We start from the raw sequence: 72,089 nt of genomic DNA, 5'->3' as shown, positions 1-72,089 counted from the left end.
AGGACGCAATCTGCAAAATCCAAACTACTGCAGTCTACTCAGCTATAACATTGCTTAATGCTGTCTACAGTGACCCATGTCCTGAGCTGGATTGCCAAGAATCAATCTTCACTTAAAAAATTGATCAGATGGTTGGTGTGAGCAAGTCAGAAAAAAGTTACACAATTTTTGTTTTTGTTATTTGTAGATGAAATTCCAGGTGAAAGATGAACTATTTTCAGTTTTAACTATTTAGGGCGGCACTAATGTAGATGCAGTTTAAGAAGACAAAGACACCATCCTAACTTGCCTATTCCTTAGCCCCATGTTTATAAAGGAGTTAGTTGTAGAAATCATTTGGTTTCCCTTTCATATACCAACCTGGCCTCTGAATTTTAAAGCTTCTGTTAATGGCGTTTCTGTTTGCCTTCAGTTTGAGATACTTTCAAAGTTTTCTTCTTATAGATGAAAAAGACAAAATGGTCTCTTAAAAAACAGCTTTTCACCTTAAATACTTCAAAAAAAATCTGCTGACCACAATCTGTATTTCTGTGCCTATGATCTCAGAGCCAAGACATCCTAGTTACAGTATTTTATTATTTGGTTGTGTGATGACTTATTTTCCTCTTTTTGGTCATGAAAAGGGCTACCTAATGCCCCTCACTGATATAAATAAATCTCCATTCCTCTTTATTGTTCACTGATGCCATTATCTTAATGTGAATAAATTCACACAGTTGGTGTTGGCAGCTATAAAGATGGTCAAGATTTTCTAATGTTCACCGCAGATCCCAAATCAGGACAGAACCTGGCAGGGGTACCCTCGGATGTCCTACAATGAAGCTAAGATTTCCATAGTTTCTTCCCTGCTGCATTTAGAGTAAAACCCAAAGCTCTGACTGTTCACAAGGCTCCAGGTCTGCCCACTGCCCCTCCCCCAGGTCCCGGTCTGACCTCATCACAGAGCACTCTTCCTTCACCTGCGCCCCACTGCCCTCTCAGCTGTTCTTCAAACACACCAGGCCTCTCCAGCCTCAGGGCCTTTCAGGGATATTCCCTCCAACTGAAATCGACATGGTTCACCTCTAACTGCCATGTCTTTATGCAAAGGTCCCCAATTCAGCGAGCCATCCATGGCCCATATCCCTGATAAATTATACCCTTCTTCCCTGCTGTTTTTCTCTTTAGTATCAAATATAAATTAGATTTGTTTTGACTGCTTTAGACAGGGAAAGTTGAGCAGAGAGCCAAAAGAAATACGGTTGGTGCTTGGGTATAATTGAATACTCTTGCAATATAAAGAAGACGACTTCATGCTGAAAAGAAGATATAGGTTTCTGATGCTGAAACCCAACACACAGCTTCAGATTTAACAAAGCAAGAACAACTTTGGAAACAGTATTTACAGAGCTGTGTATGGATATGTGTGTGTAGGTGGTCAGTGGAGGACAAGATCCCAAAGTCCTTTGACAGCCTGCAAAAGACTTGATAAGAATTGATGCAGAGAATTCTCTAGTCATTTTCCACCTGCTAGTGAATGTGACAGTGGGCCAGAGGGACTAAGCAATAGTGATCCCTGGCATTCTCCTCTGGTTGCTTGTGTTCTATATGCTGGATCCAAACTTTCAGAGCAACGTGCTCCCGCTATATGAAGGTGTGCTTTGAACACTGACAGCAAAATTGGAGATGGTTGGTAAGTCTATATTTTCTGTTTATATTTAATATATTTCATTTTAAGCTTAATTATCAATATCAGTTTCTCAAATATGATATTTAATGGTCCCATGATTAAATTTTTAAAAGAGGCCGGGCGCGGTGGCTCACGCCTGTAATCCTAGCACTCTGGGAGCCCGAGGTGGGCGGATCGTTTGAGCTCAGGAGTTCGAGACCAGTCTGAGCAAGAGCGAGACCCCATCTCTACTAAAAATGGAAAGAAATTATATGGACAGCTAAAAATATATCTATAGAAAAAATTAGTCAGGCATGGTGGTGCATGCCTGTAGTCCCAGCTACTCGGGAGGCTGAGACAGGAGGATTGCTTGAGCTCAGGAGTTTGAGGTTGCTGTGAGCTAGGCTGATGCCACGGCACTCACTCTAGCCTGGGCAACAGAGTGAGACTCTGTCTCAAAAAAAAAAAAAAAAAAAAAAGAGCAATGAAGACATGTTTCAGTGTGTGTTTCAAGTGCATTGATAGATTCTGTTAAAAACTCCTTCTATATCAGCATCGAAACACTTATAATTCTTGTAATTACTTCTATATGCTACATTAAGTTCAAACAGATGAGATGTGATTGATTTGATATTATAGGAAATATAAGATAATTTTTTAAAGCTTGATAACTCTTTTAAAGGTATTGAGAATAACAAACCGTGAATGAAATCAGTAATTACCTTCCTATGATCTACCAGTGTCCATGTAAGTAAATTAAGAAGCCTATTTTCATGTGATTCCTGGATGTTTGCATATTATAGAATTTAGTGGTTCTCTGACAACTAGGCTCAGCTGGACCTTAGGGAAACATATCTGATCTCTGTCCATGGATAAGAGGAGATAGAAAGTGGACCACGAGATGAACGCAGCTTTCTTTCCATCTGCCTTTTCCCGGCCAGGGCAGGAGGGTGGTGGGACCCGGGTGCAGGATGGGAAGGGAGGTTGGTTATGTGACAGAGCTGTTGTGGTTACTGGGATAGTGACTCACTCCAGGATAATCAGTGAGTTTGGAATATCGATTGTTTCCAGATTGGTTATAGTGTAAAGGGCTGGTCTTCTCAGATCATCAGTTGGGACAGCTCAATGTGTGTGGGCCTGTCAGGTCTGTATATCTGGACTGAACTTTCAGTTTGTGGTTTCCTGTGTCTAGTCCGACTGGTGAGCTTGGGCCAGCCACAGGGTCTGCCAGGTTGTTTTGTTTTAACTGGAGTCATGAGTCTCTCTGGAGTCATCAGTGTTTCTGGAAAAACAAGGTTTCCAGAATGTTCACTTGTCCTGGGTCATGAGTGTGTTTGGCATAGTCAGTCTGTCCAAGCATGTTGTGTGCAGGCCAGATATTTTTATAGCTCTGCATCCTCTCTTTACTATGTATGAAGCTCTTTTCAAGTAGCCCCGTGTGTACCACGGCTGGGTCAGTGATACTGCTGCTATTAATAATTCCTGCAGGAACTCAGGCTCCCTTCCCTCCATGGCTACACTCATCTGTCCTTTAAGGAGAAACCTCCATTTTATGGATAAGGCAGTCTGCCCCCTTTCGGTTTCTGTCTGCTCCTCCACATCCATGTCTAGGATTCCACAGAGTGGGGCAAGGAAGCAGGAAGGGCCACGTGATGGGTGCTTGGACTCCAGCCTGCATCCCTTGTCATCTGGGTATCAGGACTTGCCCTTCCCAGCCCTGGTCTCCCTGAGCCTCACAGCCTGTCTGTCCCTGAGGGACCTGTCACTTCCTTCCACCTCGTGGTCATGGAGTGGTTGAGGGCAGCAGGAAGAATCAGTGTAGGACACTGCTTCATGCACCCAATGCCTATTGGTCCTGAGACCTCGGTGTTCCCTGAACCTCGCTGTCTTCCCTTAAAAAATGAGAATAACACTAAACTTGCAACATAACGTTGTGTGAGGAAGAAATGAAATAACATCATGCTAGGTGTATAGAGCAGGCTGAATAAATGCTGTTTTTATGATTTTAAAATAAAATTTGATTTTTTTTTTGCATTTATGAGTTTTTTCATCTTTTGTTTCTCATTTTGTTGCATACTCATAACCAGGCTTTCTCATCCAAGAGAGGAGACTTTTAAAGTTTTTCTTCTTCTGAATATGCTTTTGAATAGTTTGCTTTTAAATTTAAGGCATATTGTATAAGTAATTTTATGGTACAAAAGTATTATATAAATCTAAGTTCACATTTCAGCCACATGATTAATAATATTTCTTTTTTGTTAATATTTTCTATAGTGTTTTTTCTGTTTGTTTGTTTGTCAGCTCATTATGGGGGTTCAAAAGTTCAGGCTATATATATTGCCCATGCCTCCCCATTCCCCTAAGTGGGATGATTAATAATATTTCAACCACATAGTGGTTCAATTTGATAATTTATCTTTCCCTACTGACTAGAAATATCACTTTTATTATTTATGAAGCTCTTACATATACTTCAATCCATACTTTCTAGTCCCTTCTTTTGAACTATAGGTTTATGTTTGTACGAAAGCCACATTTTTTTTGTTTATAGCAGCTGTGTAACATATATTAATGTGTGGACTATCAAGTCCTACCTCTGAATGTTTTTATATTTTATAATATTTCTTGCTATTCTCACGTGTTCTTTTCAGTTGAACTTCATGATTAGTTTTCAATATCTTTAATATAGAAAATACATATATTCTCTATTGATTTGGGCACGACTAACATCTTTATAATGCTTTATATTTCCGAAAAGGAAGAAAGCAAGACATGATGTGTATTAAAATTTTTCCCATGAACAGATTTTTATAGTTTTTGACCTAGAGAGACTATTAATTCTTAATAAGTTGACTCCTAGACAGTTAATATTTTTTGTTGCCACTATAATGTCTTGTAAAATCTGTATTTTGAAACTTAATATTGGAATCTAAAGAAATTATTTTTATGTCTTTTTATTTATTTACTTATTTAGACAGGCAGGGTCTTGCTCTGTCACTGGGCTAGAGTGCAGTGACATAGTCATAGCTCACCGCGACCTCAAACTCCTGAGCTCCAGTGATCCGTCTGCCTCATTCTCCCGAGTACCTGCGACTATAGACAAATGCCTCCAGGCCCAGCTTATTTAAAAAATTTTTTTGTACAGATAAGGTATCCATATGTTGCCCAGGCTGGTCTGGAACTCCTGAGCTCAAGCGATCCTACCACCTCAGCCTCCCAAAGTACTTAGGAGTGCAGGTGTGAGCCACCATGACCGACCTATTTTTAGGTCTTTTTTTTTTTTAAAAAAAAAACTGTTCAGAATTCCAAAGAAGACAATTCCAATGTGCCTGGAGAATATAAAACTGGTTCCTAGTGCTTTGGGGGATTAGTGAGTCAAGAATCTGGAGATTTTTACCTTGAGTACATTACACTGAAGGAATCCTTCAGTTTTTAGTGCTATTCCTCTATTTTCTACTATGCCTAGCGTGCCCCATTACAGGCAAATGACTCTTGTCTCCAGGGAAGGAATATCTGGTCTTCCACTGGAGCAGGGTAGGGCCAATCCCCCAGCTGCATGGAAATGAAGAGGGAGGGGATCTCTAGTCAAACTGCCTTAAAGAGTCTTTCATGCGATCCTTCTGCTTTTAGCACCATTTTTATCCTCGTTGCCAATACCTGAGTCCTTTGGGCATCCAGAATGCAAATCAATTGCTTCTTAGCTTTCTCCATTGCTGCTTAGGATTCAGCTTTTTTAGTCTGCTAAATCATAATCCTCACCACATGTTCATTCACTCTAAAGCCTCCAAAATTTGTGCCGTTTACAATTTTCTTTATCCTTGTGGTTTGTGTCTTAAAAAACAACGGTCCAGAATCTGCTATCACTCATGTGGGGATATGGGAGGTAGCTGTTATACATGCATGCATTAAACCAATTTCTTTTAAAACCGGCAAAATATTTGCATGTAATCAGGAAGGCGAGGGATTTCTAATAATCCCATTAGTAGGCCACTTTTTGGGTGTTTCTACATTATGTGTGATTGTCATTGACAATTTAAACATTTAATAATTTAAAATTCACTTCCTATTCAATTTAGTGGTACACAATCAGGAATGTATGCCAAATTAAATGCAATATTTTTACGTCTCTAGAGATTTTTATGTATTTTTTCTCTTGCAACCCAATAATGTTTATTATGTGTTTGTCTGTATGTGTGTCTATATTTCTTACAGAGCCATTATCACATTTATGAAATAAACCTTACAGGGTCTTGTGGTACTAAACTTTTTATTTTCATAAAATCTTTATTGAAGTATAATTGACATATAATAAATTGTACATTTTAAAGTTTACAACTTGACACATTGTTACATATGCATATACCTCTCTAAAACCATGACCATTACACTTTTGATACTTGAATGAATTTTTTAGTGTATTATGTAAGATTTAGAAATATATCCTTAGAATTGTGATCAGTACAGGTTTTCCTTTTATATTATCTCATAGGTTTTGGAATTCATAATGAGTAGGATAGATCAAATCTATGATTCAGATATAAACGGCAGCATACTCTAATGATTTAATTTAATGTGAGCTCTGAATACCAGGACTTAGTTTCAAATCTCTTCCAAATTTCTAGTTGTATGAAATTTAGCAAGATACTTAATGTTTCTAAGCCTCAATTCATTCTCTATTTATCATATGTTTGTGTATATGGATAAGCAGTGATAATATAGAACTTGAACTAATAGGGCTATGTGAAGATTACATATGCTGTTTGTAAGGTGCTAGGAAAATAGTGAGAGCAAATTAAAATTGGTACTGATACTATTACTGCTGTTATTATTTGACCTAGCAGTCTATTATCTTCTCCATTTGAATTATATGGTTTACCTTTATTTTAGTTATTTTTATTATTGTCTGAGAGAATTATATCTTCCATTTCTACTCTTTTATTTTAATTATTGCAATGACAAGTGTTCACTTTCCTGTCTTCATGTGGATGTTTGATTCTGCCGCCATGTTCTTCATCTCCATGAAGCCATTCCCTCTCACTGCATTGCTTTCTGTTCTATAACACAGAGGCAGTATTTTTCTGACTACTGTGAAGAACACAAAGACGATATTTTCACAAATCTTCTCTTTCTTGCCATAGTTCTCTTTTATTAGTAAATGAATCCTTGGTGTATGGGCTTTCTTCTCTTGAGCTGTAGACTACGTTGCCTGACCTTATGGAAGGATTTTTGTTTATAGTATATTTTTCTGGATAGGGAGAAAGTTGTATTGTCCTTGTGTTGGCTTCACATCAAGGTGGAATTGAGCTATATTTGTTAGAGATTAGTATGGAATATTGCATAGCAATACCTCTTTATTTACTTTTAATATCAGACAAATAAGCACATGGAGGATTTAGTAATGCGGTTGACATTATATAGATGTTTGTAAAATATAAGTCTATATAATAAGGCAGGCAATACTAAATATATCCTCTAAATTGATTTTTAAAAAGTGTATCTAGTCTATTATTGTGATACAGAAACAGAAATGTGTGCATGTATATTTGTATCCATCTGTGAATTACTCTTGATTTATGGCATTATTAGCTACGGAAAAAAGGTAATTAATTCTAAAATACTTAAAAATGTATTTTCTCATACAATATAAAGAAAATAATAGGAAATTTAGTAGATGAAAAAAGAATGCCATGTTTTTTTTCTTTTTTCTTTTTTTTTTTTTTTTGCGCGGGAGCTATAATCCATTAATATACACATCAAGTAAAGAAGAGTGGATATATAAAAATATTAAGAAAATAAATTACCAACATTGCCCAGTTGCATCTTAAATGACAATAGCATGCAATGATTAGTTTCATTCTTGCACATCATTTCCATTAATAAATTACTATGTTCATTAAAGATTTACATGATTGAAAACTTTTCAATCTTCTCCATCTTGACCCATCATTCAATTAAAGCTATAATCTCATTTTACTTGAGATGTTGCAACAGCCTTTTGACTGGTATCCCAGCTTTCACTTTGGCTACCCTCCAATCCAATCTCAGCCCTACAGATATAGTCATCACTTAAAAATTCAATTTTTATCATCATACTTTTTGCTTAAATCTGCCAAAGTGTTTTCATTCATTTTTTAACAAAGACTAAATTTATTTATGCAGTCTTATATGGTTTGGCCACTGACAAAGAATTTCATTCTTATCTCACTTACTCCCTTTCTCTGCAATGGCCTCTTTTTTTTTTTTTTTTTTTTTTTGAGACAGAGTCTCACTCTGTTGCCCAGGCTAGAGTGAGTGCCGTGGCGTCAGCCTAGCTCACAGCAACCTCAAACTCCTGAACTCAAGTGATCCTCCTGTCTCAGCCTCCCGAGTAGCTGGGACTACAGGCATGCGCCACCATGCCCGGCTAATATTTTCTATATATATTTTTAGCTGTCCATATAATTTCTTTCTATTTTTAGTAGAGATGGGGTTTCGCTCTTGCTCAGGCTGGTCTCGAACTCCTGAGCTCAAACGATCCGCCCACCTCGGGCTCCCAGAGTGCTAGGATTACAGGCGTGAGCCACCCCGCCCAGCCTGCAATGGCCTCTTTTAAACCCACAAAAGAATCTGTCTCATTTTGCCAGTGAACATTTAGACCAGTCCCTCTCCCTAGACCCTTTCTTCTCATCTTTACCTAATTAACTCCTATCTCTTTATCTGATCTTAATTCAAGCATTACTTCCTCAGGAAATTTAGTTACAGTTACAGGATAGTTACAGATAACTATTCCTTTTCTTTGAATCCCTCACTTTGTAATTGCTCCCTAGCTTAATGTCTGTCTGTCTCCTACACCACATTGTGAGCTTCCAGAAAGCAGAGCAATGTGTTCCAGGCCCACCATGGTATCCTCAGGCCCAGCCTTCCCTGCCCTGTGATGCCTCAGGTCTCTGCCCCTGCATTCCAGTGAGGTGCTTCTCAGCTGCCCCAACAGCAGCTCAAGCCAGCCCAGGTGCAGCTGGGGCTGCCCTTTCAGGTACAAGCTATAAACCCTGGTGCCTCCACATGGTGTTATACTGACTCTGCAGGCTCACAGAATGCAAGGGCTGTGGAGGCATGGCTATCTCCACCTGCATTTGAAAGGATGTTGTGACAGTCAGGGGTCCAGGCAGAGACTTGTCACAGGGGAAAAGCCACTGCTGAGAATCCCCATAAGGCCAATGCCTAGTGGAGCTACAGTGGGGGAGCTGCCACTGACACTCCAGAACTGGAGAGCTACCTGTGTGCAACAGCAGTGGAAAGAGCTGCAGCCACATGACTCCAACCCGTGAGACCTGCTGAGTGGACGGAGCCCAGCAAAGCCATGCAGGTGGGGCTGCCTGAGGTCTGGGGGCCCAACCCCACCTGAGTGTGTCAGGTGGGAAGTGGAATCAAAGATTATTGTGGAGACTGAGGATTTGGTGTTGTTTGCCCTGCTGGGTTTTGAACTTCCTTGGGATCAGCGATCCCTCTTTTCTTGCCTGTTTCTCCCTTTTGGCATGGAATGTCTATCCTATACCTGTCCCCCCCATTGTATTTCAGAAGCAGGTAACTGGTTCTGATTTCACAGGCTCACAGCTGGAGGGCAATTTGTCTCAGGATGACTCAATTCTGCCTTGAGTCTCACTCATATCTGATTTAAAGGAGACTCTGGGCTTTTGAATTGATCCTGGAATGAGTTAAAAGACTTTGCAGCTATAGGGTTAAGTGAATGTATTTTGCATGTGAGAAGGACATGAATTTTGGGCGGCATGGGTAGAATGCTGTAGTTTAAATGTGTCCCCCAACATTCATGTCTTGAAAACCTGATCCTCTGTGTGTGATGTTGAGATTTGGAACCTTTAACCTGTGTTATGTCCTAACAGCGCCACCCTCCTGAATGGACTGATGCTGTTACTGCAGGAGGCGGTTCATCATCACAGGAGCAGGTTCCTTATGAAAGGGTGAGTTTGATGCCCTTTTCTCTCCACCCCTCGCCCCTCCTTTGCCCCTCTGCCATGGGACGACGCAGCACAAAGGTCTCTGCCAGAGGCCAGCACCCTGATATTGCATTTCTCAGCCTTTAGACTGTGAGAAATAAATTTTTCTTTACAAATTTCCCAGTTTGGTGGTATTCTGTTAGAGCGGCACAAGCCGAGGAAGATGATGCCTAAAGTTGTTTATGATTCCCCCTCAGATATCCTATGGTTTCTTCTCAACTAATTTCTTGGCTCATTTCTAAAATCAGTCAGGTATTTTAAAACAGGCACCTGAACAAGTGGACATGGTTAGTATGTCAGTTCATACCAGAAGCTGTACAGGAACCACTTTCATTAGAAAAAACATCCTGTATGCTACTATAAGAATGGCAACTTCTGGCAAACTAAATCTCCTTTGCCATTGAATTCTTAGACTTATAGATTAGAGGATATTGTAGATGTTTTATACCTTGACTCCAGTGATGCTTCCAATACGGATTCCCCTAGCACTTGCAGAGAAAGCAGAGAAGAAGGACGACAGTCCAGCGCAACTACCTATGTTTGTAAAAGGTCAAACAGTTGCTCAATGACAGACTGCAGGGCATGCTGCACACTCTATTCTTCCTGTTGTGGACCATGATCCCACCCATAGTTTTCCCATGTACTTGGATGAAATGAGAGTTAGGGTGAATTTTAAAATTTACAATTTGTAAATTCTTCCCCATGATCTTGCATAGGTAAAGATACAGATGCAAATTTCTTAGGCAAAGAAAATGCAAAAAGAGAAACAATATCAGTCTGTATTTGCACATTAGCAAAATAGAGGCTATCTTGTCACCTATCACCTGACATGGAAAACTACAGCTGACAGCTATGGTAAAAAGGGAAAGTATCAACTGGCAGCACTAGGTGAAAGCAGCAGGGCTGGTACCCATGGAGATGGAAATGGCTGATACTATGTTAGTGGTTGTTTTTGGACTGGAGACAGTCTGTAATTTAGAAACAAGGCAGAAAAACTTAAATATATTTAACGACACAGAGAACTTAATGTCCTTGGATAACATGCCTAAAATGGGAAAAGAGTATGTGATAATAGTTTAAATTTAAGAAAAATTTGAATGGTTTGATTATATCCAATTTGTATTAATTATAAGCTAAGTATATCACCCAAAAAGCTAACACCTTTTCAGACTTTTTAATATTCTCCATAGAGGCCTTATACAGTTTTTTGGTGTGTGTGATTTATTTCTAGGTACATGACATTCATTGAAGTTATAGTGATTTTATCCTTTAAAAAGCGTATTTCATTTTAACTGTTGGTTGATGGTATGAAGAAATAAAAACATTTTTTGCAACTTTATTTTGTATCCAGAAACTTTGCTAAATGGTCAAATTCTAACAATAGATTAAAAGATACTTTTGGATTTTCTACATAATCTCAGTCATAATCTGTGAATAATGACAGTTGTGTGCTTTGTAATTTTTTTTCTTTGTGTCTTATTCTTACCTTACTGTAATTGGTTAAAACCTCCAAAAACTAAAATGGTAAGATGGTTATCAGTGATTTGATCCCAAACTCAAGGGGAAAGATTTCAAAGTATCATTTGATGGGTATGATATTTGCTCTAGGTTTTTTCTGATAACTGTTCATTAGGAAGAACAGTTTATTCCCATTTGCTAAGAATATTTATGATAAGAAGTAGAATTTCTCTTCATGTCTCTCCTTTAATCTGTTAATGCATTGAATTACAGTTATTGGTTTTCAAATGCTTCATTTTTGGGATCTCATTGAGTCTTTAACCCATGGCAGTTTGCTTTCTCTTTGGTTGAAGTACTTTTGCTAATTACCTAAGAACCTCCTTGGTACTTAGTCCAGCTAGTATGTGACCTTTCATTAACATCATCAAGTATTGATTACTCTCCTTCTATCACTCCTTGCTCTTAACTGCATCTTGGTTTCTCTCTTCCATCTGACTGCTTCTTAGTCTTTCTTTTGGTTTTTTCACCCTCTGGGGTACCTCAGGGTCGTTGGAGCTCATCACCACTCAAGAAATCAAGAATGAGCTGACAACCCCCAAATCTGCTTTTAGCCCAAATTTCTGTCCTGAGCTGCAGTCACAGACACTGAATGCCTACTTGGGCTGTCCACTAGATGACTTATAGATTCTCCAAAATGTTCAGGACAGACTCATCTTCTTCCAACTTCTCTTCTATCTCCTACTTTTTGGATCTAAACTTGCTTGTCCTCCAGCGGTCCCCTCACTTCACAGGACTCAATGCAGCCGGGTGCAAAGCAGAGCCTGTCATTACTGACTCCTTCTTTTCCCAGCCCCCAAATCCATCACCCAGTCTATTGATTCTTCCTCTTAAATGCTGCTCATAGCCACAAATTTCTCTCCATTTCTAGATATTAATTTGACCAAAGCTATCATCCTCCTCTCTAAAATACTACCAAATTTTTCCTTTTCATTCAGCCTTCCTCTGTTTGATAACCTCACTCCTTCCCTCCCTCCATCACTTCCTTTTTTCTGTCTTTCACTCTTACTGTAACTTTAAATATCTATGGTAAATGGAAATATTTTTTCATAGGGGATTATTTACCAGCAGTTCTTTATACAACATCATTCTTGAAATATACATTTTTAAAAATTAATTAATAGAATTTAATTGGTGAATGTGGATGCAATACTGAAAAGGGCCACATTTTAAAAATAAATTTATTCATTTCTTCATCTGTTGTTGTTTCCTGGCAACACTAATCACTAATCATAGAATATTTGTTTGCTGACACATAAACCAAGACAGAAAGTCTGCAATTCTGCCTTCATTTCTGAGACACTAATAGGCTTTGTTAAAATCATTGTTCCTAGAATGTAGAGCAGATACATTTGTTTACTTTTTTTTTTTAACTTTATCTAAAACAATTTTCTAGTAGTCTATCAAGGCTAAATTGACAGCATTATATCTCTGGCTGAAACAAATGCAACATAAATGTAAAAGCAAAATTGAGAAAAGTGAAATTTTGAACATATTCCCGTGGGATACCCAAGGAACTTTTAGACTGAAATTTCAGTAAATTATCAGGTAGAGGACTTCAGTTTCAGAAAAGTAGTTTGGGTTTAGGTGTCTTTGGTGTATTATACATTCAGTCCAAAATATGACTTGGTTTCCTCATGAAATTCTAGGTATCTCCCAGATCTAAGGCCACTGTAACCTTCCCCTTTCTCCCCCACAAGTGTTTATACTTCCCTTTTCTACATTCACATTACATTTTATTCTTGGTTCTGTCTCCTTTTCTCTGCTCTCACTGTTTCATAGACTTCTTAATGTTTTCTTTTTTAGTGATAAACATGTTAATACCTTGCATTTGCAGAATGTCAGACACATAGAAGGTAAGCACAAAATATAGTCATTGAAGAATAACAAAATTATTTAGATTATTTCTAGAGCTTTCTATGAAAAACAGCAGTGGTATTGGGATCCAAATGGTATAGTATTTCAGGTGAAGAGGAAATTACGAACTGGTGAAAAGGAATCTGGTCCATATTTGCATACTTGACTTTCAGAAATGGATGCTATTCTATAACAGTTTAATTGCAAATGTATTAATCAGACAAAGTATTAAAAATTAGGATTCTTTTCTATGCAAATGTTCACTTGATTGGAGAAAATCTTTCTGATCCTGGCAAGAGCAGAATTCGTAATCAGAATGCCGGGGCATGTGCTCATTGCACTGGTCAACTGCTCTGAGTGGGTCAAGAACCAAACGTGTCCTCAGCTGACTTCATCCTCACCTGCTTGGCCATCTTCAGAATCAGTCAGCTGTTGGTGTCACTGTTTGAGTCATGTATATTGGGACTTGGTTCACCTTTTCATACCTCTTGAACACTAGCAAAACCTATTGGTATGCTTTGGAGTGTAATGAATCACTTGACTGCCTGGCCTGCCACCTGGCTCAGCTTTCTACTTCTTTTAGAGAACCCACTTCCCCACCCTCTTTTCCTCTGGCCAAGGTGGAGAATGACCAGAGTGATTGTTGTGCTTGTTGTGCTTGTTTTGCTCCTTATATTTTGTTTGTTCTCAGTGAGTTTCAGTTTCCTATTGTTGGAAATGTTTGCTGATCCTTGGTTGAATGCCTCTATACTAGATAAAAGTAATCTGTCTTTATATTTAGATGTAACTAAAACTCTCTGTGTTAACAACCTGGCTCTTCTTACCTTGACCTATTTTATCCCCCTCATTCTGACTCTGACCTCACTGGTCCTTTTATTTGGTCCTTGGGGAGACACACTAGAAATTAAGAGCTCAGCTCCCTGGACCCTAGAGACTCCAGCACAGAGGCCCACAAGAGGACCATGACAGTGGTGATGTCTTTTCTCTTCCTCTTCATAGTTCATTTTTTTCCCCCGCACAAGTGGCAAGTTGGATATTTTCTATGTTTTGGAACAATAATTATGCAAAGTTTGTCATGTTAGCAATAAATGTCTTTTCCTCAGGCTACTCATTTATTCTGATTCTGGGAAACAGCAGCTGAGACAGGCAGCCTTGAGGATACTGTGGCATTGTAAGGGCCACTTGAAAAGATCAAAACCTTTGGGTTTCTAGATAGCCTTTCTGGAATCTTTCTAAGAGAATAACTTCATGAGGAGCCTTTGAGAATCACTTTTATTGTTTTTCTCCACCAATGTTCTTTAAGTATTGTTGCACATAGCTGCAATTTTCCCTGACTAGGCTGCTTTTTTTTGTTTGTTTATTTCCATCTACTTTTTGCAAATTTTTTTTATTTCAGGATATTTTGGGGGTACAAACATTTTGGTTACATGTTATGACTTTGCTACACAAAAACCAAGGTTTGAAGCTTGCCCTTCCCCCCCCTACAATGCTCATCATGTCCATTAGTTGTGAGTTTACCTGTCCCCAACCCCTCACCCCCAAAGAATATTACTACTGTGTGAGCACCTTAGTGTTGTTCACTAGGCTGCTTTTGGTAATTCACACATTGTCAGACTATATCATATTAAAAGTAATCATTATTGTCTATAGCATCAGCAAACAATATTTAGAAGTCTCAGAAAAAAAATCTCAATTATTTAATTATATAGGTAAGAAATACGCAATTGCAACTTGTGGGAGAAGAAGGCATATGATTCTTGCAAAAGCAAGATAAATTATAAACTTGAGTAGGTAGATTTATAAAATGTGGAGAGAAGATTTAACCAAAAAATTAAAGTCATAGTAAAAAAAAGATAACCTCATAGCTTAAAAGCCTAACTTTTTTTTTTTTAAAATGAAAAGCAGTATCTTTTTGTTATTAGAGGTCTGTTGGTAACAAGGGAATAAGATGCTTATGTGAGAATAGGAATAGTATTTGTAGTATGAAATAAAATAAATTATCTTTAAGTGAAAACTGGAAATGTACAATTATAATTTGAAAAAAACCTTAATTTGAAATTCCAAATCATAAACATTTTTAATGTTGGTAGGCACTTACTAATTTTGCTAAATTCCAGGACATGCAATATGCATTTTCAGAGAGGCAAAAATCAATGTTTCTCCCATATTTGTAATAGAACTAAAAATATAAAGAAAACTTTTCCCTTAATTCAGAATTATGCTCATATTTCTGCTAGAAAAAAATCATAATTACATTCTGAGAATGATTGTGTTTGTGTTTGTGCCTGTGACATGCATTTTGTTGCAATCTGATGACTAGAGTTCTTAGAGTAACAAATAAAAACAATGTCAATTAGGAAGGCACAGAAAGGAAAGTTCAATACAGAACCCCATGTTTAATGTGAATTTTGGACATGCACATGTATACGTAGTACTATTTTGACTGTGATAATCTAAATTTAGATAAAGTAACCATAAATTATAAATAGGTTTAAGTGTGGGAAAATTTACTATCAAACTGTGAATATGATGACATAGAATATAACATTGTACAGATGCTATACATGTATATATAATGACATTTTTTAACAGTGATGAATTTCTTTTAGGGGTTACCTTTAATGTTAATATATTGTTTGTATTGTGTTAGAGTCAGAAACAAATGCTACCATTAAAGGATGATACATATGTTCTTCTAAATTAATCTTGATGGAGCCACATGTGAGGGTACCACTCTATGGCTGTGCCCTGGAGCTGAAAATGATGTTAGAATTATTAACATTCCCCCGTATAACTAAAACTACATAGCAAAGACATCTTGGTTACGTGGTGCTTCCGCATATCAATAATAATGATGTTGATGATGGTTTTAGTGATAATATAGCATCTAATTTACTTAGTAATTTTCATTTTATAAAAGTTACATATATTATTTTAAACATTTGCTTAGTATTTTATCAAAGATTATTTTTAGTAGTATATTGCCTTGGTAAAAGATAATGTGTAAAATTAAGGTCAATACATTTTAGGCTTAGAGATTGACTTTGTTTTGTTTTGTAGATATTCTCTCATATAAATGGCTTAAAGGTAATCATGTTCTTTTTGCAAGACAGTAACCAAAAACATTAGTTTTTAGTGTTACTAATCTTTTCTTTCATAAGGAAGATAAAGTAATTGAGCCAAGTTATGAGCAACCTTTGCTTCGAACAAGTGACTTAGAAATAAATCCATAAATGTCTAACTAGGAGTAAGTCCAAACGCAGGCAGCAACCTTAGGGAGACGGAATGTTGCCCTGTCTTGACAAAGGAAGCTCAGGCCATAGGCTGGAGTTACTGCAGTAGATGTGTTATAATCTGCATATGTGAATGGCAAGTGAGGTCAAGCTCTTCACCTTCACTTTTCCCATTTAGACGACTCAGCAGCAGCCAATCTATAATCGAGGAAGAGCCAGTTGTAACATGCATGGTCAGCCCCATGCAACCAGCAGAAGAAAGACTGACATGATTATGTCCTACCCTGGGACCAAAGTGTTAGGGAAAGGGAGAGATTATTACTGATTCTTGTTAATCACCATCTACTCACCTGTGAAATTGATGTTCATTTTAAGAATCCGGGTGTAATAATGGTTTATTTCAATTCATCCACCCAGGTTATTTATGGGAGAGAAACAAGTAACCTTTTTCTAATGAGGAAATCGGCTTCTCTCTGATCTGTAGGTCTAGTTCTGAAGGCATATGATAAAACATGAATCGGGTACACTAAGGTATGTTCTCCTGACGCCTGCTGAATGTATATATCAGATAGAAACCCAGACCTATACTGATCTCCAAGAAATTGGCAGGCCACTTCTGAGATGACTCTTCTCCTCTGAGCCAGGGTCATGCTCTAAGAGGAGTTTGCATCATCACAGAGTCATTTGCATTTCTCTCATTCCAGACACTGGGTGATATGTTGTCTAGTAACCTATGTGCTACTCAAGACACTAAGATCTACTACCTTCACAAGTTTATTTGATGAATTTCAGAAACATAATTAGGCAACTCTTTTTGTCTAGTTGCATACTAAATCCCATTCCACAGCTTTTCAATTTTTCCTTTTTTTAAAAAAAGTCAACATAAATGCAGCCTCAGAAGACTAAGGAAATGCACCATCATCGGTATTTGGAGTAAGAGACCCTAATGTGTGCCAAGGTGGGGACTGGTGTTAGTAAGTTAGACCAGGCTTGTCTCAGGTTTGTCATTAGGAGGAGCCAGGGGGAATGTTTCCCTCTAAAGATTTTTTTGTAAAAAACTACAGCACTCAGTTTAGAAATGAAAGGGTTATGCTAAGTGAAAGAAAACTCTACAGTGAAACATGAAAGGAATATGTATGGATGACAGGGATGAAGCTGGGAAAATATCCCCCATGTATGAAACATGAAATCTCTGTCCCTTCAAGCTGTGGCCCTGGCCCTTGTTGGTTGCTTCTTTGGGTTAGAGGTTAGCCAAAGAAACTCTGGCCATCTCTTTCAACTGAAAAAACACAGAGATCACAAGTTTAATTAAGTGACCATCAAAGGAGTTGTTGCTAATTTCAATGTTTCAAAGTGCCAAGTTCTGATTGAAACAAGAACGTGGAGACTGCATTTTTTTGCTGGCAAATAATTGGGAAAGTATGTTATTCATGAGACAGAGAAAGCATCATGGGTACAGGAACACTTGTTGCTGGCAACTCTGGGACTATTGGGAGGCCTAAAAATGTGGGTTAGGGGAAGGGAAGGACAATAGAAAGAATCAAATATAAAGCTTGGGTATGTTATTTCATTGGAGATGTCACATACACAGGTAGGGAATAGGAAGAATTTGAGAAGACTGTATGATTCAAGCCCAAACAAAAAGGTAGTGTTCATGGCAGGAGCACATAAGATCTTCAGTTGACTTGATGCAGGGGGTGTCCTAAGGAAGGGAAGAAAGCCCCCTGAACTCACCAAATGGGTTTTTGGCGTCACGTGGGAAAGTATCTAAGCATAAGCCAACTAGCAACAGAAGGCTTATTGCGAGAGACGGACAACAGATTCTACTCCACATACGGAGTAAGGGTCTTCTCCCAAGCAGATGCCGACTCCCGATTTGGCAGTGGTAATGTTTTAAAATGTTCAAAAACCTGCATGGCAAACAGCCCTACATGACCAGCTTTGCCTGAAGGTCAGGCCATAGAGGTTAATTATAAATTGCTGTCACAGAAATGTAGGCACAAACAGTTTGTAAGCCTTCTGCCTTAGTAATTCATCCACCCTTGGGTGGTCTTGGCTGGCAATTTGCTGCCAATGAATTCCTTGTTCAGAGGGCTTAGGGTCTGGTGTCGGTCAAAATGGCTGCACTCAGGCTCTCTCAGCCTTCCTGTTCAGCCTTATGCGTACATTAGAATCACTTTTATTTACAATCACATAATCAGTAGTGCAAGAGCATGTAAGTATTACCCAATATCAGTCTTGAGGCCAATGTTTGGTTTGAATTAGGTCAAAGGAAACTTCTGAATGTATTTTTTCACTCTTCTTTGGGGATAATGCCATTCTTTGTAGTGATACATTATGAAATCAATGCTTATAAATTTTCTGATTTCTTTTTATTTATTTAGATATGTATTATTATTTTGGCTATTCACAGGTGTGTTCCCACTACTGATCAGCATGGGAGTTTTGACCTGCTCTGTTTCGAACCTGGGCCGGTTCACCCCTCCTTAGACAACCTGGTGGTTCCCCCGCTCCTGGGAGGTCACTATTTTGATGCCAAACTTAGTGTGGATACCTGATCGCCATAGCGCACCACAGCTCAGAACTCCTGGGCTCAAGCGATCCTCCCTTTGATTTCAATTATAGTCACCATTATAAGTTTTGATTAATTATTTTGGATTGTCACTATAGCATATACATAAATTCAATTCATTGTTATTTACCCAATCATTTTATAACAATATACTTTATATTTATATAAAATAACATTCTTTATCACGTATAACACAACCATTTGAAGAATGAAGGATATGAAGGCAATTCAACCCAGGTGCCGACATGGATTTGTAGTTACGTAGATTTTTAAAAATGTGATTGTTAACTTGGACTTTGAATTCAACTCATAGCATATGGCACTTGTGATTTTTATTTGTGTTATTGCATTCGTTTATTGAGTTTCTTCTTCAGTGTAAGTTCAAACTCAAATATTCTTTACTGTCTCTCTTGACTGACTTGTTTCCTGTATTTTTTTCCTGCTATTCACTGCCTACTAAGGGAGTCTTCTTCTTAAATACCCCTTATATTTAATGCTACTTTCAGAGAATGTCTGAAAACATCAGTGAACTTTGAGAAGGCATTTGCTTCTCACGCCACAAACTCTAGAGTTTTCTAGCCATCTCCAACTCCCTGGACTAGAAGTTGTTCCTTTCCCTGAAGAGAAGTCAAAGGGTTCCCATATTGTGGGTGCTAGACCTGCATGTTCTTTCTAATTCTGTATGAATTGTGGATGGAACCAGAAAGATTACAGAGCAGTGTTGTCTTTTCAGGATCAGTACAGAAATTTGTACATTTTCTCACATTTTGAGGGGTTACTTTCCTTTCTCGCTCCAATACTTGTTTCACAGTCAAGCTTTATTCATTTTCTCTTTTCCTGTGCTCCCAGTGGGATGATCAACTAAGTTCGCTCTCATTCATTTAACAAATAGTTATTGAAGACCTACTACTTGTCAGGCTTTCCTGATGCATGGATTGGGAACAGACCAACGAACACCACCACCACAGTTCCTTCCCTCATTGGGCTCATGTGGTTGCCAAGATAATTGGATAATTGCTAAGGTTATTTGCCAATCAGAGTCAAAACTGGCTGAATCAAAAATATATTGTCAGAGAGCAAGGGGGAAAAATCCTGTGTTCTCCCTGGAGAATCATAGATTTGCACCTTGTGGGTAGAAAGATTTTTCCCTGGGTCTGGGAGGTTCAGTAAGGCTCACTTCAAAGACCTCTCAATGAGTGCTAATAATGTACTCCAGATCAATGAAATCTAAATCTTTGCGGGTACCTCAAGGACATCAGTATGACTTTTTAAAGCTCTCAAGTTAATTCCAAAGTGCAGTCAAGCATGAAGACCACTGTATTAGAGTTACAAAATAATACAAATAAATAATAATATTAAATTAAATATATTTTAATGTGAATTTTTATTATTATTTGAGACAGGGTTTTGCTGTGTATCCTGGGCTACAGGGCAGTGGCATCAGTACAGCTCACGGCAACCTCAAACTCCTAGGCTCAAGCAATCCTCCTACCTCAGCTTTCCGAGTAGCTGGGACTACAGACTCCCATTACCACACTCAAATAATTTTCCTATTTCTGGAAGAGATAAGATCTTGCTGTTGCTTAGGCTGGTCTCTACCTCCTGGCCTCGAGGTAATGTTCCAACCTCGGCTTCCCAAAGTACTCTGATTATAGGCATGAGCCACCACACCCAGCTGTGTAATTTTTATGAGTCAAAGAATTTTACCAATGGAAGAATTAATAAAACGGAGAATTTCCTTCCTTCTTTTCTTTTTTAAATTTTCTTTTTGTTATTTTTCTATCTTTTCTTTTTACTTTTGTTTTCTCTTTCAGCTGATAACAGCTTATTCAGAATCAACTATGCAGAAATTTACTGGAAACCAGTGGTTCTAATGACTAATGTGTATATCATAGAGATTATTTTTAGAGAATTCTATTAAAATTAAGATACATGAATCCAAATGGTTTTGAGTTTCAGTTGAAGTGGAAAATACAAATCAGTGTAAAGAAATCTCTCTTCTTTTTGCATGTTTGGAGACTTCGCTTGATGCTCCCAGATGTCCTCACAAACGGGAAATGGCTGCCAGAGCTAATGATGAGTGGGCACATTTACTATTTAATATGGAAGCCAGTAGCTGTCTGAAAGTAATGTCACAGTGTTTCATTAAGACCTGTGAGACTGGATCTCCTTGCGCACAAATTTCAGGCCCATGACTGGGATTACTTTTAAAAAAGAGAAAGATCTTTCATGACGGTAAGTGAGATGGTATTGAATAGCAGAATGTTCTGAGTTACTTTGATTTTTAATGAAGTGAGAAACAGCAAATTGGACTTTATTTTGCAAAATTTTGACAGCAATAGTGTCAGTGAAACAGTATTAGCTTTCTGGATTTCTTTCTGCAGAAATGCCATCTGGAATTGAAAATACTTTTCTCATAGTGGAAACAGGAGAATTCATAATCGGCATGTTGGGGAATGGGTTCATTGTGCTTGTTAACGGCATTGACTGGATGAAGAATCAAAAGATCTCATTGGCTGACAGCATGCTCACCAGCCTTGCTCTCTCCAGAATCATTCAACTGTGGATAATGCTATCTGAGTCATTTCTAATGGTGTTATGGCCACATCTGTATGTCATCGGTAAACTAACAAAATTTCTTGCTATTTTTTCGGCCCTGACCAATCACTTAGCTACCTGGTTTGCTACGTGTCTGAGTGTGTTCTACTTCTTTAAAATAGCCAGTTTCTCCCACCCCTGCTTCATCTGGCTGAGGTGGAGAATTAGCAGAGTGCTACTTGTGCTCCAACTGCTGTCTTTGTTCTTACTGTTTTTTAACGTTGCCTTAATAGACACATTAACTGGCTTCTGGGCTCATGTCTATAACAAACATGAGAGAAACTCAACTTTATCTTCAGATGTAAGTACAACTGTATATTATAACAGTTGGATTGCTTTCAGTTTGATCTACTTAATCCCCTTTCTTCTGTCCCTTATCTCACTGGTCCTTTTATTTCTGTCCTTGATGAGACATGTCAGAAATTTGCAGCTCAACTCCATGGGCTCCAGGGATGTTAGCACCCAGGCCCATAGGAGGGCCATAAAAATGGTGACGTCTTTTCTTCTCTTCTTCATAGTTCACTTTTTTTCTGTCATAGTATCTGGGTGGATTTTCCTTATGCCACACAAACCACAGGCCAATTTCCTTGTCATGTCCACGTCAACTATTTTTCCTTCGGGCCACTCATTTGTTCTAATTTTGGGAAATACCAAGCTGAGAGAGACTGCTGTGGGACTACTGCAGCATCTTAAGTGCCACCTAAAAATAGTGAAATTTTAGCTGCATAGACTTTTCCAGAATTTTCCGTATTCCAGAGGAATTAAAGAGAAGACATTGAAAATCCATTTTAACTTCTGTTTTTCTCACTGGATTCTTTCGGGTCCTATTGAGTGTCAAAAAATTCCATAGAATGGCCGATAAAACAAAAAATTTGTTCACAATATTTGATTTATTTTGAGACAGTCTAGCTCTTGTCCCCCCTAGCTAGAATGCAGTGATGTCTTCATAGCTCACTGTACCCTCAAACTCTTCTGGGCTTAGGCCATCCTCCCATCTCAGCCTCCTGAGCAGCAGGGGATATAGGAGCACGGCACTGTGCCCGGCTAATTTTTTTTTTTATATTTATTAGAGACGGGATCTCACTCTTGCACAGGTTGGTCTTGAACTCCTGACCTGAAGGGATCCTCTGGCCTTGGCCTCCCACAGTGCTAGGATTATAGTCATGAGCCACCACGCCCGGCCTCAGTATTGGATTTTTTTAAAAAGCAAGCATCATTGTCATTACAACATTTGCTAATAACAAGGAAATACTTAGACTTAATATGAAGGTAAAATATAAAATGTAACATGTATTAATTTTATGTATGGTGGCAAATGTGTAATTCCACTTGTATGTGAGACGAAAAAACATGAGTATTTAGAAATGAAAATCCCCTCCAAGCTGAGTAGGTGAAATATTTTTAAAATAGTAAGTGAAAAATAAATTACAGACCAAAAATGTCCAAAGCACATAATCTCATAACAACAGGTATAACTTTTTTTTAAAAAAGAGCATTCTATCATTAGGAATCTAGCCAGATAGAAATTTAAGCTATCCTACCTTTCTAACATAAAAGAAAAAAAATCAACTGCTTTTATGAAAAGATATTGAATAATTATCCCTAGGTGTATACTAATGCTTATACTTCTATTTTACTAAAATGAAAAATCACAGTTTGATACTGAATTTGTTTGTGCAGGAACATGTGCATGTGTCTGTGTGTAAGGATATATTTCTGTCAAGCATGAATGAGTAGTAGTGTCCCTTGTCATAGAAAACTAACACAATCAACTCACTGGGCATAAGAATAGAAAGGAAAGTTTATAAGAGAATATCACATATTTGCTTAAATTTTGGACACGTGCGTGTGTGTGTGTATAATACTGAGTTGACTTTTATAGTAAAATAATTTAAATTAAAACAAAGTAGCCAAAAATATACATAAGCTTGAGGTTAGCAGGTGATAAAATTGTGCTTCCTAGTAGCATTACAATATTGACTATTTTGTAAATAGTAGTTCCTGGAGATTATTATGGTAAATATATTTAACAACTATCAATAATGAAGAAATCTTTGTTAGGATTTACAATTACCATAATTTTTCAATGATAGAAACAAAAAGAAACTGTGGAAAATAAGTGTTGAAAATGTGTTACTTGTAAGTTAATTCTGATAGAGCAGTAGGTCAGTTGTAGATTCTGGGAAGAATGTTAAGAACCATAAAGTCTTTGTCAAATGTGCTATTACTTCAGGAAACTGTGCTGTGTGGTGCTCTGATGTATTGAGGATTATCATGATGATTATGATGATGATGACAATACATGTATATCCAGATCTATAGACATTTAGATTTCCAAAACTCTGTTCATTGCGTTAGACATGGTATAAGAAATGTTATAACAATATCATTGGGATTGTATTGCTTTAGGGAAGGTAAAATTAAAATCAGAGTGGCTACATTTAGGTTCAGATAGCAAGGATAATTTAGTTTACAATGTACTCCTTTCAGTAAAAAAGTTAAAGATTACTTTGTACAGATTAGAACACGCTGAGAATATTTGGTTGTAGTTTTAGATTTACATTGTAGTATTACTAAACTTCTCTTTAATGACCAAGATACAGAGGATTGAAACAGCTCTGCACAACCTTCCTCCTTGTGAGTGGGACTTTGCAGTAAACGTCTCATTAGGGTTAAGTCCTCACTTCTCATGGACTAACCTTGGAGAGATGGAGCAGTAAGGAACAGGGGCCTATTCTTGAAATAAAGGCACAGAACATGCCTATTAAGATGAAGCCTGGGTCATAGGCTGGGGCAGTGGCTACTACTCTCCCAATAACAATGGCATTTTGAGATTAAGGTCTTCAGCACCATCTTCCCCAACAAGAGCCTGGGTTGGAGCCCCAAGCCATGATCTGAGAAAACTGCGACCATCACATCCATAGTTAGTCTTAAGCAATCTGGAGAGATATGTAACCCAGTTACAGGTTTTTTTGGAACAAAAAATTGTAAAAATACAATGATTGTCATTGCTTTCTTACCAATCACTTTCCTCTGAAATAAACATTGTATAATCTTGATGTCAGAAGTTGTTTTTTTTTTTTTTTCCCCATTTTGGTCACAACATTGATTTACAAAGAGTTGCAAAAGAGGCTTATACATGACCCCTGTTATAGACCTAGAATTTAAGCAGAAAAGATATTTTAGGGTGTGCAAGGCATGTTGTCTTGAACTGTACTGAAAGAAAAAGTCCTGGTAGAAATGTGGAAGTTTAGCACCTGACCCACTCATTTAACACATTGTTTTACCCTATTTTTTTTTTTCACTCATGGTTATATTACCAGTAGTAAAAAAGATGCTTCCTAGCATCTCTTATAAACTATTTCTTAGGGGCTTAACTTAAGCCTGCCTCTAAAGTGCTACCCTTACCCGGAGGAGGGCCAGTAGCAATACCTTACTCCACTTTTGGTGGGTTCCATGTATTTTCCATTTTAGATATAGGTCTTGGCTTATTTGCTGGGTTGCTTCCACTACAAAGGAGGGCTCATTATTTTTCCTTATGGAGGAAAGGAGCCTATGAGCATTTTGATGACCTGTGGGATCACTGAGTCCACCATGTCCAGCTTCTTGGAGCAATGGTTCACCAGGATCCCGCTGCAGTCCATTCAAAGAAGTTTATGGGTGACCACAGAACATTGTGCAGTAGATCCAGGTGTAGATAGAGGGAAGCAAAGATTCCCCCAGTAGGCATTGTCATGGAGAATCCAAACACCATTATGCCTCGGAATTCGGCCAAGGCCCTGTCAGCTCCTGGTAGGAGCCCATCTTGAAGTGAGTTCATCCAGAAGGATTCTGGTAACCTCAGACACTCCTCTCTTTCCTTTGGGTAGGACAAGCTTCTACCCAGCCTGTAAATGTATCTACCAGTACGAGCGCAGGCATCTGAGTGAAACTGACAATCATCAAAATAGTGAACCCCCACATGTTGGGCTCCCTGTGTAGTGGGTCACCTTTCTGTCCTTAGAATGGCCCAAGCATATAAACAGTTAGTTGTACATGGGGTCCTCTCAAATGAGGTCCCATAAAATGTATCAAGGTATCATGCTACCAATGTATGCATTCATGCAGGTGCCTCATAAGAGGCCAAACCAAGGCTTTGGGTAGGAGAACGAGTCTATGAGAATTCTGTCTCCATTTACTTGTGCAATCCCAAGTGTCAGAGTCCCAGGGGGTCTTTGGTTTTAGAGGGGATCTAAATCTAGCCGGGGTATCAAGGCCCTGAGGAACATATCACCTCCAGTGACCTCCTTAACTGTTCTACCAGTGTCCCGATTTCCTCTGGCAATCAGCATTTTTATGAACTTTAGATACGTAACCTGCTATTTGCAAATCTGTCCAATGGCAGGTTCCACAAGTGCCCCACTGAGCTCCCAAGAAACAGAACAAGAGCTCTTTTAGAGCCCCCAACACAGTCCAGCAGCATTGCAAGGCCACCACAGTCCCAGGGTCCTGCCACTGAAATGCAACCGAGTATCATTCATACAATATCATTAGCGGCATGTAGGTCCTGTATGTATCCATACTCATCGGTATGGGGAATTTAAATTCTCTTTTATATCCCATGGTCCCATGGAGTATATGGCCTTATTCACTTTTGGTAATTTCCTTCTTGCCAAAGTGGTAATGATGTGCAGGTCCACTGACACCTGAACTTTAAAGCGAACTGCTCCACAATGGCCATCTCCCACATGTTTCACCAGGCCCTGGCACTTATCCAGCATGAGCTTAGTGATGCCCCTAGAGGTGAGTTTCTGCTGCTTGTGGAGCAGCTCCTGGTGCTCCCACTGTTTGCATAGGTCCACTCCCTGGACCCTCTGTGATGAGTTCTGTCACTGCCTGCCGATGGCTGCCTCACCATGGCCTGGATTGTGGAGTACCAAAGACAGCTGGTGCTGGGGGCTAGGCCATGGCAGAAAGATGTGGGGGTCCCTTCTCTGGACCTCTTTTGCCCATGTAACTTGGCACCAATCGAATCCTGCTGTCAATTTGCATCTGGGGCTTCAGTGGGAAGGCATGGAGCCCTGGGCCCCCTTCTTTGTAAAAGTCCACTAACTGGGTTCTCATTGTCAATTTGCACCTAGGGCTTCTATGGGGATATTTGGGTTGGAGCTACTAGTGATGCAGGGCCCCCCCGGGCCCCTCTTCCATCGTCTGAGTCTTGAACTGGAAGGAACAATTTGCTTCCCTGAGAGTCTCTTGTTACCTGGAGCCATGTGCAATTTGGGGCAGGGTTCCTTTCCATGTCCTTCGTTTTTCCAAAACGCACACGGATTGCACCCCACCCTAGGGTGGCTTTTCCTTTCAACTGTCTCAAAAGATTCTTGGCTGGCATAGCTAGAAGAATGCACAGAGTTTTCAGTTTAGTTTAAAGGCCATATTAACCAGCTGTGAAGGACACATGCTAATTGCCTTGCCCTGGATATGGGTGCTCTCTGGCTAAATTGAGCTACCTGCTGTATAAAGAGAGACTATTCCCAACCCCGAGTCATAACCTAATGGGTTGATGTTGAAGAATGAATTCAGTCCATGCCCCCTCCAGTCCCTCCCATTATGCCAAGAAGGTGGTGCTGGCAGCTGTTCCTTCCCCCTTTCTGTGCCCCACTTGGCAGCAGGCTGCTAGTGAGTCACCCTGGCTGGCTGTGTGGTTCCAGCAGGGACAGGAGAACCTCATTTATCAAAACCCACACAAACACAGATCATTTTGTATACCATCAACAGTGAGTTTATTTCAAGCAGAGAACTTGAGACTCAACATTTTCACTCTGTAGTGGCAGTTTGACTATTTAAGCTCTGAATTTTCCTTGATATAATTTTCCCTTTAGTGAAAACCTGCAGACAAGGATTGGCCATCCCTAAAAAACCTGTCATGGCTTTAAACCTTCTCATTTATACAAATACTTGCAAATAGGGGTACCATAAATCGACTGGGGTGCCCAAAGTGGGCGGTTCTCCTTGTCTTTCCTTAATTTTGAAGAATGTGTTTTCCATTCTTTAACAGAAGCAGCCAGGCTCTGGACTAGCGTTCAGTGCAGTAGGTCATAGCCTGCTGATTGTGGGTGGGCTCTACAATATTTCACCACTGAGTCATACCCACCCTCTTTCATGCAAATCACACCCTCTTTTATACACAAAAGCAACAGTTCAGTTTCCTCTTTAGCAAAAGCACAGAAAGGCCCATTGAGATTAATTTTGGGAGGAGCAGACAATAGAAAAGACCCTTTGAAAAGCGCCCCCAAATTAAAGTTAGAATTCAAACAACAAATTCCCAAGAAAAGAACCAGCAGCTCAAAATAAACTAAGGACCATCAACTACCACTTTTCCTCACACTCCAGAAATGTGGTATCACAATACAAAAGCTCAACAAAGAAGTGGTACAAAAACTCACAGTCAGACACAAACAATGTTGATAATTCCCAATACAAACAATCTAAAATTCCACAGCCTAGCAATAAAATGGGAATTTTCATTTAACAGAACACCATTCTCTTTGCACATAGGTTCATAGCCAGAGTGTTTTTCAGAAGGGTCTTTAAGATGGAGCTTTTTTAAATTGCAAGAAAACTCAGAGACAATACCAGGGATACTCAACACAAAAATGCCAGGGGCTGTCAAACAAGTGGGAAACCAAAAGGGACAAATGCCACACCAAATGGTGATGGAATGCAAAGGGGATAAATGTCACCCAAACTGGAAGGTTCAAAACCCTCCCCAAATGGGTGGCCTAATCTCCCCCTTCCCTGGAAAACCCTCCCCAAATGGTGGCCTTGTTCCCCCATTCCTAGGAACCACAAATGAGCTCCAAATTCTAACCAATTTCCCTAGCTCCACACAACCTTGTGACTTCCAACCCAAAAGGCTCCTCAAAACACACAAGCCCAACAACAAGCTAGGAAAACCCCCTGTATTGGTTGATATCTGTTTCTTGGTGTGCATGCCAGGGAACTTGCCCAACAAAAGGCCTGGTGTCTGGACACACTCCAAATCCATTTCCATCTCCTCAACTCACTTCTGGTTGCAGCAAGCTGTGTCTACTTCAAGGACACAGAGATGGGAGTTCCCTGGAGCTAAAACAGACTCTGGCAGCTGCTGTGGCCATGCCTTCATCTCTCACCTTGAAAAGAATTTGCTCCTACCTGTGAGAAACCACAGGTTTGATCTGGGTCTGCTCCCTTCCTCATAGGGTGCCATTCCACTGAGGCTCTGAGGGGTCCACCCAGGGATGCCAAATACTGTTACTGAAATTTCAGCACTTCTCTCTGAGGCCACATCAGCAGAAGGAAGATGAGCGGTTTGATTAGAAGGAAAGAGAACTTTGCTCATTTGCTGGGAAATGAAGAGACCGGCAGACTCCTGTCTTAAAGTGCCAGCACAGTCTCTACATTTTTTTCTTACTTTTGTTTCCCCTTTCAGCTTGTCTGGAATCAAGTATGCAGCCAATTACTGGAAACAAAGTTCAAAATTCAGAATAGTACCTCAGGCAGAGGTATAACGATAGCACCTCTGCACATGCTTTTATATCATTGTGTAAAATCATTTCTTCTTTCAGCTATTTCCTCAAGAAATCCTAAAAGCTTTAAGACCAAAGTGAATTGTCACTATCCTAATGAAAAATTAGCCCTTGAGCATAGATTTTGCAATATCCTCGTTGGTGTTATAATTGCATTTTGATCAAACTTTTACCACAAACTTCTACGACACTAGCTTACTAGTCATAGCTTACTTATATTTACTTATTTCCTATTTGCAAGTTCTCTGATGTTGCTTCTTTCTACTACACTTAATTCACCTATGACAGAATCTGAAATATGACAGATTTTCTATAAAGGAGCTAATGAATAATGTTTATATTATAGAGATTATTTTTAGAGAATTCTATTAAAATTAAGATACATGATTCCAAATGGTATTGAGTGTCAGTTGAAGTGGAAAATACAAATCAGTGTAAAGAAATCTCTCTTCTTTTTGCATGTTTGGAGACCTGACTTCATGCTCCCAGATGTCCTCACAAGCGGGAAATGGTGCCAGAGCCAATGATGAGTGGGCACATTTACTATTTAATTTGGAAGCCAGTAGGAGATTGAAAGTAATGTCACAGTGTTTCATTAAGATCTGTGGGACTGGATCTCCTTTCACACGTATTTCAGGGCTATACTGGTATTACTATAAAAAAGAGAAAGATCTTTGTGAAGACAAGTGAGATGGTATCGAACAGTAGAATGTTCTGAGTTAATTTGAGCACTTTTAATATGAAGTGATAAGGATCAAATTGGATCTTATTCTGCAACATTTTGACAGGAAAAGTATCCGTGGAACAGCACTAGCTTTCTGGATTTCTGTCTATAGAAATGCCAACTGGAATTGAAAATACCTTTCTCATAGTGCAAATAGGAGAATTCATAGTTGGAATCTTCGGAAATGGCCTCATTGTGCTTGTTAATGGCATCGACTGGGTGAAGAGTCAAAAGATCTCATTGACCGACATCATCCTCACCAGCCTTGCTCTCTCCAGAATCATTCAACTGTGGATAATGCTATTTGAGTCATTTCTAATGGTGTTATGGCCACATATATATTTCTTCAGTAAACTAACAAAATGTCTTACTTTTATTTGGATGATGTCTGATCACTTAGGTACCTGGTTTGCCACCTGTCTGAGTGTGTTCTACTTCTTCAAAATAGCCAGTTTGTCCCACCCCTGCTTCATCTGGCTGAGGTGGAGAATTAGCAGAGTGCTTCTTGTGCTCCAACTGCTGTCTTTGTGCTTATTGTTTTTTAACTTTGCATTAGCAGACACATTAAGTGGCTTCTGGACTAATATCTATAACCAGCAAGAGAGAAACTCAACTTTATCTTCAGATGTAAGTACAACTGTATATCATAACACCTGGATTGTTTACAGTTTGATCAACTTAATCCCCTTTCTTCTGTCCCTGACCTCACTGGTCCTTTTATTTCTGTCCTTGATGAGACATATCAGAAATTTGCAGCTCAACTCCATGGGCTCCAGGGATGTTAGCATCCAGGCTCATAAGAGGGCCATAAAAATGGTGACATCTTTCCTCCTCTTCTTCATAGTTCACTTTTTTTCTGTCATACTGTCAGATTTGATTTTCCTTCAGCTGCAGAATCAGCAGGCCAGACTCTTTGTCATATTGACAATGACTCTTTTTCCTTCAGTCCACTCATTTGTTCTAATTATGGGAAATAGCAAGCTGAGACAGACTGCTGTGGGACTACTATGGCATCTTAAGTGTCACCTAAAAGTAGTGAAACTTTTGACTTCCTAGACTTTTCCAGAATTTTCTATATTCCAGAGGAAATAAAGAGAAGACATTGAAAATTCATTTTACCTTCTGTTTTTCTCACTGAATTGTTTTGGACCATTGAGCATCAGAAATTTTCTCTAGAATAGCCTATAAAACAACAAATTTGCTCACAATATTTGTTTTTTTTTTTTTTTTTTGAGACAATCTTGCTCTTGTCCCTGCTGGCTAGAAGGCAGTGATGTCATCATAGCTCACAGAAACCTCAAACTCCTGGGCTCAAGCAATCCTCATGCCTCAGCTTCCTAAGCAGCTGGGACTATAGGAGCACGCTACTGCACCTCGCTAACTTTTCTATTTTTAATAGAGATGGGGTCTCACTCTTGCTCTGGTTGGTCTCAGACTCCTGACTTCAAGCAATCCTCCCACCTTGCCCTTCGAGAATGCTAGGATTACAGGCATGAGCCACCACACCCAGCGACAACATTGGATGTTTAAAAAAACAAGCATCATTGTCATTATGACACTTGCTAGTAAGAAGGGAATATTTGAGACTTAATATGAATGGAAAATGTCTAATATAACATGTATTAATATTATTTGTGTTGGCAAGTGTGTAATTCCACTTGTATGTGAAAAGCAAAAAACATGAGTATTTAGAAATGAAAATGCCCTCCAAACTGAGTAGGTGAAATATTTTTATAAAACTGAGCGAAAAATAAATTACAGGCCAAAAATTTTCAAAGCACATAACTTCATAACAACAGAGCATTCTATCATTAGAAATCTATCTAGAAATTGAAGCTATCCTACCCTTGCAAATTAAGAGAAAAAGCAACCAAGTTTATACAAAGAAATTGAATAATTATCCCTAGGTGCATAATGCTTCCTAATTTGAAAAAACCAAAATCCCCCTTTGACCAGAGTGTGTGTGTTTTTGTGTGTGTGTGTCCTTCTGTCTGTGTGCCTGTGCATAAGGCTGTATTTTTGTCATACCATAAATACTAGTGTCCCCTGTCAGAGAAAACTAACACAACCAACGTACTAGCGATTAGAATAGAAAGGAAATTATATAAGGCAATAACGCATATTTGGTTAGATTTTAGACCTGTGTGTCTAATGCTACATTGACTTTTACAATAAAATAATTTAAGTTACATCAAAGTAGCACAAAATGTATATAAGCTTAAGGCTAGCAGGTGATAAAATTGTGCTTGCTAGTGATATTACAATATTGAATAGTTTGTAAATGGTAATTTTTAGAGATTATAATTGTACATAGATTTATACACTATCAACAATGAAGAAATATTTGTTAGGGTTTACAATTGTCATAATTGTTCAATGATAGAAACAAACAAAAACAAAGTGAAACTGTGCAAAATAAATGTTGAAAATATGTAAGTTGTAAGTTAATTCTTATGGAGCAGTAGGTCAGTTGTAGATGTTGGGAAGAATGTAAGAACCGTAAAGGCTTTATCAAATGTGCTCTTACTTCAGGAAACTACTGTGTGGTGCTCTGATGTATTGATGATGATGATGGTGATGATACATTCATATCTAGACCTATATAGACATTAGGTTTCTAAAACTCCATTCATCATGTTAGACACAGTATAAGAAATTTTCTAATGATTATCATATCTATTATATTTCTTTATATGTAAAATTAAAACCAGACTGGCTACATTTAGGTTCCGATAGCGCGGATAATTTAGTTTGGAATGTACTCCTTTCAGTAAAATAGTTAAGGAATGCTTTGTACTGATTAGAAGATGCTGAGAATATTTGGTTGTAGTTTTAGATTTACATTGTAGTATTACTAAATTTTTCTTTAACTACCAAGACAGAGAAGATTGAAACAGCTCTGCACAACCTTCCTTCTTGTGAGTGGGACTTAGCAGTAAATATCTCATTAGGGTTAAGTCTTCACTTCTCATGGCCTAACCTTGGAGAAATCTAGCAGTAGGAACAGGGGCCTATTCCTGAAATAAAGGCACAGAAAATGACTATTTTTAAATATGTCAGGTCATTTTAAATATGACCTAGGAAGCCTGGGTCATAGGCTGGGGCAGTGGCTACTACTATCCCAATAACAATGGCATTTTGAGATTAAGCTCTGCAGCACCTTCTTCCACAAGAGCCTGCGTTGGATCCCCAAGCCATGATCCGAGAAAAGTACGACTATCACTTTCATAGTGACTCTTAAGCAATCTGGAGAGAGCTGTAACCTATCCTGGGATAAAATTATTGGGAAAATACAATGATTGTCATTGCTTTCTTGCCAATCACTTTCCCCTAAAATAAACATTTTATAATCTTGATGTCATGAGGTTTGTTCCCCCTGCCCCAGTTTGGTCACACCATTGATATCCAGAAGAGTTGCAAATGACCTTTTCTAATGTCAAAAGAGGCTTACACGTGAGCCCTGTTGTAGGCCTAGAACTTAAGCAGAGAAGGTATATTAGACTGTGCAAGCCATGTGATCTTGAACTATACTGAATGAAAAAGTCCCAGTGGACATATGCATGGATCAACATGCATTTTGGAGAATGTGATAATCTCTGTTGAATCTCTGACGGTTCAGGTGGTTTGCTACTGTTCTTGATTAATCTCATGTCCTTTGAGCCAGAGTTTTCCTTAGCTTAAGTACACAAACAAGGACGCAATCTGCAAAATCCAAACTACTGCAGTCTACTCAGCTATAACATTGCTTAATGCTGTCTACAGTGACCCATGTCCTGAGCTGGATTGCCAAGAATCAATCTTCACTTAAAAAATTGATCAGATGGTTGGTGTGAGCAAGTCAGAAGATAGTTACACAATTTTTGTTTTTGTTATTTGTAGATGACATTCCAGGTGAAAGATGGACTGTTTTCAGTTTTGACTATTTAGGGCGGCACTAATGTAGATGCAGTTTAAGAAGACAAAGACACCATCCTAACTTGCCTATTCCTTAGCCCCATGTTTATAAAGGAGTTAGTTCTAGAAATCATTTGGTTTCCCTTTCATATACCAACCTGGCCTCTGAATTTTAAAGCTTCTGTTAATGGCATTTCTGTTTGCCTTCAGTTTGAGATACTTTCAAAGTTTTCTTCTTATCGATGAAAAAGACAAAATGGTCTCTTAAAAAACAGCTTTTCACCTTAAACACTTTAAAAAAAATCTGCTGGCCACAATCTGTATTTCTGTGCCTATGATCTCAGAGCCAAGACATCCTAGTTACAGTATTTTATTATTTGGTTGTGTGATGACCTATTTTCCTCTTTTTGGTCATGAAAAGGGCTACCTAATTCCCCTCACTGATATAAATAAAATCGCCATTCCTCTTTATTGTTCATTGATGCCATTATCTTAATGTGAATAAATTCACACAGTTGGTGTTGGCAGCCATAAATGTGGTCAAGATTTTCTAATGTTCACCGCAGATCCCAAATCAGGACAGAACCTGGCAAGGGTACCCTCGGATGTCCTACAATGAAGCTACTAAGATTTCCATAGCTTCTTCCCTGCTGCATTTAGAGTAAAATCCAAAGCTCTGACTGTTCACAAGGCTCCAGGTCTGCCCACCGCCCCTCCCCCAGGCCCCGGTCTGACCTCATCACAGAGCACTCTTCCTTCACCTGCGCCCCACTGCCCTCTCAGCTGTTCCTCAAACACACCAGGCCTCTCCAGCCTCAGGGCCTTTCAGGGATATTCCCTCCTACTGAAATCCACATGGTACACCTCTAACTGCCATGTCTTTATGCAAAGGTCCCCAATTCAGCGAGCCATCCATGGCCCCCATCCCTGATAAATTATATCCCTCTTCCCTGCTGTTTTTCTCTTTAGTAGCAAATATAAATTAGATTTGTTTTGACTGGTTTAGACAGGGAAAGTTGAGCAGAGAGCCAAAAGAAATACGATTGGTGCTTGGGTATAATTGAATACTCTTGCAATATAAAGAAGACGACTTCATGCTGAAAAGAAGATATAGGTTTCTGATGCTGAAACCCAACACACAGCTTCAGATTTAACAAACCAAGAACAACTTTGGAAACAGTATTTACAGAGCTGTGTGTGGATATGTGTGTGTAGGTGGTCAGTGGAGGACAAGACCCCAAAGGCCTTTGACAGCCTGCAAAAGACTTGATAAGAATTGATGCAGAGAATTCTCTAGTCATTTTCCACCTGCTAGTGAATGTGACAGTGGGCCAGAGGGACTAAGCAATAGTGATCCCTGGCATTCTCCTCTGGTTGCTTGTGTTCTATATGCTGGATCCAAACTTTCAAGGCAACGTGCTCCCACTATATGAAGGTGTGTTTTGAACACTGACAGCAAAATTGGAGATGGTTGGTAAGTCTATATTTTCTGTTTATATTTAATATATTTCATTTTAAGCTTAATTATCAATATCAGTTTCTCAAATATGATATTTAATGGTCCCATGATTAAATTTTAAAAAGAGCAATGAAGACATGTTTCAGTGTGTGTTTCAAGTGCATTGATAGATTCTGTTAAAAACTCCTCCTATGTCAGCATCGAAACACTTATAATTCTTGTAATTACTTCTATATGCTACATTAAGTTCAAGACAGATGAGATGTGATTGATGTTTGATATTATAGAAAATCTAAGATAATTTTTTAAAGCTTGATAACTCTTTTAAAGGTATTGAGAATAACAAACCGTGAATGAAATCAGTAATTACATTCCTATGATCTACCAGTGTCTATATATGTAAATTAAGAAGCCTATTTTCATGTGATTCCTGGATGTTTGCATATTATAGAATTTAGTGGTTCTCTGACAACTAGGCTCAGCTGAACCTTAGGGAAACATATCTGATCTCTGTCCATGGATAAGAGGAGATAGAAAGTGGACCACGAGGTGAACGCAGCTTTCTCTCCATCTGCCTTTTCCCGGCCAGGGCAGGAGGGTGGTGGGACCCGGGTGCAGGATGGGAAGGGAGGTTGGTTATGTGACAGAGCTGTTGTGGTTACTGGGATAGTGACTCACTCCAGGATAATCAGCGAGTTTGGAATATCGATTGTTTCCAGATTGGTTATTGTGTAAAGGGCTGGTCTTCTCAGATCATCAGCTGGGACAGCTCAATGTGTGTGGGCCTGTCAGGACTGTATATCTGGACTGAATTTTCAGTTTCTGGTTTCCTGTGTCTAGTCTGGCTGGTGAGCTTGGGCCAGCCACAGGGTCTGCCAGGTGGTTTTGATTTAACTAGAGTTATGAGTCTCTCTGGAGTCATCAGTGTTTCTGGAAAAACAAGGTTTCAAGAATGTTCACTTCTTATGGGTCATGAGTGTGTTTGGCGTAGTCAGTCTGTCCAAGCATGTAGTGTGCAGGCCAGATACTTTTATAGCTCTCCATCCTCTCTTTACTATGTATGAAGCTCTTTTCAAGTAGCCCCGTGTGTACCATGGCTGGGTCAGTGATACTGCTGCTATTAATAATTCCTGCAGGAACTCAGGCTCCCTTCACTCCATGGCTACACTCATCTGTCCTTTAAGGAGAAACCTCCCTTTTATGGGTAAGGCAGTCTGCCCCCTTTCGGTTTCTGTCTGCTCCTCCACATCCATGTCTAGGATTCCACAGAGTGGGGCAAGGAAGCAGGAAGGGCCACGTGATGGCTGCTGGGACTCCAGCCTGCATCCCTTGTCGTCTGGGTATCAGGACTTGCCTTTCCCAGCCCTGGTCTCCCTGAGCCTCACAGCCTGCCTGTGCCTGAGGGACCTGTCACTTCCTTCCACCTCGTGGTCATGGAGTGGTGGGGACAGCAGGAAGAATCGGTGTAAGACCCTGCTTCATGCACCCAATGCCTATTGGTCCTGAGACCTCAGTGTTCCCTGAACCTCGCTGTCTTCCCTTAAAAAATGCGAATAACACTAAACTTGCAACATAACGTTGTGTGAGGAAGAAATGAAATAACATCATGCTAGGTGTAGAGAGCAGGCTGAATAAACGCTGTTTTTATCATTTTAAAATAAGATTTGATGTTTTTGTGCATTTATGAGTTTTTTCATCTTTTGTTTCTCATTTTGTTGTATACTCATAACCAGGCTTTGTAATCCAAGATAGGATATTTTTAATGTTTTTCTTCTTCTTAATATGCTTTTGAATAGTTTTCTTTTAAATTTAAGGCATATTGTATAAGTAGTTTTATGGTACAAAAGTATTATATAAATCTAAGTTCACATTTCAGCCACAGGATTAATAATATTTCTTTTTTTAAATTTTCTATAGTGTTTTTTTTTGTTTGTTTGTTTTTCAGCTCATTTTGGGGGTACAAAAGTTCAGGCTATATATATTTCCCATGCCTCCCCATCCCCCCGAGTGGGATGATTAATAATATTTCAACCACATAGTGGTTCAATTTGATAATTTATCTTTCCCTACTGACTAGAAATATCACTTTTATTATTTATGAAGCTCTTACATATACTTCAATCCATACTTTCTAGTCCCTTCTTTTGAACTATTGGTTTATGCTTGTATGAAAGCCACATTTTTTTTATAGCAGCTGTGTAACATATATTAATGTGTGGACTATCAAGTCCTACCCCTGAATGTTTTTATATTTTATAATATTTCTTGCTATTCTCACGTGTTCTTTTCAGTTGAACTTCATGATTAGTTTTGAATATCTTTAATACAGAAATTACATATTTTCCCTATTGATTTGGGCATGACAAACATCTTTTCAATGCTTTATATTTCCAAAAAGGAAGAAAGCAAGACATGATGTGTATGAAAATTTTTCCCATGAATAGATTTTTATAGTTTTTGACCTAGGGATTCTATTAATTCTTAATAAGTTGACTCCTAGACAGTTTATATTTTTTGTGGCCACTATAATATTTTGTTAAATCTGTATTTTGAAACTTAATATTGGAATCTAAAGAAATTATTTTACGTCTACTTATTGATTTACTTATATAGACAGGCAGGGTCTTGCTCTGTCACTGGGCTAGAGTGCAGTGGCATCGTCATAGCTCACTGTGACCTCAAACTCCTGAGCTCAGGCAATCCTTCCACCTCATCTTCCCGAGTACCTGCGACTATAGACGAATGCCTCCAGGCCCAGCGTATTTAAAAAAATTTTTTGTACAGATAAGGTATCCATATGTTGCCCAGGCTGGTCTGGAACTCCTGAGCTCAAGCGATCCTATCACATCAGCCTCCCAAAGTGCTAGGAGTCCAGGTGTGAGCCACCATGCCCGATCTATTTTTAGGTCTTTTTTAAAAAAAAAACTGTTCAGAATCCCTAAAGAAGACAATTCCAATGTGTCTGGAGAATATAAAACTGGATCCTAGTGCTTTGGGGGATTAGTGGGTCAAGAATCTGGAGATTTTTACACTGAGTACATTACACTGAAGGAATCCTTCAGTTTTTAGTGCTATTCCTCTATTTTCAACTATGCCTAGCGTGCCCCATTACAGGCAAGTGACTCTTGTCTCCAGGGAAGGAATATCTGGTCTTCCACTGGAGCAGGGAGGGCCAATCCCCCAGCTACATGGATATGAAGAGGGAGGGGATCTCTAGTCAAACTGCCTTAAAGAGTCTTTCATGAGATCCTTCTGCTTTTAGCACCATTTTTATCCTCGTTGCCAATACCTGAGTCCTTTGGGCATCCAGAATGCAAATCAATTGCTTCTTACTTTTTCCATTGCTGCTTAGGATTCAGCTTTTTTAGTCTGCTAAATCATAATCCTCACCACATGTTCATTCACTCTAGAGCCTCCAAAATTTGTCCCCTTTACAATTTTCTTTATCCTTGTGGTTTGTGCGTTAAAAAACAATGGTCCCGAATCTGCTATCACTCATGGGGTTATGGGAGATAGCTGTTATACATGCATGCATTAAACCGATTTCTTTTAAACCAGCAAAATATTTGCATGTAATCAGGAAGGCAAGGAATTTCTAATAATCCCATTAGTAGGCCATTTCTTGGGTGTTTCTACATTATGTGTGATTTTCATTGGCAATATAAACATTAAATAATTTAAAATTTACTTCCTATTCTATTTAGTGGTACACAATCAGGAATGTATGCCAAATTAAATGCAATATTTTTACGTCTCTAGAGATTTTTATGTATTTTTTCTCTTCCAACCCAATAATGTTTATTATGTGTTTGTCTACATGTGTGTCTATATTTCTTACAGAGCCATTATCACATTTATGAAATAAATCTTACAGGGTCCTGTGGTACTAAACTTTTTATTTTCATAAAATCTTTATTGAAGTATAATTGACATATAATAAATTGTACATTTTAAAGTTTACAACTTGACACATTGGGATGTATGTATATACCTCTCTAAAACCATGACCATTACACTTTTGATACTTGAATGAATTTTTTAGTGTATTATGTAAGATTTAGAAATATATCCTTAGAATTGTGATCAGTACAGGTTTTCCTTTTATATTATCTCATAGATTTTGGAATTCATGAGTAGGATAGATGAAATCTATGATTCAGATATAAACGGCAGCATACTCTAATGATTTAATTCAGTGTGAGCTCTGAATGCCAGGACTTAGTTTTAAATCTCTTCCAAGTTTCTAGTTGTATGAAATTTAGCAAGATACTTAATGTTTCTAAGCCTCAATTCATTCTCTATTTATCATATGTTTGTGTATATGGAAAAGCAGTGATAATATAGAACCTGAACTAATGGAGCTATGTGAAGATTACATATGCTGTTTGTAAGGTGCTAGGAAAATAGTGAGAGCAAATTAAAATTGGTACTGATACCATTACTGCAGTTATTATTTGACCTAGCAGTCTATTATCTTCTCCATTTGAATTATATGGTTTACCATTATTTTAGTTATTTTTTATTATTGTCTGAGAGAATTGTATCTTCCATTTCTACTCTTTTATTTTAATTATTGCAATGACAGCTGTTCACTTTCCTGTCTCCATGTGGATGTTTGATTCTGCTGCCATGTTCTTCATCTCCATGAAGCCATTCCCTCTCACTGCATTGCTTTCTGTTCTGTAACACAGAGGCAGTATTTTTCTGACTACTGTGAAGAACACAAAGACAATAATTTCACAAATCTTCTCTTCCTTGCTATAGTTCACTTTTATTAGTAAATGAATCCTTGTTGTATGGGCTTTCTTCTCTTCAGCTGTAGACTACATTGCCTGACCTCATGGAAGGATTTTTATTTATAGTATATTTCTCTGGATAGGGAGAAAGTTGTATTGTCCTTGTGTTGGCTTCACATCAAGGTGGAATTGAGCTATATTTGTTAGAGATTAGTATGGAATCTTGCATATCAATACCTCTTTATTTACTTTTAATATCAGACAAATAAGCACATGGAAGATTTAGTAATTCAGTTGACATTATATAGATGTTTGTAAAATATAAGTCTATATAATAAGGCAGGCAATACAAAATACACCCTCCAAATTTGATTTTTAAGAAGTCTATCTAGTCTATTACTGTGGTACAGAAACAGAAATGTGTGCATGTATATTTGTATCCATCTGTGAATTACTCTTGATTTATGGCATTATTAGCTACGGAAAATGGGTAATTAACTCTAAGATACTTAAAAATGTATTTTCTCATACAATATAAAGAAAATAATGGGAAATTTAGTAGATGAAAAAAGAATGCCATGGTTTTTTTTCTTTTTCTTTTTTTCTTTCTTTTTTTTTTTTGGCGGGGGCTATATTCCATTAATATACACATCAAGTAAAGAAGAGTGGATATATAAGAATATTAAGAAAATAAATTACCAACAGTGGCCAGTTGCATCTTAAATGACAATAGCATGCAATGATTAGTTTCATTCTTGCACATCATTTCCATTAATAAATTACTATGTTCATTAAAGATTTACATGATTGAAAACTTTTCAATCTTCTCCATCTTGACCCATCATTCAATTAAAGCTATAATCTCATTTTACTTGAGATGTTGCAGCAGTCTTGTGACTGGTATCCCAGCTTTCACTTTGGCTACTCTCCAATCCAATCTCAGCCCTACAGATATAGTCATCACTTAAAAATTCAATTTTTATCATCATACTTTTTGCTTAAATCTGCCAAAGTCTTTTCATTCACTTTTTAACAAAGACTAAAATTATTTATGTAGTATTATATGGTCTGGCCACTGACAAAGAATTTCATTCTTATCTCACATAGCACTTACTCCCTTTCTCTGCAATGGCCTCTTTTAAACCCACAAAAGAATCTGTCTCATTTTGCCAGTGAACATTTGAACCAGTCCTTCTCCCTAGACCCTTTCTTCTCATCTTTACGTAATTAACTCCTATCTCTTTATCTGATCTTAATTCAAACATCACTTCTTCAGGAAAGTTAGTTACAGTTACAGGATAGTTACAGATAATTATTCCTTTTCTTTGAATCCCTCATTTTGTAATTGCTCCCTAGCTTAATCTCTGTCTGTCTCCTACACCACATTGTGAGCTTCCAGAAAGCAGAGCCATGTGTTCCAGGCCCACCATGGTATCCTCAGGCCCAGCCTTCCCTGCCCTGGGCTGCCTCAGGTCTCTGCCCCTGCATTCCAGTGAGGTGCTTCTCAGCTGCCCCAACAGCAGCTCAAGCCAGCCCAGGTGCAGCTGGGGCTGCCCTTTCAGGTACAAGCTATAAACCCTGGAGCCTCCACATGGTGTTATACTGACTCTGCAGGCTCACAGAATGCAAGGGCTGTGGAGGCATGGCTTCCTCCACCTGCATTTGAAAGGATGTTGTGACAGTCAGGGGTCCAGGCAGACACTTGTCACAGGGGAAAAGCCACTGCTGAGAAGCCCAACCAGGCCAATGCCTAGGGGAGCTACAGTGGGAGAGCTGCCACTGACACCCCAGAACTGGAGAGCTACCTGTGTGCAACAGCAGTGGAGAGAGCCCCAGCCAAAAGCCTCCAACCCCTGAGAGCTGCTGAGTGGACAGAGCCCAGCAAAGCCATGCAGGTGGGGCTGCCTGAGGCCTGGGGGCCCAAGCCCACCCCAGTGTGTCAGGTGGGAAGAGGAATCAAAGATTATTGTGGAGCCTGAGGATTTGGTGTTGTTTGCCCTGCTGGGTTTTGAACTTCCTTGGGATCAGTGATCCCTCTTTCCTTGCCTGTTTCTCCCTTTTGGCATAGGAATGTCTGTCCTATACCTGTCCCCCCCATTGTATTTCAGAAGCAGGTAACTGGTTCTGATTTCACAGGCTCAGAGCTGGAGGGCAATTTGCCTCTGGATGACTCAATCCTACCTTGAGTCTCACTCATATCTGATTTAAAGGAGTCTCTGGGCTTTTGAATTGATCCTGGAATGAGTTAAAAGACTTTGGAGCTATAGGGTTAAGTGAATGTATTTTGCATGTGAGAAGGACATGATTTTGGGCGGCATGGGTAGAATGCTGTAGTTCAAATGTGTCCCCCAACATTCATGTCTCAAAAACCTGATCCTCTGTGTGTGATGTTGAGATTTGGAACCTTTAACCTGTGTTAGGTCCTGACAGCGCCACCCTCCTGAATGGACTGATGCTGTTACTGCAGGAGTCGGTTCATCATCACAGGAGCAGGCTCCTCATGAAAGGGTGAGTTTGATGCCCTTTTCTCTCCACCCCTCTCTCCTCCTTTGCCCCTCTGCCATGGGACGACGCAGCACAAAGGTCTCTGCCAGAGGCCAGCACCCTGATATTGCATTTCTCAGCCTTCAGACTGTGAGAAATAAATTTTTCTTTATAAATTTCCCAGTTTGGTGGTATTCTGTTAGAGCGGCACAAGCAGAGGAAGATGATGCCTAACGTTGTTTATGATTCCCCCTCAGATATCCTATGGTTTCTTCTCAACTAATTTCTTGGCTCATTTCTAAAATCAGTCAGATATTTTAAAACAGGCACCTGAACAAGTGGACATGGTTAGTATGTCAGTTCCTACCAGAACCTGCACAGGAACCACTTTCATTAGAAAAAACATCCTGTATGCTACTATAAGAATGGCAACTTCTGGCAAACTAAATCTCCTTTGCCATTGAATTCTTAGACTTATAGATTAGAGGATATTGTAGATGTTTTATACCTTGACTCCAGTGATGCTTCCAATACGGATTCCCCTAGCACTTGCAGAGAAAGCAGAGAAGAAGGACGACAGTCCAGCGCAACTACCTATGTTTGTAAAAGGTCAAACAGTTGCTCAATGACAGACTGCAGGGCATGCTGCACACTCTATTCTTCCTGTTGTGGACCATGATCCCACCCATAGTTTTCCCATGTACTTGGATGAAATGAGAGTTAGGGTGAATTTTAAAATTTACAATTTGTAGATTCTTCCCCATGATCTTGCATAGGTAAATACAGATGCAAATTTCTTAGGCAAAGAAAATGCAAAAAGAGAAACAATATCAGTCTGTATTTGCACATTAGCAAAATAGAGGCTATCTTGTCACCTATCACCTGACATGGAAAACTACAGCTGACAGCTATGGTAAAAAGGGAAAGTATCAACTGGCAGCACTAGGTGAAAGCAGCAGGGCTGGTATCCATGGAGATGGAAATGGCTGATACTATGTTAGTGGTTGTTTTTGGACTGGAGACAGTCTGTAATTTAGAAACAAGGCAGAAAAACTTAAATATATTTAACGACACAGAGAACTTAATGTCCTTGGATAACATGCCTAAAATGGGAAAAGAGTATGTGATAATAGTTTAAATTTAAGAAAAATTTGAATGGTTTGATTATATCCAATATGTATTAACTATAAGCTAAGTATATCACCCAAAAAGCTAACACCTTTTCAGACTTTTTAATATTCTCCATAGAGGCCTTATACAGTTTTTTGGTGTGTGTGATTTATTTCTAGGTACATGATATTCATTGAATCTTTAGTAATTTTGTCCTTTAAAAAGCGTATTTCATTTTAACTGTTGGTTGATGGTATGAAGAAATAAAAACATTTTTTGCAACTTTATTTTCTATCCAGAAACTTTGCTAAATGGTCAAATTCTAACAATAGATTAAAAGATACTTTTGGATTTTCTACATAATCTCAGTCATAATCTGTGAATAATGACAGTTGTGTGCTTTGTAATTTTTTTTTCTTTGTGTCTTTTTCTTGCCTTACTGTAATTGGTTAAAACCTCCAAAAACTAAAATGGTAAGATGGTTATCACTGATTTGATCCCAAACTCAAGGGGAAAGATTTCAAAGTATCATTTGATGGGTATGATATTTCCTCTGGTTTTTTTCAGATAACTGTTCATTAGGAAGAACAGTTTATTCCCATTTGCTAAGAATATTTATGATAAGAAGTAGAATTTCTCTTCATGTCTCTCCTTTAATCTGTTAATGCATTGAATTACAGTTACTAGGTTTCAAATGATTCATTTTTGGGATCTCATTGAGTCTTTAACCCATGGCAGTTTGCTTTCTCTTTGGTTGAAGTGCTTTTGCTAATTACCTAAGAACCTCCTTGGTACTTAGTCCAGCTAGTATGTGACCTTTCATTAACATCATCAAGTATTGATTACTCTCCTTCTATCACTCCTTGCTCTTAACTGCATCTTGGTTTCTCTCTTCCATCTGACTGCTTCTTAGTCTTTGTTTTGTTTTTTTCACCCTCTGGGGTACCTCAGGGTCGTTGGAGCGCATCGTCTCTCAAGAAATCAAGAATGAGCTGACGACCCCCAAATCTGCTTTTAGCCCAAATTTCTGTCCTGAGCTGCAGTCACAGATACTGAATGCCTATTCAGGCTGTCCACTAGATGACTTATAGATTCTCCAAAATGTTCAGGACAGACTCATCTTCCAACTTCTCTTCCATCTCCTACTTTCTGGATCTAAACTTGCTTGTCCTCCAGCGGTCCCCTCACTTCACAGGACTCCATGCAGCCGGGTGCAAAGCAGAGCCTGTCATTACTGACTCCTTCTTTCTCAGCCCCAAAATCCATCACCCAGTCTACTGATTCTTCCTCTTAAATGCTGCTCATAGCCACAAATTTCTCTCCATTTCTAGATATTAATTTGACCAAAGATATCATCCTCCTCTCTAAAATACTACCAAATTTTTCCTTTTCATTCAGCCTTCCTCTGTTTGATAATCTCACTCCTTCCCTCCTTCCTTCCCTCCCTCCATCACTTCCTTTTTTCTCTCTTTCACTCTTACTGTAACTTTAAATATCTATGCCCAATGGAAATATTGATTTCATAGGAGATTATTTACCAGCAGTTCTTTATACAACATCATTCTTGAAATATACATTTTTAAAAATTAATTAATAGAATTTAATTGGTGAATGTGGCTGCAATACTGAAAAGGGTCACATTTTAAAAATAAATTTATTCATTTTTTCGTCTGTTGTTGTTTCCTGGCAACTAATCGCTAATCATATAATATTTGTTTGCTGACACATAAACGAAGACAGAAAGTCTGTAATTCTGCCTTCATTTCTGAGACACTAATAGGCTTTGTTAAAATCATTGTTCCTAGAATGTAGAGCAGATACATTTGTTTACTTTTTTTTAACTTTATCTAAAACAATTTTCTAGTAGTCTATCAAGGCTAAATTGACAGCATTATATCTCTGGCTGAAACAAATGCAACATAAATGTAAAAGCAAAATTGAGAAAAGTGAAATTTTGAACATATTCCTGTGGGATACCCAAGGAACTTTTAGACTGAAATTTCAGTAAATTATCAGGTAGAGGGCTTCAGTTTTAGAAAAGTAGTTTGGGTTTAGGTGTCTTTGGTGTATTATTCATTCATTCCAAAATATGACTTGGTTTCCTCATGAAATTCTAGGTATCTCCCAGATCTAAGGCCACTGTAACCTTCCCCTTTCTCCCCACAATAGTGTTTATACTTCCCTTTTCTACATTCACATTACATTTTATTCTTGGTTCTGTCTCCTTTTCTCTGCTCTCACTGTTTTATAGACTTCTTAATGTTTTCTTTTTTAGTGATAAACATGTTAATACCTTGCATTTGCAGAATGTCAGACACATAGAAGGTAAGCACAAAATATAGTCATTGAAGAACAACAAAATTATTTAGATTATTTCTAGAGCTTTCTATGAAAAACAGCAGTGGTATTGGGATCCAAATGGTATAGTATTTCAGGTGAAGAGGAAATTACGAACTGGTGAAAAGGAATCTGGCCCATATTTGCATACTTGACTTTCAGAAATGGATGCTATTCTATAACAGTTTAATTGCAAGTGTATTAATGAGAGAGAGTATTAAAAATTAGGACTCTTTTCTATGCAAATGTTCACTTGATTGTAGAAAATCTTTCTGATCCTGGCAAGAGCAGAATTCGTAATCAGAATGCCGGGGCATGTGCTCATTGCACTGGTCAACTGCTCTGAGTGGGTCAAGAACCAAACGTGTCCTCAGCTGACTTCATCCTCACCTGCTTGGCCATCTTCAGAATCAGTCAGCTGTTGGTGTCACTGTTTGAGTCATGTATATTGGGACTTGGTTCACCTTTTCATACCTCTTGAACACTAGCAAAACCTATTGGTATGCTTTGGAGTGTAATGAATCACTTGACTGCCTGGCCTGCCACCTGGCTCAGCTTTCTACTTCTTTTAGAGAACCCACTTCCCCACCCTCTTTTCCTCTGGCCAAGGTGGAGAATGACCAGAGTGATTGTTGTGCTTGTTGTGCTTGTTTTGCTCCTTATATTTTGTTTGTTCTCAATGAGTTTCAGTTTCCTGTTGTTGGAAATGTTTGCTGATCCTTGGTTGAATGCCTCTATGCTAGATAAAAGTAATCTGTCTTTATATTTAGATGTACCTAAAACTCTCTGTGTTAACAACCTGGCTCTTCTTACCTTGACCTATTTTATCCCCCTCATTCTGACTCTGACCTCACTGGTCCTTTTATTTGGTCCTTGGTGAGACACACTAGAAATTAGCAGCTCAGCTCCCTGGACCCTAGAGACTCCAGCACAGAGGCCCACAAGAGGACCATGAGAGTGGTGATGTCTTTTCTCTTCCTCTTCATAGTTCATTTTTTCCCCGCACAAGTGGCAAGTTGGATATTTTCTATGTTTTGGAACAATAAGTATGCAAAGTTTGTCATGTTAGCAATAAATGTCTTTTCCTCAGGCTACTCATTTATTCTGATTCTGGGAAACAGCAGCTGAGACAGGCAGCCTTGAGGATACTGTGGCATTGTAAGAGTCACTTGAAAAGATCAAAACCTTTGGGTTTCTAGATAGCCTTTCTGGAATCTTTCTAAGAGAATAACTTCATGAGGAGCCTTTGAGAATCACTTTTATTGTTTTTCTCCACCAATGTTCTTTAAGTATTGTTGCACATAGCTGCAATTTTCCCTGACTAGGCTGCTTTTTTTTTGTTTATTTCCATCTACTTTTTTGCAAGTTTTTTTTATTTCAGGATATTTTGGGGGTACAAACATTTTGGTTACATGTTATGACTTTGCTACACAAAAACCATGGTATGAAGCTTGCCCTTCCCCCCCCACAATGCTCATCATGTCCATTAGTTGTGAGTTTACCTGTCCCCAACCCCTCACCCCCAAAGAATATTACTACTGTGTGAGCACCTTAGTGTTGATCACTAGGCTGCTTTTGGTAATTCACACATTGTCAGACTATATCATATTAAAAGTAATCATTTTTGTCTATAGCACCAGCAAACAATATTTAGAAGTCTCAGAAAAAAAATCTCAATTATTTAATTATATAGGTAAGAAATATGCAATTGCAACTTGTGGGAGAAGAAGGCATATGATTCTTGCAAAAGCAAGATAAATTATAAACTTGAGTAGGTATATTTATAAAATGTGGATAGAAGATTTAACCAAAAAATTAAAGTCATAGTAAGAAAAAGATAACCTCATAGCTTAAAAGCCTAACTTTTTTTTTTAAATGACAAGCAGTATCTTTTTGTTATTAGAGGTCTTTTGGTAACAAGGGAATAAGATGCTTATGTGAGAATAGGAATAATATTTGTAGTATGAAATAAAATAAATTATCTTCAAGTGAAAATTGTAAATGTACAATTATAATTTGAAAAAAACCTTAATTTGAAATTCCAAATCATAAACATTTTTAATGTTTGTAGGCACTTACTAATTTTGCTAAATTCCAGGACATGCAATATGCATTTTCAGAGAGGCAGCAATCCATGTTTCTCCCATGTTTGTAATAGAACTAAAAATATAAAGAAAACTTTTCCCTTAATTCAGAATTATGCTCATATTTCTGCTAGAAAAAAATCATAATTACATTCTGAGAATGATTGTGTTTGTGTTTGTGCCTGTGACATGCATTTTGTTGCAATCTGATGACTAGAGTTCTTAGAGTAACAAATAGAAACAATGTGAATTAGGAAGGCACAGAAAGGAAAGTTCAATACCGAATCCCACGTTTAATGTGAATTTTGGACATGCACATGTATACGTAGTACTATTTTGACTGTGATAATCTAAATTTAGATAAAGTAACCATAAATTATAAATAGGTTTAAGTGTCGGAAAATTTACTATCAAACTGTGAATATGATGACATAGAATATAACATTGTACAGATGCTATACATGTATATATAATGACATTTTTTAACAGTGATGAATTTCTTTTAGGGGTTACCTTTAATGTTAATATATTGTTTGTATTATGTTAGAGTCAGAAACAAACGCTGCCATGAAATGATGATAAATATGTTCTTCTAAATTAATCTTCATGGAGCCACAGGTAAGGGCACCACTCTATGGCTGTGCCCTGGAGCTGAAAATGATGTTAGAATTATGAATGTTGCCCCCATATAACTAAAACTACACAGCAAGGACATTTTGGTTACGTGGTGCTTCCACATATCAATAATAATGATGTTGATGATGGTTTTAGTGATAATATAGCATCTAATTTACTTAGTAATTTTCATTTTATAAAATAAAAGTTACATATATTATTTTGAACATTCGCTTAGTATTTTATCAAAGATGATTATTATAAGTATCATGCCTTGGTGAAAGATAATGTGCAAAATCAAGGTCAATACATTTTAGGCTTAGATATTGCCTTTGTTTTGTTCTGTAGATATTCTCTCATATAAATGGCTTAAAGGTAATCTTGTTCTCTTTACAAGATGATGACCAAAAACATTAGTTTCTAGTGTTATTAAGCTTTTCTTTCATAAGCAAGATAAAGTAATTGAGCCAAGTTATGAGCAACCTTTGCTTCAAACAAGTGACTTAGAAATAAATGCGTAAATGTCTAACTAGGAGTAAGTCCACACGCAGGCAGCAACCTTAGGGAGATGGAATGTTGTCCTGTCTTGACAAAGGAAGCTCAGGCCATAGGCTGGGGTTACTGTAGTTGATGTGTTATAATCTGCATATGTGAATGGCAAGTGAGGTCAAGCTCTTCACCTTCACTTTCCACAGAAGGCATTTGTGGGAGACTCAGCAGCAGCCAATCCGCAATTGAAGAAGAGCCGCTCGTAACATGCATGGTCAGCCCCGTACAACCAGCAGAAGAAAGACTGACATGATTATGTCCTACCCTGGGACCAAAGTGTTAGGGAAAGGGAGAGATTATTACTGATTCTTGTTAATCACCATCTACTCACCTGTGAAATTGATGTTCATTTTAAGAATCCGGGTGTAATAATGGTTTATTTCAATTCATCCACCCAGGTTATTTATGGGAGAGAAACAAGTAACCTTTTTCTAATGAGGAAATCGGCTTCTCTCTGATCTGGAGGTCTAGTTCTGAAGGCATATGATAAAACATGAATCGGGTACACTAAGGTATGTTCTCCTAATGCCTGCTGAATGTATATATCAGATAGAAACCCAGACCTATACTGATCTCCAAGAAATTGGCAGGCCACTTTTGAGAAGACTCTTCTCCTCTGAGCCAGGGTCATGCTCTAAGAGGAGTTTGCATCATCACAGAGTCATTTGCATTTCTCTCATTCCAGACACTGGGTGATATGTTGTCTGGTAACCTATGTCCTACTCAGGACACTAAGATCTACTACCTTCACAAGTTTATTTGATGAATTTCAGAAACATAATTAGGCAACTCCTTTTGTCTTGTTGCATACTAAATCCCATTCCACAGCTTTCCAATTTTTCCTTTTTTTAAAAAAAGTCAACATAAATGCAGCCTCAGAAGACTAAGGAAATGCACCATGATCGGTATTTGGAGTAAGAGACCCTAATGTGTGCCAAGGTGGGGACTGGTGTTAGTAAGTTAGACCAGGCTTGTCTCAGCTTTGTCATTAGGAGGAGCCAGTGGGAATGTTTCCCTCTAAAGATTTTTTTGTAAAAAACTACAGCCCTCAGTTTAGAAATGAAAGGGTTATGCTAAGTGAAAGAAAACTCTACAGTGAAACATGAAAGGAATATGTATGGGTGACAGGGATGAAGCTGGGAAAATATCCCCCATGTATGAAACATGAAATCTCTGTCCCTTCAAGCTGTGGCCCTGGCCCTCGTTGGTTGCTTCTTTGGGTTAGAGGTCAGCCAAAGAAACTCTGGCCATCTCTTTCAACTGAAAAAACACAGAGATCACAAGTTTAATTAAGTGACCATCAAAGGAGTTGTTTCTAATTTCAATGTTTAAAAGTGCCAAGTTCTGATTGAAACAAGAACGTGGAGACTGCATTTTTTATTTGCTGGCAAATAATTGGGAAAGTATGTTATTCATGAGACAGAGAAAGCATCATGGGTACAGGAACACTTGTTGCTGGCAACTCTGGAACTATTGGGAGGCCTAAAAATGTGGTTAGGGGAAGGGAAGGACAATAGAAAGAATCAAATATAAAGCTTGGGTATGTTATTTCATTGGAGATGTCACATACACAGGTAGGGAATATAAGAATTTGAGAAGACTGTATGATTCAAGCCCAAACAAAAAGGTAGTGTTCATGGCAGGAGCACATAAGATCTTCATTTGACTTGATGCAGGGGGTGTCCTAAGGAAGGGAAGAAAGCCCCCTGAACTCACCAACTGGGTTTTTGGCTTCACGTGGGAAAGAATCCAAGCATAAGCCAACTAGGAACAGAAGGCTTAGCGCGAGAGACGGACAACAGATTCTACTCCACATATGGAGTAAGGGTCTTCTCCCAAGCAGATGCCGACTCCCTATTTGGCAGTGGTAATGTTTTAAAATGTTCAAAAACCTGCATGGCAAACAGCCCTACATGACCAGCTTTGCCTGAAGGTCAGGCCATAGAGGTTAATTATAAATTGCTGTCACAGAAATGTAGGCACAAACAGTTTGTAAGCCTTCTGCCTTAGTAATTCATCCACCCTTGGGTGGTCTTGGCTGGCAATTTGCTGCCAATGAATTCCTTGTTCAGAGGGCTTAGGGTCTGGTGTTGGTCAAAATGGCTGCACTCAGGCTCTCTCAGCCTTCCTGTTCAGACTTATCCGTACATTAGAATCACTTTTATTTACAATCACATAATCAGTAGTGCAAGAGTATGTCAGTATTACTCAATATCAGTCTTGAGGCCAATGTTTGGTTTGAATTAGGTCAAAGGAAACTTCTGAATGTATTTTTTCACTCTTCTTTGGGGATAATGCCATTCTTTGTAGTGATACATTATGAAATCAATGCTTATAAATTTTCTGATGTCTTTTTATTTATTTAGATATGTATTATTATTTTGGCTATTCACAGGCGTGTTCCCACTACTGATCAGCACGGGAGTTTTGACCTGCTCTGTTTCGAACCTGGGCCGGTTCACCCCTCCTTAGACAACCTGGTGGTTCCCCTGCTCCTGGGAGGTCACTATTTTGATGCCAAACTTAGTGTGGATACCTGATCGCCATAGCGCACCACAGCTCAGAACTCCTGGGCTCAAGCGATCCTCCCTTTGATTTCAATTATAGTCACCATTATAAGTTTTGATTAATTATTTTGGATTGTCACTATAGCATATACATAAATTCAATTCATTGTTATTTACCCAATCATTTTATAACAATATACTTTATATTTATATAAAATAACATTCTTTATCACGTATAACACAACCATTTGAAGAATGAAGAATATGAAGGCAATTCAACCCAGGAGCTGACATGGATTTGTAGTTACGTAGATTTTTAAAGATGTGATTGTTAACTTGGACTTTGAATTCAACTCATAGCATATGGCACTTGTGATTTTTATTTGTGTTATTGCATTCGTTCATTGAGTTTCTTCTTCAGTGTAAGTTCAAACTCAAATATTCTTTACTTTTCCCTTTACTGACTTGTTTCCTGTATTTTTTTCACTGCTACTCACTGCCTACTAAGGGAGTCTTCTTCTTAAATACCCTTTATATTTAATGCTACTTTCAGAGAATGTCTGAAAACATCAGTGAACTTTGAGAAGCCATTTGCTTCTCACGCCACAAACTCTGGAGTTTTCTAGCCATCTCCAACTGCCTGGACTAGAAGTCGTTCCTTTCCCTGAAGAGAAGTCAAAGGGTTCCCATATTGTGGGTGCTAGACCTGCATGTTCTTTCTAATTCTGTATGAATTGTGGATGGAACCAGAAAGATTACAGAGCAGTGTTGTCTTTTCAGGATCAGTACAGAAATTTGTACATTTTCTCACATTTTGAGGGGTTACTTTCTTTACTCGCTCCAATACTTGTTTCACAGTCAAGCTTTATTCATTTTCTCTTTTCCTGTGCTCCCAGTGGGATGATCAACTAAGTTCGCTCTCATTGATTTAACAAATAGTTATTGAAGACCTACTACTTGTCAGGCTTTCCTGATGCATGGATTGGGAACAGACCAATGAACAACACCACCACAGTTCCTTCCCTCATTGGGCTCATGTGGTTGCCAAGATAATTGGATAATTGCTAAGGTTATTTGCCAATCAGAGTCAAAACTGGCTGAATCAAAAATATATTGTCAGAGACCAATGGGGAAAAATCTTGTGTTGTCCCTGGAGAATCACAGATTCCCTGGAGAATCTACGCACCTTGTGGGTAGAAAGATTTTTCCCTGGGTTTGGGAGGTTCAGTAAGGCTCACTTCAAAGACCTCTCAATGAGTGCTAATAATGTACTCCAGATCAATGAAATCTAAATCTTTGGGGGTACCTCAAGGACATCAATATGACTTTTTAAAGCTCTCAAGTTAATTCCAAAGTGCAGTCAAGGATGGAGACCACTGTATTAGAGTTACAAAATAATACAAATAAATAATAATATAAAATTAAATATATTTTAATGTCAATTATTATTATTATTATTTAAGACAGGGTTTTGCTGTGTATCCTGGGCTACAGGGCAGTGGCATCAGTACAGCTCACTGAAACCTCAAACTCCTAGGCTCAAGCAATCCTCCTACCTCAGCTTTCCGAGTAGTTGGGACTACGGTTTCCCATTACCACACTCAAATAATTTCCTTATTTCCACAAGAGATAAGGTCTTGCTGTTGCTTAGGCTGGTCTCTACCTCCTGGCCTCGAGGTAATGCTCCAACCTCTCCAACTTCGGCTTCCCAAAGTGCTCTGATTATAGGCATGAGCCACCACACCCAGCTGTGTAATTTTTATGAGACAAAGAATTTTCCCAATGGAAGAATTAATAAAACGGAGAATTTCCTTCCTATTCTTCTCTACTTTTCTTTTTTTTTAATTTTCTTTTTGTTATTTTTCTATCTTTTTTTTTTACTGTTGTTTTCTCTTTCAGCTGATAACAGCTTATTCAGAATCAAATATGCAGAAATTTACGGGAAACCAGTGGTTCTAATGACTAATGTGTATATCATAGAGATTATTTTTAGAGAATTCTATTAAAATTAAGATACATGAATTCAAATGGTACTGAGTTTCAGTTGAAGTGGAAAATACAAATCAGTGTAAAGAAATCTCTCTTCTTTTTGCATGTTTGGAGACCTGACTTCATGCTCCCAGATGTCCTCACAAACGGGAAATGGCTGCCAGAGCCAATGATGAGTGGGCACATTTACTATTTAATATGGAAGCCAGTAGCTGTCTGAAAGTAATGTCACAGTGTTTCATTAAGATCTGTGAGACTGGGTCTCCTTGCACACAAATTTCAGGCCTATGACTGGGATTACTTTTAAAAAAGAGAAAGATCTTTCATAACGATAAGTGAGATGGTATTGAATAGCAGAATGTTCTGAGTTACTTTGAGCATTTTTAATGAAGTGAGAAACAGCAACTTGGACTTTATTTTGCAAACTTTTGACAGCAAAAGTATCAGTAAGACAGTATTAGCTTTCTGGATTTCTTTCTGCAGAAATGCCATCTGGAATTGAAAATACTTTTCTCATAGTGGAAATAGGAGAATTCATAATCGGCATGTTGGGGAATGCTTTCATTGTGCTTGTTAACGGCATTGACTGGATGAAGAATCAAAAGATCTCATTGGCTGACAGCATGCTCACCAGCCTTGCTCTCTCCAGAATCATTCAACTGTGGATAATGCTATCTGAGTCATTTCTAATGGTGTTATGGCCACATCTATATGTCATCGGTAAACTAACAAAATTTCTTGCTATTTTTTCGGCCCTGACCAATCACTTAGCTACCTGGTTTGCTACGTGTTTGAGTGTGTTCTACTTCTTTAAAATAGCCAGTTTCTCCCACCCCTGCTTCATCTGGCTGAGGTGGAGAATTAGCAGAGTGCTACTTGTCCTCCACCTGCTGTCTTTGTTCTTACTGTTTTTTAACGTTGCCTTAATAGACACATTAACTGGCTTCTGGGCTCATGTCTATAACAAACACGAAAGAAACTCAACTTTATCTTCAGATGTAAGTACAACTGTATATTATAACAGTTGGATTGCTTTCAGTTTGATCTACTTAATCCCCTTTCTTCTGTCCCTTATCTCACTGGTCCTTTTATTTCTGTCCTTGATGAGACATGTCAGAAATTTGCAGCTCAACTCCATGGGCTCCAGGGATGTTAGCACCCAGGCCCATAGGAGGGCCATAAAAATGGTGACGTCTTTCCTCTTCTTCTTTGTATTTCACTTTTTTTCTATCATACTGACAGGTTGGATTTTCCTTAGGCCACACAAACCTCTGGTCAATTTCCTTGTCATGTCCACATCGACTATTTTTCCTTCGGGCCACTCATTTGTTCTAATTTTGGGAAACACCAAGCTGAGAGAGACTGCTGTGGGACTACTGCAGCATCTTAAGTGCCACCTAGAAATAGTGAAATTTTAGCTTCATAGACTTTTCCAGAATTTTCTGTATTCCAGGGGAATTAAAGAGAAGACATTGAAAATCCATTTTAACTTCTGTTTTTCTCACCGGATTCTTTCGGGTCCCATTGAATGTCACAAACTTCCATAGAATGGCCTATAAAACAAAAAATTGATTCACAATATTTGATTTTTTTTTTGAGACAGTCTGGCTCCTGTCCCCTCTAGCTAGAATGCAGTGATGTCTTCATAGCTCATTGTACCCTCAAACTCTCCTGGCTCAGGCCATCCTCCCATCTCAGCCTCCTGAGCAGCTGGGGATATAGGAGCACGGCACCGTGCCCGGCTAATTTTTTTTTTTTATATTTATTAGAGACGGGATCTTACTCTTGCACAGGTTGGTCTTGAACTCCTGACCTGAAGGGATCCTCTGGCCTTGGCCTCCCACAGTGCTAGGATTATAGTCATGAGCCACCATGCCCGGCCTCAGTATTGGATTTTTTTAAAAAGCAAGCATCATTGTCATTACAACATTTGCTAATAACAAGGAAATACTTGAGACTTAATATGAAGGTAAAATATAAAATGAAACGTATTAATTTTATGTATGCTGGCAAATGTGTAATTCCACTTGTATGTGAGATGAAAAAACATGAGTATTTAGAAATGAAAATCCCCTCCAAGCTGAGTAGGTGAAATATTTTTAAAATAGTAAGTGAAAAATAAATTACAGACCAAAAATGTCCAAAGCACAGAATCTCATAACAATAGGTATAACTTTTTTTTAAAAAAGAGCATTCTATCATTACGAATCCAGCCAGATAGTATTTTTAGCTATCCTACCTTTCTAACATAAAAGAAAAAAATCAACTGCTTTTATGAAAAGATATTGAATAATTATCCCTAGGTGCATACTAATGCTGATACTTCTATTTTACAAAAATGAAAAATCACAGCTTGACACTAAATTTGTATGTGCTGGGACTGTGTGTAAGGATATATTTCTGTCAAGCATGAGTAGTAGTGTCCCTTGTCATAGAAAACTAACACAATCAACTCACTGGAGATAAGAATAGAAAGGAAAGTTTATAAGAGAATATCACATATTTGCTTAAATTTTGGACACGTGTGTGTGTGTGTGTGTGTGTGTATAATACTCAGTTGACTTTTATAATAAAATAATTTAAATTAAATCAAAGTAGCCAAAAATATACATAAACTTGAGGTTAGCAGGTGATAAAATTGTGCTTCCTAGTGGTATTACAATATTGACTAGTTTGTAAATAGTAGTTCCTGGAGATTAGTATGGTAAATATATTTAACAACTATAAATAATGAAGAAATCTTTGTTAGAATTTACAATTACCATAATTTTTCAATGATAGAAACAAAAACAAAAAGAAACTGTGGAAAATAAGTGTTGAAAATATGTTACTTGTAAGTTAATTCTGATGGATCAGTAGGTCAGTTGTACATTCTGGGAAGAATGTAAGAACCATAAAGTCTTTGTCAAATGTGCTCTTACTTCAGGAAACTGTGCTGTGTGGTGCTCTGATGTATTGAGGATTATCATGATGATGATGATGATGATGACAATATATGTATTTCCAGACCTATGGACATTTAGTTTTCTAAAACTCCGTTCATTGTGTCAGACATGGTTAAAGAAATGTTATAACAATATCATTGGGATTGTATTGCTTTAGGAAAGGTAAAATTAAAATCAGAGTGGCTATATTTAGGTTCAGATAGCAAGGATAATTTAGTTTAGAATGTACTCCTTTCAGTAGAAAAGTTAAAGATTACTTTGTACAGATTAGAACATGCTGAGAATATTTGGTTGTAGTTTTAGATTTACATTGTAGTATTACTAAACTTGTCTTTAATGAGCAAGATACAGAAGATTGAAACAGCTCTCCACAACCTTCCTCCTTGTGAGTGGGACTTTGCAGTAAAAGTCTCATTAGGGTTAAGACCTCACTTCTCATGGACTAACCTTGGAGAGATGGAGCAGTAAGGAACAGGGGCCTATTTCTGAAATAAAGGCACAAAAAATGACTATTAAGTTGAAGCCTGGGTCATAGGCTGGGGCAATGGCTACTACTCTCCCAATAACAATGGCATTTTGAAATTAAGCTCTTCAGCACCATCTTCTGCAACAAGAGCCTGGGTTGGAGCCCCAAGCCATGATCTGAGAAAACTGCGACCATGGCATCCATAGATAGTCTTAAGCAATCTGGAGAGATCTATATCCGAGTTACAGGTTTTTTTGGAACAAAAAATTGGAAAAATACAATGATTGTCATTCCTTTCTTACCAATCACTTTCCCCTGAAATAAACATTTTATAAACTTGATGTCAGGAGTTGTTTTTTTTTTTTTTTTTTTCCATTTTGGTCACAACATTGATTTATAAAGAATTGCAAAAGAGGCTTATACATGACCCCTGTCATAGACCTAGAATTTAAGCAGAGAAGATATTTTAGAGTGGCAAGGCATGTTGTCTTGAACTGTACTGAAAGAAAAAGTCGTGGTGGAAATGTGGAAGTTTAGCACCTGACCCACTCATTTGACACATTGTTTTACCCCATTATTTTTTTTTTAACTCATGGTTATATTACCATGAGTAATTTCTTAGGGGCTTAACTTCAGCGTGCCTCTAAAGGGCTACCCTTACCTGGAGGAGGGCAAGTAGCAATACCTTACCCCACTTTCGGTGGGTTCCATGTAATTTGCACTTTAGATATAGGTCTTGACTTATATTCTGGGTTGGTTCCGCTACAAAGGAGGGCTCATTATTTCTCTGTATGGAGGAAAGGAGCCCATGAGCATTTTGATGACCTGCGGGATCACTGAGTCCACCATGTCCAGCTTCTTGGAGCAATGGTTCACCAGGTTTCCGCTGCAGTCCACTCAAAGAAACTCATTGGCGACCACAGGACATTGTGCAGTAGATCCAGGTGTAGATGGAAGCAAAGATTCCCCCAGTAGGCATTCTCATGGAGAATCCAAACACTGTGATGCCTGGAAACTCGACGAAGGCCCTGTCAACTCCTGGTAGGAGCCCATCTTGAAGTGAGTTCCTCTACAAGGATTCTGGTAACCTCAGACACTCCTTTCTTTCCTTCGGGTAGGATAAGCTTCTACCCAGCCTGTAAATGTATCTACCAGTACACACCCAGGCATCTGAGTGAAACTGCCAATTATCAAAAGAGTGGACCCCCACATGTTGGGCTCCCTGTGTAGCGGGTCACCTTTCTGTCCTTAGAATGGCCCAAGCACGTAAACAGTTAGTTGTATATGGGGTCCTCTCAAATGAGGTCCCATACAATGCATCAATGCATCATGCTACCAATGTATGCATTCATGCAGGTGTCTCATAAGAGGCCAAACTAAGGCTTTGGGTAGGAGAACGAGTCTGAGAATTCTGTCTCCATATAGTTGTGCAATCCCAAGTGTCAGACCCCCAGGGGGTCTTTAGTTTTAGAGGGGATCTAAATCTAGCCAGGATATGAAGGCACTGAGGAACATATCACATCCATTAATCTTTTTAACTGTTCTACCAGTGTCCCGATTTCCTCTGGCAATCAGCATTTTTAGGGACCTTAGATACATAACCTGCTATTTGCAAATCTGTCCAATGGCAGGTTCCACAAGTCCCCCACTGAGCTCCCAACAAATCGAACAGGAGCTCTTTTAGAGCCCCCAACACAGTCTGGCAGCATTGCAAGGCCACCACAGTCCCAGGGGCCTGCCACTCAAATGCAACCGAGTATCATTCATACAACATCATTAGCAGCATGCAGGTCCTGTTCGTATCCATATTCATTGGTATGGGGAATTTAACTTCTCTCTTATATCTCAGGGTTCTGTCAGACTATTTGGCCTTATTCACCTTCTTGCCAATGTGGTAACCATGTGCAGGTCCATTGACACCTGAACTTTAAAGCAAACTGCTCTACAATGGCAGCCTCCCACATGTTTCACCAGGCCCTGGCACTTATCCAGCATGAGCTTAATGATGTCCCCAGAGGTTAGTTTCTGCTGCTTGTGGAGCAGCTCCTGGTGTTCTCACTGCTTGCGTAGGTCCACTCCCTGGGCCCTCTGTGATGAGTTCTGTCACCGCCTGCTGATGGCTGCCTCACCACCGCTTGGATTGTGGAGTACCGTGGACAGATGGTGCTGGGGGCTAGGCCATGGCAGAAAGATGTGGGGGTCCCTTCTCTGGACTGCTTTTGCCCATGTAGCTTGGCACCAATCGAATCCCCACTGCCAATTTGCATCTGGGGCTTCAGTGGGGAGGCATGGAGCCCTGGGCCCCCTTATTTGTAAAAGTCCCCTAACTGGGTTACCATTGTCAATTTGCACCTAGGGCTTCTATGGGGATAATTGGGTTGGAACTACTAGTGATGCAGGGGCCCCCGGGCCCTCTCTTTCACTGTCAGAGTCCTGAACTTGAAGGAACAATTTGCTTTCCTGAGGGTCTCTTGTTAACTGGAGCCATGTGCAATTTGGGGCAGGGTTCTTTTCAATGTCCTTCGTTTTTCCAAAAAGCACACTGATTGCACTCGACCCTAGGGTGGCTTTTCCTTTCAACCGTCTTAAAAGATTCTTGGCTGGCATAGCTAGAAGAATGCACAGAGTTTTCAGTTTACTTTAAAGGCCATATTAACCAGCTGTGAAGGACTCATGCTAATTGCCTTGCCCTGGCTATGGGTGCTCTCTGGCTAAATTGAGCTCCCTGCTGCGTAAGGAGAGTCATAACCTAATGGGCTGGGGTTGAAGAATGAGTTCAGGCCACACCCTCCCCAGCCACTCCCTTTGTGCCAAGACGGTGGTGTTGGCAGCTATTCCTTTCCCCTTGCTGTGCCCCACTTGGCAGCAGGCTGCTAGTGAGTCACCCTGGCTGGCTGTGTGGTTCCAGCAGGGACAAGAGGATCTTGTTTATCAAAACTCACACAAACAAAGATCATTTTGTATACCATCACCAGTGAGGTTATCTCAAGCAGAGAGCTTGAGACTCAACATTTTCACTCTGTAGTGGCAGTTTGACCATTTGAGCTCTGAATTTTTCTTGATATAATTTTCCCTTTAGTAAAAACCTGCACACAAGTATTGGCCATCCCTAAAAAACCTGTCATGGCTTTGAACCTTCTCATTTATACAAATACTTGCAATTAGAGGTACCATAAATCGACTGGGGTGCCCAAAGGGGGCGGTTCTCCTTGTCTTTCCTTAATTTTGAAGAATGTGTTTCCATTCTTTAAATGAAGCAGCCAGGCTCTGGACTAGGGTTCAGTGCAGTGGGTCAGAGCCTGCTGATTGTGGGTGGGCTCTACAATATTTCACCACTGAGTCATACCCACCCTCTATCATGCAAATCACACCCTCTTTTATACACAAAAGCAACAGTTCAGTTTCCTCTTTTGCAAAAGCACAAAAAGGCCAATTGAGATTAATTTTGGGAGGAGCAGACAATAGAAAAGACCCTTTAAAAAGCACCCTCAAACTAAAGTTAGAATTCAAACAACAAATTCCTGGGAAAAGAACCAGCAGCTCAAAATAAACTAAGGACCATCAACTACCACTTTTCCTCACACTCCAGAAATGTGGTATCACAATACAAAAGCTCAACAAAGAAGTGGTACAAAAACTCATAGTCAGACACAAACAATGTTGATAATTCCCAATACAAACAATCTAAAATTCCACAGCCTAGCAATAAAATGGGAATTTTCATTTAACAGAACACCATTCTCTTTGCACATAGGTTCATAGCCAGAGTGTTTTTAGTCAGAAGAGTCTTTAAGATGGAGCTTCTTTAAATTGCAAGAAAACTCAGAGACAATACGGGGAATACTCAACACAAAAATGCCAGGGGCTGTCAAACAAATGGGAACCCAAAAGGGACAAATGCCACCCCAAATGGTGATGGGAATGCAAAGGGGATAAATGTCACCCAAACTTGAAGGTTCAAAATCCTCCCCAAGTGGGTGGCCTAATCTCCTCCTTACCTGGAAAACTCTCCCCAAATGGTGGCCTTGTTCCCCCATTCCTGGGAACCACAAATGAGCTCCAAATTCTAACCAGTTTCCCTAGTTCCACACAACCTTCTGACTTCCAACCCTAAAAGTCTCCTCAAAACAAACAAGCCCAAGAAGAAGTTAGGAAAACCCCCCATATTGGTGGAATCAGTTTCTTGGTGTGCACACCAGGGAACTTGCCCAACAAAAGGCCTGGTGTCTGGACACACCCCAAATCCATTTCCATCTCCTCAACTCAGTTCTGATTGCAGCAACCTATGTCTACTTCAAGGACACAGAGATGGGAGTTCCCTGGAGCTAAAACAGACTCTGGCAGCTGCTGTGGCCATCCCTTTGTCTCTCACCTTGAAAAGAATTTGCTCCTACCAATGAGAAACCACAGGTTTGACCTGGGTCTGCTCCCTTCCTCATAGGGTGCCATTCCACTGAGGCTCTGAGGGGTCCACCCAGGGATGCCAAATACTGTTACTGAAAGTTCAGCACTTCTCTCTGAGGCCACATCAGAAGAAGGAAGGCAAGTGGTTTGAGAAGAAGGAAAGAGAACTTCACTCATTTGCTGGGAAATGAAGAGGCTGGCAGACTCTGTCTTAAAGTGCCAGCACAGTCTCTACATTTTTTTCTTACTTTTGTTTCCCCTTTCAGCTTGTCTGGAATCAAGTATGCAGCCAATTACTGGAAACCAAGTTCAAAATTCAGAATACTATCTCAGACAGTGGTATAAGTTTAGCACCTCTGCACATGCTTTTACATCATTGTGTAAAATCATTTCTTCTTTCAGCTATTTCCTCAAGAAATCCTAAAAGATTTAAGACCAAAGTGAATTGTCACTATCCTAATGAAAAATTAGCCCTTGAACATAGATTTGTAATATGCTCGTTGGTGTTATAATTGCATTTCGATCAAACTTTTACCACACTAGCTTACTAGTCATAGCTTACTTATATTTACTTATTTCCTATTAGTAAGCTCTCTGATGTTGCTTCTTTCTGTTACACTTAATTCACCTATGACAGAATCTGAAATATCACAGATATTCTATAATAGAGCTAATGAATAATGTTTATATTATAGAGATTATTTTTAGAGAATTCTATTAAAATTAAGATACATGAATCCAAATGGTATTGAGTTTCAGTTGAAGTGGAAAATACAAATCAGTGTAAAGAAATCTCTCTTCTTTTTGCATGTTTGGAGACTTGGCTTCATGCTCCCAAATGTCCTCACAAGCAGGAAATGGCTGCCAGAGCCAATGATGAGTGGGCACATTTACTATTTAATTTGAAAGCCAGTAGGTGATTGAAAGTAATGTCACAGTGTTTCATTAAGATCTGTGAGACTGGATCTCCTTGCACACGTATTTCAGGGCTATACTGGGATTACTGTAAAAAAGAGAAAGATCTTTGTGAAGACAAGTGAGATGGTATCGAATAGTAGAACGTTCTGAGTTACTCCGAGCACTTTTAATATGAAGTAAGAAGGATCAAATTGGATCTTATTCTGCAACATTTTGACAGGAAAAGTATCCGTGAAACAGCACTAGCTTTCTAAATTTCTGTCTATAGAAATGCCAACTGAAATTGAATATACCTTTCTTGTAGTGGAAGTAGGAGAATTCATAGTTGGAATCTTCGGAAATGGCCTCATTGTGCTTGTTAATGGCATCGACTGGGTGAAGAGTCAAAAGATCTCATTGACCGACATCATCCTCACCAGCCTTGCTCTCTCCAGAATCATTCAACTGTGGATAATGCTATTTGAGTCATTTCTAATGGTGTTATGGCCACATATATATTTCTTCAGTAAACTAACAAAACTTTTTACTATTTTTTGGATGATGTCTGATCACTTAGGTACCTGGTTTGCCACCTGTCTGAGTGTGTTCTACTTCTTCAAAATAGCCAGTTTGTCCCACCCCTGCTTCATCTGGCTGAGGTGGAGAATAGGCAGAGTGCTACTTGTGCTCCAACTACTGTCTTTGTGCTTATTGTTTTTTAACTTTGCATTAGCAGACACATTAAGTGGCTTCTGGGCTAATATCTATAACAACCATGAGAGAAACTCAACTTTATCTTCAGATGTAAGTACAACTGTATATCGTAACGTCTGGATTGTTTTCAGTTTGATCAACTTAATCCCCTTTCTTCTGTCCCTGACCTCACTGGTCCTTTTATTTCTGTCCTTGATGAGACATATCAGAAATTTGCAGCTCAACTCCATGGGCTCCAGGGATGTTAGCACCCAGGCCCATAGGAGGGCCATAAAAATGGTGACATCTTTCCTAGTCTTCTTCATAGTTCACTTTTTTTCTGTCATGCTGTCAGGTTGGATTTTCCTTAAGCTGCAGAATCAGCAGGCCAGGCTCTTTGTCATATTGACAATGACTCTTTTTCCTTCAGGCCACTCATTTGTTCTAATTATGGGAAATAGCAAGCTGAGACAGACTGCTGTGGGACTACTACGGCATCTTAAGTGCCACCTGAAAATAGTGAAACTTTTAGCTTGCTAGACTTTTCCAGAATTTTCTATATTCCAGGGGAAATAAAGAGAAGACGTTGAAAATCCATTTTAACTTCTGTTTTTCTCACTGGATTTTTTGGACCATTGAGCATCAGAAAATTTCCCTAGAATAGCCCATAAAACAACAAATTGGCTCACAATATTTGATTTTTTTTTTTTTTTTTTTGAGACAGTTTTGCTTTTGTCCCTCCTGGCTAGAAGGCAGTGATGTCATCATAGCTCACAGCAACCTCAAACTCCTGGGCTCAAGCGATCCTCATGCCTCAGGTTCCTAAGCAGCTGGGACTATAGAAGCATGCCACTGATCCTGGCTAATTTTTCTATTTTTAATAGAGATGGGGTCTCACTCTTTCTCTGGTTGGTCTCAGACTCCTGACTTCAAGCAATCCTCCCACCTTGCCCTTCGAGAATGCGAGGATTACAGGCATGAGCCACCTCACCCAGCCACAACATTGGATGTTTAAAAAAACAAGCATCATTGTCATTATAACACTTGCTAGTAAGAAGGGAATATCTGAGACTTAATATGAATGGAAAATGTCTAATATAACATGTATTAATATTATTTGTGTTGGAAAATGTGTAATTCCACTTGTATGTGAGAAGAAAAAACATGAATATTTAGAAATGAAAATGCCCTCCAAACTGAGTAGGTGAAATATTTTTATAATACTGAGCGAAAAATAAATTACAGGCCAAAATTTTTCAAAGCACATAATTTTATAACAACAGAGCATTCTATCATTAGAAATCTAGCTAGAAATTCAAGCTATCCTACCCTTGTAAGATAAGAGAAAAAGCAACCGAGTTTAGGAAAAGAATTTGAATAATTATCTCTAGGTGCATAATGCTTTCTAATTTGAAAAAACCAAAATCCCCCTTTGACCAGAGTGTGTGTGTGTCTGTGTGCTTCTGTCTGTGTGCGTGTGCATAAGGCTGTATTTTTTTCATACCATGAATACTAGTGTCCCCTGTCAGAGAAAACTAACACAACCAATGTACTAGGGATTAGAATAGAAAGGAAATTATATAAGGCAATAACGCATATTGCTTAAATTTTAGATGTGTGTGTGTGTGTGTGTGTGTGTGTGTGTGTGTTTAGTGCTAGGTTGGCCTTTACAATATAATAATTTAAATTACATCAAAGTAGCCCAAAATGTATATAAGCTTAAGGCCAGCAGGTGATAAAATTGTGCTTGCTAGTGATATTACCATATTGAATAGTTTGTAAATGGTAATTTTTTAGAGATTATAATTGTAACTATATTTAAACACTATCAACAATGAAGAAATATTTGTTAGGGTTTATAATTGCCATAATTGTTCAATGATAGAAACAGACAAAAACAAAATGAAACTGAGCAAAATAAATGTTGAAAATATGCAAGTTGTAAGTTAATTCTTATGGAGCAGTAGGTCGGTTGTAGATGATGGGAAGAATGTGAGAACCGTAAAGGCTTTGTCAAGTGTGCTCTTACTTCAGGAAACTGCTGTGTGGTGCTCTGATGTATTGAGGATGATGATGATCATAATGCATTCATTTCTAGACCTATATAGACATTAGGTTTCTAAAACTCCATTCATCGTGTTAGACACAGTATAATAAATTTTCTAATGATTATCATATCTATTATGTTTCTTTAAATGTAAAATTAAAACCAGACTGGCTACATTTATGTTCCGATAGCGAGGATAATTTAGTTTGGAATGTACTCCTTTCAGTAAAATAGTTAAGGAATACTTCGTACTGATTAGAAGATGCTGAGAATATTTAATTGTAGTTTTAGATTTACGTTGTAGTATTACTAAACTTTTCTTTAATGACCAACATAGAGAAGATTGAAACAGCTCTGCACAGCCTTCCTTCTTGTGAGTGGGACTTTGCAGTAAACATCTCATTAGGGTTAAGTCCTCACTTCTCATGGACTAACCTTGGAGAGACGGAGCAGTAGGAGCAGGGGCCTATTCCTGAAATAAAGGCACAGAAAATGACTATTTTTTTTTTTTTTTTTTTTGAGACAGAGTCTCACTTTGTTGCCCGGGCTAGAGTGAGTGCCGTGGCGTCAGTCTAGCTCACAGCAACCTCAAACTCCTGGACTTAAGCGATCCTACTGCCTCAGCCTCCCGAGTAGCTGGGACTACAGGCATGCGCCACCATGCCCGGCTAATTTTTTGTATATATATATATTTTAGTTGTCCATATAATTTCTTTCTATTTTTAGTAGAGACGGGGTCTCACTCTTGCTCAGGCTAGTCTCGAACTCCTGACCTCGAGCGATCCACCCGCCTCGGCCTCCCAGAGTGCTAGGATTACAGGCGTGAGCCACCACGCCCGGCCCACAGAAAATGACTATTAAAAGAGGAGGCCTGGGTCATAGGCTGGGGCAGTGGCTACTACTATCCCAATAACAATGGCATTTTGAGATTAAGCTGCGCAGCACCATCTTCCACAAGAGCCTGCGTTGGATCCCCAAGCCATGATCCGAGAAAAGTACGACTATCACTTCCATAGTGACTCTTAAGCAATCTGGAGAGAACTCTAACCTATCCTGGGATAAAATTATAGGGAGAAGATAATGATTGTCATTGCTTTATTGACAATCACTTTCCCTTAAAATAAACACTTTATAATCTTGATGTCATGAGGTTTTCCCCCCCCCAGTTTGGTCACACCACTGATATCCAGAAGAGTTGCAAATGACCTTTTCTAATGTCAAAAGAGGCTTATACATGAGCCCTGTTGTAGGCCTAGAACTTAAGCACACAAGGTATATTAGACTGTGCAAACCATGTGATCTTGAACTGTACTGAATGAAAAAGTCCCAGTGGACATATGCATGGATCAACATGCATTTTGGAGAATGTGATAATCTCTGTTGAATCTCTGACGGTTCAGGTGGTTTGCTACTGTTCTTGATTAATCTCATGTCCTTTGAGCCAGAGTTTTCCTTAGCTAAAGTACACAAAGAAGGACGCAATCTGCAAAATCCAAACTACTGCAGTCTACTCAGCTATAACATTGCTTAATGCTGTCTACAGCGACCTATGTCCTGAGCTGGATTGCCAAGAATCAATTTTCACTTAAAAAATTGATCAGATGGTTGGTGTGAGCAAGTCAGAAGATAGTTACACAATTTTTGTTTTTGTTATTTGTAGATGAAATTCCAGGTGAAAGATGGACTGTTTTCAGTTTTAACTATTTAGGGCAGCACTAATGTAGATGCAGTTTAAGAAGACAAAGGCACCATCCTAACTTGCCTATTCCTTAGCCCCATGTTTATAAAGGAGTTAGTTCTAGAAATCATTTGGTTTCCCTTTCATATACCAACCTGGCCTCTGAATTTTAAAGCTTCTGTTAATGGCATTTCTGTTTGCCTTCAGTTTGAGATACTTTCAAAGTTTTCTTCTTATCGATGAAAAAGATAAAATGGTCTCTTAAAAAACAGCTTTTCACCTTAAATACTTTAAAAAAAAATCTGCTGACCACAATCTGTATTTCTGTGCCTATAATCTCAGAGCCAAGACATCCTAGTTACAGTATTTTATTATTTGGTTGTGTGATGACTTATTTTCCTCTTTTTGGTCATGAAAAAGGCTACCTAATGCCCCTCACTGATATAAATAAAATCTCTATTCCTCTTTATTGTTCACTGATGCCATTATCTTAATGTGAATAAATTCACACAGTTGGTGTTGGCAGCCATAAAGATGGTCAAGATTTAGTAATGTTCACTGTAGATCCCAAATCAGGACAGAACCTGGCAGCGGTACCCTCAGATGTCCTACAATGAAGCTACTAAGATTTCCATAGTTTCTTCCCTGCTGCATTTAGAGTAAAACCCAAAGCTCTCACTGCTCACAAGGCCCCAGGTCTGCCCACCACTCCTCCCCCAGGCCCCGGTGTGACCTGATCACAGACCACTCTTCCTTCACCCGCGCCCCACTGCCCTCTCAGCTGTTCCTCAAACGCACCAGGCCTCTCCAGCCTCAGGGCCTTTCACGGATATTCCCTCCTACTGAAATCGACATGGTTCACCTCTAACTGCCATGTCTTTATGAAAAGGTCCCCAATTCAGTGAGCCATCCATGGCCCCCATCCCTGATAAATTACACCCCTCTTCCCTCCAGCTTTTATCTTCAGTATTTATTACTATCAAATATAAATTGTTTTGTTTTGACTGGTCTAGACAGGTAACGTTGAGCAGAGAGCCAAAAAAATACAGTTGGTGCTTGGGTGTAACTGAATACTCTTGCAATATAAAGACGACAACTTCAGGCTGAAAAGAAGATATAGAAGCTAACAGCTAAACTCAACACATAGCTTCAGTTTTAACAAACCAAGAACATCTTTGGAAACAATATTTACATAGTTGTGTGTTGATATGTGTGTGTAGGTGGTCAGTGGAGGACAAGACCCCAAAGTCCTTTGACAGCCTGCAGAAAGACTTGATAAGAATTGATGCAGAGAATTCTCTAGTCATTTTCCACCTGCTAGTGAATGTGACAGTGGGCCAGAGGGACTAAGAAATAGTGATTCCTGTCATTCTCCTCTGGTTGCTTGTTTTTGTTCTACACGCCGGAGCCAAACTTTCAGGGCTACTTCCTCCAGTGATACGACGTGTGTGTTTTGAATATTGACAGCAGAATTGGAGATTATTGCTAAGTCTATATTTTCTGTTTATATTTAATATATTTCATTTTAAACTTAATTATCAATATCAGTTTCTCAAATATGATATTTAATGGTCCCATGATTAAATTTTTAAAAGAGCAATGAAGACATGTTTCAGTCTGTGTTTCAAGTGCATTGGTAGATTCTGTTAAAAACTCCTCCTATATCAGCATCGAAGCACTTATAATTCTTATGATCACTTCTATATACTACATTAAGTTCAAGACATATGAGATGTGATTGATGTCTGATATTATAGGAAATCTAAGATAATTTCTTAAAGCTTTTTAACTCTTTCAAAGGTATTAAGAATAACAAACCGTGGATGGAATCAGTAATCACCTTTCTGTGCTCTACCAGTGTCCACATATGTAAATTAAGAAGCCTATTTTCATGTGATTCCTGGATGTTTGCATATTATAGAACTTAGTGGTCCTCTGAAAACTAGGCTCAGCTGGACCTCAGGGAAACATATCTAATCTCTGTCCATGGATAAGAGGAGATAGAAAGTGGACCACGAGGTGAACGCAGCTTTCTCTCCATCTGCCTTTTCCCGGCCAGGGCAGGAGGGTGGTGGGACCCGGGTGCAGGATGGGAAGGGAGGTTGGTTATGTGACAGAGCTGTTGTGGTTACTGGGATAGTGACTCACTCCAGGATAATCAGCGAGTTTGGAATATCGATTGTTTCCAGATTGGTTATTGTGTAAAGGGCTGGTCTTCTCAGATCATCAGCTGGGACAGCTCAATGTGTGTGGGCCTGTCAGGACTGTATATCTGGACTGAACTTTCAGTTTCTGGTTTCCTGTGTCTAGTCTGGCTGGTGAGCTTGGGCCAGCCACAGGGTCTGCCAGGTGGTTTTGATTTAACTAGAGTTATGAGTCTCTCTGGAGTCATCAGTGTTTCTGGAAAAACAAGATTTCAAGAATGTTCACTTCTTATGGGTCATGAGTGTGTTTGCCGTAGTCAGTCTGTCCAAGCATGTAGTGTGCAGGCCAGGTATTTTTATAGCTCTCCATCCTCTCTTTATTATGTACGAAGCTCTTTTCAAGCAGCCCCGTGTGTACCACGGCTGGGTCAGTGATACTGCTGCTATTAGTAATTCCTGCAGGAACTCAGGCTCCCTTCACTCCATGGCTACGCTCATCTGTCCTTTAAGGAGAAACCTCCCTTTTATAGGTAAGGCAGTCTGCCCCCTTTCAGTTTCTGTCTGCTCCTCCACATCCATGTCTAGGATTCCACTGAGTGGGGCAAGGAAGCAGGACGGGACACGTGATGGCTGCTGGGACTCCAGCCTGCATCCCTCGTCGTCTGGGTATCAGGACTTGCCCTTCCCAGCCCTGGTCTCCCTGAGCCTCACAGCCTGCCTGTGCCTGAGGGACCTGTCACTTCTGAGGCTGTCAGCAGTTGTTCATAGGGCTCCTTCCACCTCGTGGTCATGGAGTGGTGGGGACAGCAGGAAGAATCGGTGTAGGATCCTGCTTCATGCACCCAATGCCTATTGGTCCTGAGACCTTGGTCAGATCACTGTCTTCCTTGAACATCACTGTCTTCCTCTAACAAATGAGAATAACACTAAACTTACAACATAATGTTGTGCGAAGAAGAAATGAAATAACGTCATGCTAAGTGTAGAGAGCTATGTGAATAAATGCTGTTTTTATCATTTTAAAATAAAATTTGATTTTTTTATGCATTTATGAGTTTTCTGATCTTTTGTTTCTCATTTTGTTGCATACTCATAACCAGACGTTCTAATCCAAGATAGGGTATTTTTTAAAGTTTTTCTTCTTCTGAATATGCTTTTGAATAGTTTGCTTTTAAATTTAAGGCATATTGTATAAGTACTTTTATGGCACGAAAGTATCATATAAATCTAAGTTCACATTTCAGCCACATGATTAATATTTCAACCACATAGTTGTTCAATTTGATAATTTATCTTCCCCTAGTGACTAAAAATATCACTTTTATTATCTATGAAGCTCTTACATATACTTCAATCCTTACTTTATAGTCCCTTCTTTTGAACTATTGGTTTATGCTTGTACAAAAGCCACATTTTTCTGTTTATAGCAGCTGTGTAAGATATGTGTGGACTATCAAGTCCTGCCCCTGAATGTTTTTATATTTTATAATATTTCTTGATATTCTTACATGTTCTTTTCAGTTGAACTTCATGATTAGTTTTGAATATCTTTAGTATAGAAAATACATATATTCTCTATTGATTTGGGCACGACTAACATCTTTATAATGCTTTATATTTCCAAAAAGGAAGAAAGCAAGACACGATGTCTATTAAAATTTTTCCCATGAAAAGATTTTTATAGTTTTTGACCTAGGGATTCTATTAATTCTTAATAAGTTGATTCCTAGACAGTTTATATTTTTTTGGTTGCCATTATAATGTTTTGTTAAAGCTGTATTTTGAAACTTAATATTGGAATCTAAAGAAATTATTTTTACATCTACTTATTGATTTACTTTTTTAGACAGGTAGGGTCTTGCTCTGTCACTGGGCTAGAGTGCAGTGGCATCGTCATAGCTCACTGCGACCTCAAACTCCTGAGCTCCAGTGATCCGTCTGCCTCATCCTCCCGAGTACCTGCGACTATAGACGAATGCCTCCAGGCCCAGCTTATTTAAAAAAATTTTTTTACAGATAATGTATCCATATGTTGCCAGGCTGGTCTGGAACTCCTGAGCTCAAGCGATCCTACCACCTCAGCCTCCCAAAGTGCTAGGAGTCCAGGTGTGAGCCACCATGCCCGACCTATTTTTAGGTCTTTAAAAAAAAAAAAAAAAAAAAACTGTTCAGAATCCCTAAAGAAGACAATTCCAATGTGCCTGGAGAATATAAAACTGGTTCCTAGTGCTTTGGAGGATTAGTGGGTCAAGAATCTGGAGATTTTTACACTGAGTACATTACACTGAAGGAATCCTTCAGTTTTTAGTGCTATTCCTCTATTTTCAACTATGCCTAGCGTGCCCCATTACAGGCAAGTGACTCTTGTCTCCAGGGAAGGAATATCTGGTCTTCCACTGGAGCAGGGAGGGCCAATCCCCCAGCTACATGGAAATGAAGAGGGAGGGGATCTCTAGTCAAACTGCCTTAAAGAGTCTTTCATGCGATCCTTCTGCTTTTAGCACCATTTTTATCCTCGTTGCCAATACCTGAGTCCTTTGGGCATCCAAAATGCAAATCAATTGCTTCTTAGCTTTTTCCATTGCTGCTTAGGATTCAGCTTTTTTAGTCTGCTAAATCATAATCCTCACCGCATGTTCATTCACTCTAAAGCCTACAAAATTTGTCCCCTTTACAATTGTCTTTATCCTTGTAGTTTGTGCCTTTAAAAACAATGCCCCAGATCTATTATCACTCATGGGGTTATGGGAGATAGCTGTTATACATGCATGCATTTAAACCGATTTCTTTTAAAACCAGCAAACTATTTGCGTGTAATCAGGAAGGCGAGGAGTTTCTAATAATCCCATTAGTAAGCCATTTCTTGGGTGTTTCTACATTACGTGTGATTTTCATTGGCAATTTAAACATTTAATAATTTCAAATTTACTTCCTATTCTATTTAGTGGTACACAATCAGGAATGTATGCCAAATTAAATGCAATATTCTTACGTCTCTAGAGATTCTTATGTATTTTTTCTCTTCCAACCCAATAATGTTTATTATGTGTTTGTCTATATGTGTGTCTATATTTCTTACACAGCCATTATCGCATTTATGAAATAAACCTTACAGGGTCTTGTGGTACTAAACTTTTTATTTTCATAAATCTTTATTGAAGTATAATTGACATATAATAAATTGTACATTTTAAAGTTTACAACTTGACACATTGGGATGTATGTATATACCTCTCTAAAACCATGACCATTACACTTTTGATACTTGAATGAATTTTTTAGTGTATTATGTAAGATTTAGAAATATATCCTTAGAATTGTGATCAGTACAGGTTTTCCTTTTATATTATCTCATAGATTTTG

General features: G+C 38.8%; 1 protein-coding gene across 1 annotated transcript; it reads left to right on the top strand.

Moving 5' to 3' along the window:
- Window positions 1-45,953: 45,953 nt before the first annotated feature.
- TAS2R42 (taste 2 receptor member 42) lies at window positions 45,954-46,907 on the top strand. Its single transcript, XM_069490596.1, is given in 4 exon segments — window positions 45,954-46,068; window positions 46,071-46,574; window positions 46,577-46,828; window positions 46,831-46,907. Coding segments are annotated over 4 exon segments (948 nt in total).
- Window positions 46,908-72,089: the final 25,182 nt, after the last annotated feature.

Source organism: Eulemur rufifrons, chromosome 16, assembly GCF_041146395.1.
Source record: "Eulemur rufifrons isolate Redbay chromosome 16, OSU_ERuf_1, whole genome shotgun sequence".
NCBI classification, from domain to species: domain Eukaryota; kingdom Metazoa; phylum Chordata; class Mammalia; order Primates; family Lemuridae; genus Eulemur; species Eulemur rufifrons.
The sequence above is the reverse complement of the archived record's forward strand: the minus strand, read 5'-3'. Positions and strand labels throughout refer to the sequence as shown.